The sequence below is a fragment of the Nicotiana tabacum genome, chromosome 23, assembly GCF_000715075.1.
Source record: "Nicotiana tabacum cultivar K326 chromosome 23, ASM71507v2, whole genome shotgun sequence".
NCBI classification, from domain to species: domain Eukaryota; kingdom Viridiplantae; phylum Streptophyta; class Magnoliopsida; order Solanales; family Solanaceae; genus Nicotiana; species Nicotiana tabacum.
In genome coordinates this window covers 11,636,298-11,697,245 of record NC_134102.1, presented here as the reverse complement: position 1 = coordinate 11,697,245, position 60,948 = coordinate 11,636,298, and the positions used below count along the sequence as shown (strand labels likewise).

General features: G+C 36.7%; 2 protein-coding genes, 1 long non-coding RNA gene and 2 other non-coding genes across 5 annotated transcripts; 3 read left to right on the top strand and 2 right to left on the bottom strand.

Annotated features, from left to right (window-relative positions):
- Nucleotides 1-9,311: 9,311 nt before the first annotated feature.
- On the top strand, nucleotides 9,312-9,383 carry TRNAH-GUG (transfer RNA histidin (anticodon GUG)). Its single transcript has one exon. It is a non-coding gene; the product is annotated as a tRNA-His (tRNA).
- Nucleotides 9,384-9,800: 417 nt separating this feature from the next.
- On the top strand, nucleotides 9,801-13,571 carry LOC107767932 (uncharacterized). Its single transcript, XR_001644037.2, has 2 exons — nucleotides 9,801-10,180; nucleotides 13,135-13,571. It is a non-coding gene; the product is annotated as an uncharacterized LOC107767932 (long non-coding RNA).
- Nucleotides 10,510-10,582, top strand: TRNAR-CCG (transfer RNA arginine (anticodon CCG)). Its single transcript has one exon. It is a non-coding gene; the product is annotated as a tRNA-Arg (tRNA).
- A 580-nt stretch (nucleotides 13,572-14,151) lies between the features above and the next one.
- Nucleotides 14,152-16,127, bottom strand: LOC107767931 (CASP-like protein 4C2). Its single transcript, XM_016587041.2, has 3 exons — nucleotides 15,694-16,127; nucleotides 14,831-14,966; nucleotides 14,152-14,472 (listed from the first exon to the last, which is right to left on the bottom strand). The coding sequence occupies exons 1-3, from the start codon at nucleotides 15,915-15,917 to the stop codon at nucleotides 14,251-14,253; spliced, it is 582 nt and encodes a 193-aa protein (XP_016442527.1). The 5' UTR covers nucleotides 15,918-16,127; the 3' UTR covers nucleotides 14,152-14,250.
- A 6,501-nt stretch (nucleotides 16,128-22,628) lies between these two features.
- Nucleotides 22,629-27,186, bottom strand: LOC107767930 (ubiquitin-conjugating enzyme E2 7-like). Its single transcript, XM_016587040.2, has 6 exons — nucleotides 26,962-27,186; nucleotides 26,752-26,854; nucleotides 25,775-25,872; nucleotides 25,566-25,666; nucleotides 23,480-23,557; nucleotides 22,629-22,942 (listed from the first exon to the last, which is right to left on the bottom strand). The coding sequence occupies exons 1-6, from the start codon at nucleotides 27,014-27,016 to the stop codon at nucleotides 22,868-22,870; spliced, it is 510 nt and encodes a 169-aa protein (XP_016442526.2). The 5' UTR covers nucleotides 27,017-27,186; the 3' UTR covers nucleotides 22,629-22,867.
- Nucleotides 27,187-60,948: the final 33,762 nt, after the last annotated feature.

The window sequence follows — 60,948 nt, the reverse complement described above, 5'->3', positions numbered from 1 at the left end:
CTCTCACCTTACTTCTTCTAGCGACTAAGTGCCTTAGGAGGTGAAGGTTCAACAATCTCACATTAAGAACAAAGTAGGAGTACGACTTGTAATGTGGGTGCCAAGGAAACGGTCTATAGGCTCAAAGGGGATAGCAATGGGAAAATTCTATTTGTCAGTGACAAACACCTTTATGGTCAATCAAGAAACGCCTACGTCATCTCCTATACTAGCACAACTTAATGATTTCACGTTGATTAACACACAGAGCAAGTTCTAGACTACACAAGATAGCACAGAATATCAACAATCCTTACACACACATGGCACTTGACTCACTCAAGACGGTTCTGTGTGACTCTCAAGTCAAGCAAGCATATCAAGTTGAGAATTTTTTAAGGAACACTGCACTAGATGGCATACAAGTCAATCAAATGAGAAAAAGGCGTCAAAGAGTAGGCTACTTAATCTACTTGAGCATTACAATTCAAATCCTATACGCAGGAAGACAGAGCGCATGCTCTAACTTAACTTGCCAACACCAAACATATCAAAAGGTATCTCCGAGCACCTCAGTTTTCTCCCTTATCCTACTAAAAAAAAAAAAAAACACCCGATTCGAGCTACACCCTTGGAAAAGAACCAGCGTCCAAAGAAAAACCAAGGGATATTACCTAACTATCAAAAATAAAATAAAAAAAAATCTTTTTGGTATTTTTAATCGGACTTTAATCCCTCAAGAAAATTATCCAACAGATCCATCGTCGGAAAAAGTCCAAAAATAAAATTTCAATTTTTTCTCAATTTTTTTCTGTTTTTTTTTTTAAATCTTTTTTTAATTACTACTACTACTACTACTACTACTACTACTACTACTACTATACTACACCATTAATTCTACTAACTATGCTATTAAAAATAAAAAGCTAGCTAATAATAAAAAGATAAGAAACTAACAATATACTAATCTAATACTATAGAAAGAATAGAGAATCTTCCACCCCACACTTAAAAGAGTTCAGTGTCCTCAATGCACAAATAAAGTAAAAATAACAAGGGTGGACAAGAAACTCCCTGAAAGACCAAAGGCCGAAGCAATAGCAGCTCACGAGATACTCAGACTTCTCCCATGGATGGTCCTTTGTGCGGGTACCTCACACTAGTTCCAACCATCTGGCTCGCTTTTGCACGCTTCCAGTGACTTTTATTCCTATGCTCATAATCCTACAAAACAAAACAACACTACAAAAATAATAAAATAAACAAAAATAAATAAAGCAGTAAAGCTGGATTGCCTCCCAACAAGTGCCTAATTTAATATAGCAGCACGATGTGAACCGCTTTTTGCCCCCACCTCGAACTTATGAATTGAGCCCCTAACATGGCATCCAGTCTGCGGCTATGCTCAAATGGTGGGCTACAAATATAACCAGGCCAAGTAATAAATTTTTCACTCTACACTTCTCGGCCTTTAGATGAGGAATGTAATTTTTGCTTTTTGGCACAACAAATTCAAGAATATAGGCACTCTCATCCTCACCCTTTGACCCCCTCATTGTCTCAGATGGCTCGATTACTATCTTACTATCTAAACACAATGTGGAAAAATGATTGGAATGAGGTCTAATGCACCCGAACTCATGAATTGTACTACTATTTATATCCCCATATATACACACACTCAAGTCTCCCAAAGTAATGTTATCTATTCCCTCATATGACTCTAGAGCATTCTTCTCAACATTGGCATCCTCAAGAAAAACATGGTCTAATGATTGGTATTCTCGTTTTAGCTCCTCAATTTGGTCTAGAAGATTTTTTTCAGCTTCACACAACTCATCATTAAATTGTTGGCCATTACACGCATCAACCTTTTCATTCAAATTTGCATCCAAGTTATGCACAACCAAGCCAAAATTATCAATTTTATATGCAAGATCATCTCTCTCCTTAGACCAATCATTCACCAACGTTGTCAGAAGACAACGTCATTCCGCATATTCCCTTAATCGAGAATATTCGTCCCAATACCAACCCTTACTCCCATATTCAAATTCAGATTTCCAAGAGTTCAGGTCATGACAAGCCCAAAATGACGGGCCATATAAGTTTTCCGTCAACCAAGAGTCTTCATCAATAACCTTACCTCCATATATTTCATCCCCAGATGTCATGGTGAAAGAACTAGAAACACACTAAGAGAAAAATCAAATAGTTATAAAAATAAAATATTTACAAAAAGAGAAGGAAAAAAAACTTGTAAAGATAAAAGTACAAGCCTAATGTAGAAAAATAGTTAATTTCTAAGTCCCCGTTAACGGTGCCAAAAACTTATTGCGGCCAAACGCACACGCAAGTATACGCGGTCGTCAAGTAATAAAGTGACTAAAAGTCGGATGTCGAACCCACGAGGACTTGTGTTAACTAAATTAGACTATCCTAATTATCTAAATAAGAATTAAACCTAAAAATATTTTATTCTAAACTAATTAAATAAAAAAATATAAATAATGAACTTTGAACAGAGAAAGAGCAGATTTTTTATGATATCAATGTAATAAAAATGATCTAGGGTTATGGGCTATCTAACAATCCTATTGTATTCTTAAATTGAATTGACCGACTAATTTATCTGGCTTATTGGTTGACAGGGTTAATATTGCTCATAAGAATCTGTCGAGTTCTTACTCGCCTATTCAAGCTAGCCTAACGCCTATATGTCTATGGAGTTAGAATCAACAAGAACGCATTTATAATTCCTGTAAATCAACCAAGCAAGGCAATTAGGCATATGTCTATCCTAACCACGAATCTGTTCCCCGATGCCCGAGTTCAAGAACTTGCTCTACTCAATCCTATATGCAATATAGAATTTCCACTTTCGAGTTCAATTCTAGATTCGTAGATAATATTCAATTGGTGATCAAGCAATTAAATAATTAAGCGCAAGATTGAATAAATAAACTAATATGATAAATCAAGAAGGCAAAATCAATATCCGAATAACAATAGTCATGAAAGAACCACAACCCTAGAACGTGAAGTTTAGCTCCACATAGACATGGTATCCAAACAACAAATCATACAAAGAAACATAAAAATTACTAAGTTTGGTGAGAGAAAGATGAAACTTGATGAATTCCAGCCTCCACGGCGGCTCTGTGCTTGTGTTTTTTCTCTCAAAACATCCTCTCCTTCAAAAATAGGTTTAGGTTGGCTTTTATATTAGTTGGAGGCGTCTAGGGGTCGAAATAACCGAGTCCTAGTCGAAAAAGGACACTTTCCCGTCTTGAGCGTCCAGGGCAGCGTGGGGCGCTGGCCCTGGCACTCAAATATTTTGGCTGCTGTAAATTGCGCCACAGCCAGCGCCCCATGCTGTCTGTGGCCCTCAAATTTCTCTTTTTGTCTTTTTGTCCCGATTTTGCTCCAATTCGCGCCATTTCGTCCCAAATTGCATCCGAATGATCCCTACACATAGAAATACCAAAATTTAGCACAAATAATCATATTAAACATCTCAAATCGTCGAGACATGAGCAAAATGTGAGGTGGTATATATCAAAATATGCATACATTAAGCCGATTATTAGTATTACAAAGAATATTTCTGGACATAAATGCATTGTAGAAAAGTTACCAACTTTATCTTGTGGCTTATACTATTCAAAGATTAGTACAGTTGAACCACACTCTATCCTAAACCGGAAGTTTACTGATTTAAATACTTTTGTGCTTTGGCATGGCCGTTTGGGCCATCCTGGATCAATAATGATGAGACGAATTACTGAAAATTCGAGTGGGCATCCATTAAAGAACCTGAAGATTCTTACAAATGATGAATTTTCTTGTGATGCTTGTTATCAAGGCAAAATGATCACTAGACCATCACCAATGAAGGTTGGCATTGAGTCCCCTGCCTTTTTAGAACGTATACATGGGGATATATGTGGACCTATTCACCCACCAAGTGGGCTGTTTAGATATTTTATGGTCCTAATAGATGCATCTTCAAGATGGTCTCATGTGTGCCTACTATCATCTCGCAACCTGGCATTTGCAAAGTTATTAGCCCAAATAATTCGATTAAGCGCACAATTCCCAGATTATCCTATAAAGGCTATTCGCCTTGATAATGCTGGAGAATTCTCATCTCAAGCTTTTGATAATTACTGTCTATCAGTTGGGATGAAAGTTGAATATCATGTAGCTTATGTTCATACTCAAAATGGCCTTGCAGAGTCATTTATTAAACGACTTTAATTGATAGCAAGACCACTACTTATGAAAATAAAATTGCCCATTACTGTTTGGGGCCATGCTATCTTGCACGCAACATCACTTATCCGTCTCAGACCGACACATTATAATAAATATTCTCCATCATAATTCGTTTTTGGTCATGAACTAAATATTGCCCATCTACGAATTTTTGGATGTGATGTATATGTGCCAGTAGCACTACCACAACGCAATAAGATGGGTCCCCAAAGAAGGTTAGGAATATATATTGGGTTTGAATCATCTTCTATTATTCGCTATCTTGAACCATTGACGAGAGATTTATTTACTGCTCGATTTGCAGATTGTCAATTTGATGAAATAAATTTTCCACAATTAGGGGGAGAGAAAAAGAAAATCAAAAGAGAAATTGTGTGAAAAGTTTCATCATTATCTCACTTTGATCCACGTACCCCTATAGGCTATATGTAATCAAGAAGTCCAGAAGATCATCCATTTATAAAATATAGCAAATCAAATGCCAGACGTATTTACTAATTTGAAAAGGATAACTAAGTCACATATCTCTGCAGAGAATGTTTCTATCCGAATTGATGTCCCAGTAGGACCACCTACTAGCATGAGAGCTAGTGAACCTAAAGCATGCCCGAAGCGTGGTAGGCCTTTGGGTTCTAAGGATCGAAATCCTAGAAAAATAAAATCGACAAATGATCAAAATGATATTATGAAGGGGTCTCCTACAGAGACCCAAGATTTGATTAGTTCTGAGATTCATGAAGAAATCAATGAACCCGAGACTCAAGTGAGCGAGGAACTTTTAATAAGTTCTACTGGTGATGGGATTAATTTAAATCGATCTGAAATAGTGGTGGATAATATTTTTGATTATAATGTTGCACTTAACATTATGCAAGATAGTGAGGATTTTGAACCCCGATCTGTCGAAGAATGTCGACAAAGATCTGATTGGCCAAAATGGCAAGAATTAATTCAATTGGAATTGAAGTCACTTGCTAAAAGAGAGGTCTTTGGACCAGTAGTCCAAACACCTGTTGGTATAAAGCCAGTTGGTCATAAATGGGTTTTTGTGCGAAAAAGGAATGATAAAAATGAATTTGAAAGATACAAGGCTCGCCTTGTTGCACAAGGATTCTCACAACGACCTAGAGTCGATTATGAAGAAACATATTCACCCGTTATGGATGCCATAATATTTCGATATCTCATCAGTTTAGCCTTACGTGAAAGGCTTGAAATACATCTAATGGATGTGGTTACATCTTATCTGTACGGGTCAATTGATAATGAGATTTACATGAAAAATCCTGAAGGATTTAAAATGCCTGAAGCATATTCAAAAACTCGAAAAATATACTCAATCAGATTACAAAAATCTTTGTACGGTTTAAAACAATCTGGGCGCATGTGGTATAATCGCCTCAGTGAATATTTACTGAAAGAGGGTTACATAAATGATGTTATTTGTCCATGTATTTTATAAAGAAAATGGCTTCAAAATTTATTATACTTGTTGTTTATGTTGATGACATAAATCTTGTTGTAACTCTAGAAGAGCTCCAAAAGGTAATTGAATATTTTAAGAAAGAATTTGAGATGAAAAATCTTGGAAAGACAAAACTTTGTCTTGGTCTGCAAATTGAACATTTAGCAGACGAGATCTTTATCCATCAATCTGCCTATACAGAAAGGGTATTAAAACGCTTTTACATGGACAAAGCGCACCCATTGAGTACACCAATGGTTGTTCAATCACTTGAAGTGAATAAAGATTTGTTCCGACCTCCAGAAGAGGATGAGGAACTCCTTGGTCCCGAAGTACCCTATCTCAGTGCAATTGGTGCACTAATGTATCTTGCTAATGCTACAAGGCCCGACATAACATTTTCTGTTAATTTACTTGCAAGATATAATTCTTCTCCTACACGGAGACATTGGAACGAGATTAAACATATATTGCGATATTTAAAGGGAACTCTTGATATGAGTTTGTTTTATGCTAACAAAGATAGTGCATATCTTGTTGGTTATGCAGATACAAGTTATTTATCTGATCCTCATAAAGCTAGATCTCAAACTGGGTATGTATTTACATGTGGAGGTACTATCATATGATGGATCTCCACAAAGCAATCTATTGTTGCTACTTCTTCAAATCATGCTGAAATAATAGTTATTCATGAAGCAAGTAGGGAATGCGTATGGTTGAGATCAATAATTCATTTTATTCGAGAAAAATGTGGTTTGGAATGTGAGAAAAGACCCACAATTTTATACGAAGACAATGTTGCATGCATAGCCCAAATGAAGGGAGGATTTATAAAATGAGATAGAACGAAGCACATTTCACCAAAATTATTTTACACACACGATCTTCAGAAAAATGGTGACATTGATTTGCAACAAATCCGTTCAAGTGACAATCCGGCAAATTTATTCACCAAATCTTTACCAACTTCAACTTTTGAGAAGATGATATACAAGATTGGAATGCAGACACTTAAATATTTGAAACAAAGTTTTCATCAGGGGGAGTAAAATATGCGATGTACTCTTTTTTCCTTATTAAGATTTTTTCCAACAGGATTTTCCTTATAAGGTTTTTAATGAGGCAGCTAGCAATGCGTATTACTAAATATGTGTACTCTTTTTCCTTCACTAGGATTTTTTCCCATGGGGTTTTTCCTAGTAAGGTTTTAACGAGGCACATTATCTTTTAATGAACATACCAGGGGGAGTGTTATGAATATATTATATTAGTTCATTTAGTATTCCGTTGTAAATAAGCTTCCTGAAGAAGTTTATTCATATAAGACTCCGCCGTAAATATGTTTATCTATTTAGTACTCTATTGGAAATAAGCCTCCTGAAGAAGCTTATCCTTTCGGTACTCTGTTATGGATAAATATTACCCATGATAAAAAATTATCTATATCTGGCACAACAGTTTAGAGCAGCAACTTACAAGCAGCTTACACAGCAGCTTACAAGCAACTTACACAGCAGCTTGCAGCAACAACTTACAAGCAGCTTGCAGTAGCAGCTTACACAACAACTTCCTTTCTTTTATAAATAGAGGGGAATTTAGTTCATTATGTACATAAGTTTGATGTTTGAATAATATATTAGTTTCTCTCTATACTTGTCTTTACTTTATTGTCTTTATTTTATAACATTTCAGAAATTTTAAAAAATCTTATCAATTTTTTGCAAAACTAAATTTCGATTACTTTTAAAACTGAGCTATTTTTGAACGACCAGTTATAAATCTGGCTATTTTTTAATTTCTCCCTTCCTAACCTAAAGGACCAGACCGTTATCCTTACAAATGGTTGACTGGTTGGGCCGATGCTAATATATGGGCTCTGCTTCAACCACAGACAAAAATTTGAGAAAAGTATAATTTTTCGTCGGTCCCAGAAATAATAATCGACAAAATATATACAAAAAATATATAATATTTTTATATATTTTTCAGCTAATGAATAGTAGTAATTTCACCTGACGGACCAATTTTGTATTTTGGCCAAGAAATTTTTCTGGAGCTCAACATGCTTGCTTTTTTTGGCAACCATTCTTGTTAAAAGTGTTGGTTATGATGCTTTTCAAAAGGAGCACATCAAGAGTCAAGACTGCTTTGGGACCAAATTCCATATGATTTTAGGAGGAGTGAAATTAAGGATCCGTTTGGCCATAGATTTTGTCAAAATAAATTTGGGTTTTATTTGACAAACACATATTTGACTATAGATTTTGCCAATATTTTGGCCAAATCCCAAATTCCAAAACCAGCTCAATCCAAAATATCATTATTATATTTTTTTAAAATTGCTCAAAACTTTGTATTTTATAAAAGAGCCCACAATTTATTATTTTGTAACGATATTGCTTCGTCTTCTCGGTTATCTGATAGTGTATCATGTAGTTCATTATAAGAATGATAATTTTGTATCAAATTTATTTATGTTCACGACTATGGTTTGCAATAATATAATGAATGTTATTGATAATGGTACTGTTGGGTATTTGTGATAGTTTTTAGAACTTGTGGGTATAAGTCATGTTTCATGTTTTTCCAAACTAAACTTCACCCAAAACAGATGTCCAAACACATTTTCATTTTCAAACCAAACTTCACCCAAATCCGATTTTTCAGAATAAATTTGGGAATCTATGGCCAAACGCTAGCTAAATTGCCAATGCTTCGCTACACACCTATGTTTTTAATCGTATTTCATCTTTATTTTGAAGGATTTTTTGATAATTATTTGCACGTAATTATTGTTTAAATCACATTAAATAATTAATATTTTATTTAGCCATGGGCTGAGTTGAGATGTTTAGTTGATGGTTGAGGACGACTTAAAGGGAACACTTATATTTTTTGCCTTTATTTTAATATGCATTTATTTATTTATTTTATATAAGCAAAATATTTATCTTGTACTCACTGTCCCCGTTTGAATTTGCTCGCAAATAATGTCCTTATTATTAGTGGACGGAATAAAATTTACCCATCAAAACTAACAGATAGTTTCACCGATAATCTTAATCCTAAATATTTCTTGTAAAAAGTTATAACCAAAAAAATTACACAGATCCAAAATGATTAAAAAGCCAAATTACATCTAACTGCTTATCATATTCCTGTCTTTTCTTTAACAGCAATAAAACAATGCACAAGTTCTAGAAAATAAATATTTCTTAAATCAAAGAAATATAATTGAAGAAATTGTAGGGAGTTATTATGAACACTTAACAAGTAAGTTTAATCTTGCCGAACCGATTGTTGTCATGCCAAAAAGAAAAAAAATCAACACAATATCAATTTTATTTTTGTTAAGCTAAATTTATTTAGATAATCGCAACTAGGTAGACAAGAAGTATTGTCTTCACAAAAATAAAAACTAAAAAATAGAAAACTTATTAGTCATCTATTGAACAAAAAAGAATATGTTGAAAAATATTTCTATGCTTTTTAAGTGTATTTTTGGAGAATTTGTTTTCTACATCTTTGTCAAAATCTATTTTGTTTGCACAAAATAATTGATTATTTGTTTATCATGTTGCATAAAGTGGCTGTAGTTTAGTGGTGAGAATTCCACGTTGTGGCCGTGGAGACCTGGGCTCGAATCCCAGCAGCCACATTTATGTATGTTTTTCCTAGGGGTATTCAAAACCGAAGCTTAATGGCTTATTGGTATCGGGGAACGGATTGAAATTTTTTTATTAACGACTTATCGGTTTGGGAGCGGATTATTCAATTTTCTTAACGGATAATTGTTAAACCCGTATATATATATATATATATATATATATATATTAAATAATCAAAAACCATTCTTCCACTTCCAGTACTCTATCTCTATTCTCTATTACTAATTTACTATTAGACATTTAGTTATAATTTACTATTCCATTTAGTTACTATTAGATAATTTTGATTATCATGTATTATACCCAGTGTTCTCTTCTATTTCTTATGATAGTTATAAGTTGTTAATAGGCTCATCCCCAGAGATGATTCTACTGGGAAATACGTTGGAATACACATCTCTCTATTTCTTCTATTTAGCTCTCTTCTTAGGAATTTTATTTTGAGTCATAGCGGTCAACAAACAATTCGATAAACCGCCCGATAAGAGCTAAACCGATACCAATCCGCCCGATATCTTATCGGGTGGCTAGCGGATTAATATATTTAAAAGCCGATAACCGATAAGCTAAACCGTTAAGAGTATATAACCGCCCAATCCGCCCGATAAGCAGCCCTAGTTTTTCCCAAACTTAAAACGTAATGAGATCTGATTTGATTCTGTTTACCTCTTCTTTAACCTAAGTAAATCACATTACTGTCCTCAACCCCCCAAAACGTACTTTTACTCCTTTTTTCTCTCTGTCCGAACAGAAGGTTGATCTCATTCGACGTCGTATCCAAACAAAGGTACAGATCTCCATCTGATCAATTTTTACACACACACACACACACAGTTGTTTGATGTTTACACTTCTATGACTGTGTATTCATGTGAATATATACTTCTATGACTGTGTATTCATGTGAATATATACAGATCTGAATTTTGTTGTCTGTTATTTCTGGAGTCGTTTTTCCATTCATTTTGATTTTGTTTGTTTCTTCAGAAAATGGGGTTTTGAATTTCGATCGGTGAAAGTGGTACCCATTTCTGATCTTCCTTTGTCGCTTTCGATGATAGTAGAAATGTCGAACATAAATAAATGAAGGAAAATTGGAGAAGTTGGTAACAATGTGATCACATAGCGGAGTGGATATCGCGTTAGACTCCGAATCTAAAGGTCGTGGGTTCGAATCCCACTGTGATCACTGCCTTTGTTTTTGCACCTTTGTTTTGTTGGTTTCATATTTTGTGTTTGGATTTGGTAATTGCTTAATCAAATGGATTTTCTTGATAGAATTAATCCAATGGAAGTTTTATTTGTTTCTACTGGGATATAAGCCTGAGGTGACCAGGGTGCAACCTGAAGACCATGATTTAAATCCGAGCAGAAACGAAATATACTAGTCGATTCTTCACATATGTTACCCAATATCTGCTGGTGGGAGGTAACACGTATCGGTGGAATAGTCGAGAGGCGCACAAGCTTGTTCGGTCTAAGGGGTTGTCCCCCCTCCCCCCCCCCCCCCAAAAAAAAAAGGTTGAGGTGATCGGTTTGGGAGGCATTAATATCTGCCTCTTCTGCATATGCTCAATAGTTATGAACTTGGTGCAACTGCTAAGTAATGTTTTTTCGGCAAAGGGTCAAATATATCCTTCTACTATCAAAAATTATTTATTTATACCCTCCGTTTCACAATCTGGCTAATTGAGACCCTACCGTTATAATATCGATCAATTTTACCCCTATTTTAGACAGAATGCCACGTGGAAACCCCTATTTGATTGGGCATTTTACTGGATTATGGGCAAATTATGCCACCAAAGATATTTCTATTGTAAATGCAGGCTGGTTTTCACTTGATTGATAGTTTTACAACAACAACAACATAGCCAATATAATCCCATAAGTGGCGTATGGGGAAGGTAGTGTGTACGAAGACCTTACCCCTACCCTGTGGAGGTAGAGAGGCTGTTTCCGAAGACGATTGATGGTTTTATTCCTATAAACTTTTGCCTCCGCACAAGAGATGTTTGTGGAGTTAATATGAGTTTAATTTTTCCTTTTTTTTTCTTCCATTGCATTGGTTTTGGGAGTTTGTTTAGCAAAAGTCTCCCTTTACCAATCTAGGGGAAGTACTTGAAAATCTGATGTTAGGTTTGATTAAGCATTCTTTATAGAAATGTTAGGTTGTAACAGTTGGATTGATGGCTAACTGTGGTAGATGCATTAGCTATTAGGTACATTGAGACACAAAATTTTAAGGTATTGAAGTGGTTTTTGATTGTCAGCAAGCGTAAGGAGCGCTTGTAAAACTTTAGCTTTTTGAGCTAAACAAGTTAATGCTGTATTCGTGATAGGTACCTAACTTGGCTAACGGAGCTTTGCTCTAGTGGTAAAAAGAAAGACCGCTACCAGGATGTTGTGGTTCTTAATTATTGAAAAAAGAGGTAGTTCATAACTCTTTTGTGGAATTGGCAACAACAACAACAACAAACTCAATGTAATCCCACACGTGGGGGTCTGGAGAGAGTAGTGTATAAGCAGACCTTACCCCTACCTTCAAAAAGGCCGAGAGGCTATTTCCGGTAGACCTTTTGCGGAAATGGATAACTCTAAATTGTGATTGATCATTGGTGTGTAAAGTGTAACTAAAGGAATAGGAAGAACTTCACCTTAATATTTTAAGGAAGTACATATTTCGGTGGGTGTTCACCGTGATGTTATGTTTCCGAATTTAATTTAAGCATTCTCTAGAGAAGTGTTAGGTTGTGGCAGTAGGATTGATGCCTGACTGTAGTAGATGCATTAGGTATGTCGAGACACAGACTTTTAAGGTATCATAGTGGTTTTAGATTGTCAACACGTGTAAAGGAACGCTGTGCATATAGGTATCTAACTTGGCCAGTGAGGCTTTGCTCTAGTGCTAAGGAGGAGGACCAATACCTTGTTCAAAAAAAAAAAAAAGGAGGACCAATACCCTGGGGTTGTGTTTCTTAATTCTTTTCAAAAAGGAAAGGTAGTATCATAAGTTCATAACTCATGCCAGAAATCGGATAATTCTAAAATTGTCATTGATCAGTGAGGAGTAAAATAATTTGGCTTGTTAATCCTCTGTGATAGTCAGTAACTTGTGCTCTCATCAGTGCATTGGATGTACATAGTGAGAGCAATGAGATCACTGCCCGAGTCAGGGTTAAGTTTAAAAGAGAATATGCACAAAAGCGAGATGTCTCCCCAAAACAATGAAAGTAGGGAAGTAGGGTGTAAAAACAAATCAAGTGAACTCATTTTTGAACAAATAAGATAAAATAACTATGTTGCATAGGAGTAAGAAAGGTATCTTTGCTTGTTCAAATCCATTTTGCACTAAATAATAAGAAAGATGTTATTTCCCTAAGTGCTTGTCCTCAAAAGAGAAATAAAAAGATATAGTCCAGTTTGCACAGACATAGGTTGAAGTTCTTATAGTTTTGTGCTATACCAATACTCTGGATCCAAAAAGAATTGAATGTCGATTTTTTCATGATAATATTTTAGTCACTTTACATGGTTACCATGAAAAGATGCAGAGACCGATGAAAAGTAAAAGGTTATTGCTGGAAATAAACTATTTTCTTTAGCACACTTGCTTTCTTGTGGTTTTGGAGGGAATTATGTCCCTTGGCATTGCAAAGCTGTTGTAGATCTAACTTGTGTAACTGAATGTAATAGTTTTCATTTTGTCCTAACTGTTGGCGCTTCAATTTGCTCTTGCAGATAATGGATGATCAAGATTTGGGATTCTTTGCCAACTTCATTGGCATCTTAATTTTCGTCTTTGTTATTGCTTATCATTATGTAGCGGCTGATCCTAAGTACTCAAGCAACTAACTGATGCCAAGCATACAGTTTTTTCCTGGTCTCGTCGAGTCGAGCTTTTACTTGCCTCTCCCAATTTGTGAATCTCACAGCACTTAGTCTAATGAAAATATGAAGAAATTGTGGTGATAGTTGAGTCTGTACCTAGAGTGTTAAAACTTGAAGATGCAAAATTATGTTTAGCAGTAAGTTTTTACTTTGGTCCCCTGAGATCTAGAGGAAATGTGTTTAAACAGTTGAAGGGCTAAAGAAAAAGAGCAAGATTAACTTTGTTAAGGAACAGCTCTTCAATCCGAATAGCAATATTTCTAGTAATTGTTTTGTTTGATTGCCTACATTTTTTGTTTTGTATTGTTTAGGTCTTAAAAGAAGGGATACTCGTTAGAGAACAGCTTTTCTTCTTTAAACAATTACTGGATTGTAATTAGAGTTTGGTTCTCCTACATAGCAAAGCCTTTCCCTACCTAACAACTAGGGGTGGCAAACTGGTGGATCGTGTCGTATATGAGCGTGTCGAAAATGAGTAGTGCAAAAAAATAAATTATCCGATCCGACCCATATTTAATATAGGACCAGACCATTCGAATTTTCTCTTTTATTTACTCATCTTTTGTAATTACCAACACTATACGTACATCTTTTGTAAGAGTAGTGTCAGGGTTAGTTTGAGTATATTCCATTGTATTTTTAATCAACTAAGATTTAGATAGGTAAGATGAAATCGTGGAGATTTTTTATTTTTTGTTTTTGGTATTTAAACCAACGTTATGGGTCATTAGGCCACATCCTTAGAAGCCAACACTATTAACATAATTGTCTCCTATTACCATTACAAAAACGATACTCCTATAATAGTTTTCTTGATAAGGAGAAAAGAATAAGTTTACATTTTACTCAAAGATTAACAAGCAAATATATCAATGTAAAGGGGGGAAATTAATTTAAAAAAAATGAATTTATTTTACATTTTTCTTTAATTTTCTCCACCACCCCAACCTTGTAACCCCCTCTATCTTACACATGAAATCGAGAGCCATTGATAATAAAACTTACAACCCGGAAACCCGACAAGAGAGAAGAAAAACCCAAGAACATAAACCCGGCGAATCCAAAGGCTATTGAGATATCAGATTGCACGCAGAATGCATTGTTGACCTTACACGTGTCCATATCCCTCAACGTCCGAGCCAACGATGTTCCGGCCGAATCCGCCGATAGTAATAGGTACGCAAAAACCTAGGCAAAAAATGATTGAAGACAACATTAGAGGTGTCAAATGTGCGAATTGAGTCGACTTCAATCGGGTCAAAATGACCGAGTTAATCGCCCAAAAATTATTCGGATTGAAATAGGCTGAACCAGATGAGCTAAAATGAGTTTTTCGAAAAATTCCAGAAAAACCCGTTCACAAAATTGCTAATATTTTTTTCAAATAAAGTGCTTGTCCAAATATAATTTTAAATTACAAATACTAATTTTTAACTTAACTCCAAATACGAACTCTTTTTTCTTCAAAAATTCTACTTAGTTCAAAGCAGTCCAACTTTTAAATAAAGTGAATTTGAACGGATTAAAATGAAGTGACTTTACGAACCTGGTCGTGGCCGAAATCGAACCAAACTTGGAGCGCTTCAGGGAACACAGTGACGCCTCTTGAAATCTCCCAAACGGATGCTCCTACTTCGAACAGTGAATATAATGCAACAATTCCACCGGCAACAGCCACAAACCTTTACATAAAATAAAAGCTTTTACTAAAAGTTTTTTTAAAAAAAATATCCCAGCAAATTTGAATTCCAGAGTACTAAAAACGGAAACGACGCCATTTAATCAGTATTTCAAAATTTTCAGCAAAAATTCCGTCAATTTTCAGCTCCAGAGTACTAAAATCGTCGCGCTTTATCAGTTTGTTTATAAGATATATTATGATTTCAATTTGCCGTTCAATGGAGTGAAAAGAGTTTACTAAAAACAAAACTGAAATAAAAAGTTAAAAAATCAGCAAATTTGAGCTCCGGAGTAATAAAATGACGCCATTTTATCAGTATTTCAAAATTTTCAGCTAAAATCCCATCAATTTTCAGCTTCAGACTTCAGAGTGCTAAGATCGCCGCGTTTTATCAGTTTTCTTTTTAAAATCTATAATAATTTCAACAAGCCGTTCAACCGATTGAAAAGAGTTTATTAAAAGCAAAAATAAAATAATAATATAAACTATAAAAATACCAGCAAATTTGAACAACGAAATACTGAAACGACGTCATTTTATCAGCATTTCAAAATTTTCAGCAAACAATCCATCAAATTCCTACTCTGGAGTGTTAAAAAATCGTCGCGTTTTAATATTTTGCTTTTCTGTCCGATTTCAATTTCCCGTTTAATCGAACGAAAAATGCATCGATTTTCAACTCCGGCGATCAAAAACGACGTCGTATTATCAAAAGGCTTTGTAGTTACCTGAAGGCGTCGAAGTGGTGCCACTGAGGAAAATCGGAGCCGCCGCGGCGAGAATTCGTAAACATGAAGATAGCGGAGGCAAGCGAGAAGCAGAAGGAAGCAAATCGGAAGACGATAATCAAAATGTTAAAACGCCGGAGCTTGTGTACGGACACGGTGGAGTGAAAGTGTGACGGCGACGGCGTATCAACGACGCCGTTTCGTACCTGAGGTGACCTCATCATCTTTTTTCTTTTCTCTCTAGCCAGAGACAGCGAAATAACGGTGCATTGATAAATAACAGGAAGAAATGGGAAAGTTAGAAGCTTTAAATGTTGTGTTTCAATGGAGGAGTAGGGTTACGAGTTGGGAGTTTGTAGTCACGGGAAATGAGATGATTCCCACGAAAGGATAGAAAGACAGAGAAAAAGAGAGGAATATGTCTGTAAAAAGATAGAAAGGAAATTGTAAGGAAGGTGACAAAAGGGATAACAGAACAAGAGGAATATTGCCTGTAAAAATTTCACTTTAATTTTGAACTATGAGTGCTGGTTTGGTAATAGGGATATAAGAAAATTAATTTTGTAATTGAATTTCAGATGAGCCTATGTTTGGTTTGAGATAAAATAGTGGTATAACTGATCCCGAATTAGTTATATTGGGATTATAGTATTTTTTTTTCCTATGGGAGGGTGGTATAACTAATTCCAGAATTACTAATCCCGGGATAACTTAATTCCCAACTAAACGGCCCCTTAGGTGTCGTTTGTTTGGTTTAGTTCTGTGATGCACAAGGTAAAATCTCAAATTTTATACTAGCATAACTTCCCTAATCGTTGTAACCAAACGACCCCTTAATATTTAATTACATAATTCGGTGTAAAACTTAGATGCATTATTCGTTACCTTTTACTAATTCGGTAACATGGGTTAACTAATTTTGTCTTTAGGCAAGAGTCTCGTTTTAAATGAGATGAGTTTTTGTCTTATACTAGTATGTCTTCGCGTGTTGGGAGAGATGTCGTTGGAGTTTCATTCCCTCACTTAATTGTTAGCTAGTTTTTTTTTTTGTTGCTTTGACTCTTTTTCAAAAAAAGAAAAAAACTTGCGGAATATTACCATTAATACTGGGGTTGTTTGTTTTTTCAATAGCATATATTAGATTATAATGTAGGGATTGTAATACGAAATTAAATCATAACAAAATTACTAAGTAGATATATTTTGTCAGTAGATATATTTAGTAGGAAAAAAGAGATATGTTCTATCAGCAAATGTTTGATTTATTGGACTAAAAATAAAATATATGAGATATAAAAAGATATTACATATTTAGTTTAGTACTTATATATGAGTTTATATTCTATTGAGCGACTATAACTTTTTTAATTATGCATTACTAAGCCAAGTTGAACTATTACAATAGGTGAATCTCCATACGGCAACTTGAACGATTAGTATACTTATAACATGACAAAGTGTGCAAAAATATAAAAGTTCTTTGAATTGTCGGTACTCAGTATGTATAAAACTTAAAGTCTTTATATATATCTATATTGACTTCGTATTTAGTATTTACACTTATGATTTACCCGTATTAATATAGGGACTTTTTTTTATATATATACAAGATTTTAAACTTATTTACCCGATTTTGTCTAAGTTTTTATATTTACATAAAGTAACAAAAGTTTTTTATAAAATATATATAAATTCGGTCAAAATCTATAATTTATCTACAATATAAATACACATTTTTTGTACATAATCCGGTCAAAAACTACAATTACATACAATTTATATACAATTATATATACAATTATGTAAGTTGTAGATATTTTATATACCGTTTCTACATTCGACATACAAAATATATACAATTTGTTCATGTCTTCTTTTTCAAGTTTCAATTTAAAATTTTAACCAAAATCACCTCGAATCTTCACCAAATTATTTCAAATTTGAGATATAAACTCCAACGGATATTCCCAATCATTTGCAACAACACCCAATCCAAACAAAAAATAATTTCATGAAATTTCATTTTTGTATTCAAAGTTTTGAAGCATTTTAATGGCAGTCTGTCACGACCCAAAATCCACGTGACCGGCACCCGGCACACTACCCGATCCGAGCGAACCAAACCATGTGATGCACCCAAATCATATGCATGAAAACCTAATATAACTACGGAAGCTCCTTGAAAATCATATACATTTTCAAGTTAAATGATAAAATATTTTCCAATTCAAAATCACACATGATGACTTTCATGATAATAACAATGAGACTAAGTAAAATAAATATACTTTCATGTATATCGTGTACAACCCCGTTACTACAACCTTTCACAACTATCTATGGAGCCTCTATACCAAAGAATAGAACTAACGGTTGGAGTAATTCCAACAAAATAAAATAAGGAAGAACATGATAGCTACCACGAAATAAAAGTGGTGCTTCATAATACCTCGGAAAGAGAGTCATCCTAGCCTGACCGCATGCCACGTATCATACATCATCCTGAAACATATAAAGTAAGCAGGGCCCTGGAGGGGAGGGGGAGGGGGAGGGGGAGGGGGCTAAGGGCTGAGTACACCACAACGGTACTCAATAAGTGTCATAGGCTCTCTCTACTTAAGTTATTGGGACAAATTTTATAAACACAATGCACCATTATTTGATATAAAACGATAAAAAAATTTATCAATTCACGACCATTGTTATTTTAAATAACAACCAAGTGAGATATAACCCACAATATAAACTTTTAAAATATTTACATCAATCCAAGATTTTGGATAAAATCGTACAAAATCATTCCATTTGCTTTAAGTCATCGAAATCACTTTCGGCTCCTTAGGCCTAAACATAAGAAAATCATCCTTACCTTTCACTGGGAGTACTATACCATCACCGACACAAGAAGGTCAACTAGGTTATGTACCTAGCGGCAAGTATCATATACCCTACTTGCTCAGGTCGTCTCATCGTAGTGCCGTACGAATCGACTCAGCCACGTTAATAATAGCACAAAATAGTACTTTCTCGAGGGAGAGCACTCTACCATTGTCTATACCACAAAGTGGCCATCTACGCGTACACCGACACGTGTAATTTTATGACAACGAACACGATATATCCGAAGTCAATTTCGGTGAACACAAGTAACTCCCAAAATATTTGATACTTCAAAATAGATCCATAGCATAGTAGCCTCAAATGATTTATTTTTATCAAATCATAGCATTTATAGAAAATCTAAATCCTTTGAACAAAATTTAAATAAATAAGCTTTTACATGCTAAAGCCTTTAGAAATTCAACATCAATCTTTAAAAGATACCACAAGTGCTATTCTGTTCGTCAATTTTCAAAAGAATACTTTCCATGAAAACTTAACTTTAGCATTCAAATATGTATACTCTTGTCAATACGTAAGTTTTGATAAAAAACTCATAACATTTACCTTAAGTGTCACTTTGCCAACAAGATTTAAAATAAAAGTTATAAAATGGCATGACACTATATATGCAACATAATATTCTAGTACATGGAGACATCCGTACTTGTTTGTCCCCACAAGCACGAAAGCACATTTGCAAATAACTTAAGTATTAACTCGAAATATGCTTTTAGAGAAAATCCTTCAGGAAGAGTAAGTTTTAATCATATTACCTCGCTTTCGCTTTATTAACATTCACAAGATTTCAATCCTCCTCCATCATTCCAATGTTGATTAAAATGCTCAACATCACCAACAAGTCGATATCTACAATTAGATATCCTAATTACATCAGAATATGACCTAAGATGTTGATCAACATCCATATATTGCTCACAAGTTGGCTACAAGCCTCCAACAACTCAAATCACCAAATAGTTTTATATGCTAGACCATTTAACTTCATTCTTATGTTTTAATACCCATTCAGAGTCATTAATGATACTACATCAATTGTCCATTGCCACCAAGTTACTATTTATCGTCTTCCATAATCAACACTTATAAAATATACAATTCGGGTGATTACTTAGTTGATCACTTCCATCTTTTGCTAACAAATAATTCCATAGGTTCATTGTATACGTAAATTTCATCGTCAAGATTACCATTCATCTTCTCCCTTATTTTCTCAAAAGTACTATTCATGCCATGAACTAGAGTTTTATAATCCAATCTTTCAATCATTAAAACTTGTAACAAATGCTTCAAATATTTCTATCTACTCATAATAAACGAGTTTGAAGCATTAGAATTACTTCTAGTAGATCAATCTTGAAAAATTACAACTGTGGTGATTTTTGTGTTCTTGAGGATTTGATGAAGAAATCTAGTATTTGGATGTAAGAATGATGTTAGAACTCATGTATATTGAGTAATAATCAATCCAAAATATCATTAACAACCTACCTTGGTTTATTGGACTTGATTTGAGCTCAAAATCTCCTCTCCACTTCAAGAACTCTAACCCCCAAATACACAAAATACTCCACTTCCCCGACCTTGTATTTATAGGCCCAAATTTCTGGGTTTCGGATGCGGACCTGGATGCTTTGCATCCCCACTTCACTCCTCTTTGAAGCTCGGATGCGGACCTGGACGCTATGGCAGCACTTCATTGCCAGTCTCTCTTTCGGACGCGGCCTCGGATGCTTCGCATCCGCAGGTTCCTCCTCCAGCCATTGGTAATTTGGTCATAACTGTAGGAATGTCCAAATGACAAACGGTTTGAAGAGTTAGAAACTAGACTTGAAGATCTTTCATTTGATAGGTTTTACATCACATAACCATTTATATATATGTAGATATACTCGTCCAGAGTTTGATCTTGTGCGTACTCATTTGGAACTTTAGTCTATCATGTAATTTCCAACTTGACTTAGACTTAGGGCTCTCCTTAGACCCCACATCACTTATAATATACGTCGTACAATTATTATCATATCCAATTGATATCCATCATATTAATAGTCCTCGTCTGCACACAAAATAATATAATTAGCGCACATCAACTTTCTTAATAGCGCTTAAGTGCTTCGAAATTTTTCGGGGTGCTACACTGTAAATGGAGTTTTCAATGGATTAACGTAGTTTCCAATTCAATCTACTCGCTTCGAATTAGTACTATTTTGTTTATTGATTCCAAAAAGTTAAAAGAATGATAACTAAAATGATTCTGTTCATCAGAGCTAATTTCTTTCTTATTTACTTCCTCGTTTTCATAGGATCTGAAGCAAGAACTTTGCTAGGTACTAATCTTCTCTCTTTTTTTTTTCCACTTAACATTAGTGTCATTTCTTTAGTTAATCCACATGAAGATATTAATATAAGAATACTGATAGAGAAAGAGAAAGAGAGAGAGAGATGGGGAGAGAGAGAGAGAGGGGGGGATCAGAGAGAGCAAAGAAGGAATTCCCTATTCAATTCCTAATAAAATTGGATACTCATTAATACTAATTTGTATATAACTGGTAAATTATATATCAACTTATAAGTAAGTTAAAATCTAAACAGTGAGGGTAAATAAGTTTCTAACGTAGTACATATAGGTAAAAATCCCATTAAAATATATACATACACATAGCCAAATTTTATGAAATATAAGTAGAATCAGTGAAGGGCGGCTTGGTTTGCTTTGCAGTATGTGGTGTTTTCTTTCTTTCTTGTTTCTTCGTTTTTACGTACACTTTTGTTTGAACATTCCAGGTTCAAACTTCAAATGCTATTTTTTCTACACGTACTATAAAGGTCATTTTAGTAAATTTGTTTATTTTTAATGGGGTTTGTACATACTGAAGTAACTTTTTATTTTTGTTTTCGTTCGCGATTCGGTATTTATATTGATACCTGATTAAATTTGAATTCGTGTCGAAATGTTCAATATTTTTGAGTAGAACTTTCCAACAAAGATGATTTCATACCCGCCCTCGAATATGAGAACCTGAGTAATAATGACGGAATATTTACCATTTCACTATAGTCTCTGTTTGTTCATAGTGAATTAGTTGCAAGCTCCTTTCCTGATGTTTAGGAATTTATATCCGAGGTCAGAGGCGGAACTACGATATAAGTTGATGGGTCATCGACACCCAGAAACTTAGACAAAAACTTTATATATACTTACAAATATTTTCAAATAATAGTCAAATATTAACATATGCCCCGCATCAATATTTATGAAGAGTGATAAATTTATATTGAATGTCATAGTACCTCAGCGACCGTCGAGGGTCCGTCTTTGTCTGAGGTTGACTTTTGTTTTGTCCTTTTTATCACTTCGCTGCAGCTGCTTGACTCGTTTGCTCTTTGTGGAACATTCGTCGACTTCGATTGACTTTTGAAAAAACTTTAACATAATGTCTTATACGCACATGTTCATCACCGTTATTAAAATGTTTATTTTCATCTTAAGTTATTCTTAATCACGATACATCAAGAAAACTTTTTTGTCTCTTTGATTGTCCTAACCAATGAAGGTATGATATGCGTTACATTTTTCTTTTATGAATATTACAAAGTGTTTAAACTTTAAACCCAAAGTATTTTAAGCTTTTGGTACAATATTTACTTGTTTAATTATTTTAATATTTGCTTTTATTGTCACTTACATACTCCTTACATTAGTCAACATAATATTTTAAGCAAGGGCAGAACTAGAAAGTCATACTTGGATTCTCCACATGCTCTATGAAAAAAGGCAACGTACTAAGCTCTGTTCTAGGCAGGGTCCGGAAAAAAAAAGACCGATCTATTGTACACAACCTTACTGTTTTCACAGCTCCCTACATGCTCTACTACCACATTAGAACGAATCATTACAAGACATCCATCCCGTTGCATTCATTACCCTTAACTTGGTATTTTTTTGGTATTATTTTTCTGGGTTTCAGTTGGCACACATTTAGAACGTTGCATAGTAAAATTTTATATGGCAGAGGCCAGAGATCACAACGTTCAGCAACTAAGTTCTTTTATAAATAAATCTAACTTAATGGCAATTAACCTTCATCAAAGTAAAGATAATAAAAATGTAAAAATGACCAAACCCCCAGACCAGAACCAGAAGGCACAACACAGAATCTGCAACGGTGAACAAATTCTACATTTGTAACTATAAATAAACAGTCAGGCAAAAGATCGACGTCAATTCCTTTAGCCTAATCGCAGAAATGTAGGTTGACATGCATGTTTACTACATTTCTTGTGACCGTCTTACACAACGACTGACCCTTTTCTTGAATTCATCTCTTTTTTCCCTCCATTCCTTCTGCAAAACACCATACACGAGACGTCAGAGATATTAGAAGGCACAACAAATGAAACGGATACCAGTGTCAAAGAAACGAGGAGAGGGGCAACAAAGGGAAAGTTTAAAAGTGCAAGAGAAACATTCAGACAAGTGTGTATTCACCCTTACTGTTACAAAACAATGGTCTTAAACAATAAAGAAAAAATTACAAAATGTTTCGTGGATTTTTATTTATCAGCTCCTTTCATCCTGCAAACATGTGTTAAATCTAAATAATTGTAGGTTCGTACGTGAAAACAAAAATATCATTCATCGGCTAATTGATATTTATCATTACACAGACCTTAACTTCAGTTAAGGTTCGACAGCCACAAGTTGAGAAGTCTACCACATTTCAATTAAAGAGAGTTGCAGGATATTGCTAAGCAAAAAGGTAAAAAATCCCAAATGAATATGTGATATAATGTGAATTAGCCAAGGTGCATATCGCCACATTAAGTGGGTCCCGCTTTATGGGAGACCAACGATAAGAAATTCATAAATCAGATTACTTACAGCAGCTTCAACGTTAGCAGGAGACTCATCGTTAGGGCTCGAAAGCATGGATATGATGCTTAAAACTATACTCTCCACCTGCAGAAAACTCTCCAAGTCAATTTTGATTATATAAAAGTTACACTGCTGAAGTAAAAAAAACAGCATACACAAGATGCTGTCCCCCAAACCTATGTCGCTCAGACTCTCCAAAAATATTGCCATGCCCATGTCGGATCCTCCATAAATGCATTATTTTTGGAGGATCTGACAGGCACCCAACGGAATTTTGAGGAGTCCGAGCAACATAGCCCCAAACAATCAAGAGCAACAACAACAACGACAAATCACATTATATATGAATCACATTGTATATTGTATACTTTAAAGTGTTTGAATAGTCAGGTCCAGTAAAACCTGCTAAAAACTCTCTTTCTCTCCAACTCCGGCGGGACACTTATGCTCCCCCACTAAGCATAAAAGTTATTTCAGTCAGAAGGAGACAAAAGACTAGAGCACTACATTTGTCCACTTACACTAAAAGGGTATAAATCAAATATCATTTTTTCTTTTTCTTTTTTGCATTATAGAATTGCTTTTGGAAATGCTAGTATATAAATACCTATAGTGTTGTAAACCCTCTTCATTTCGATTAGATGAGTTAAACTCATTAGTTTACTGAAGCTCAAGAACCTACTTAAACAAGTCATGTGTCAATATAAGCGATGATCAGCCAATAAGCAAGAGTTATATCATATTATACAAGAACTCTCATGCAATTTCTAGACCAAACTTAATTCCTCACTCATATGTTGTTCACTACGTCATTGTGGTTGTTGTTTCGGGGGGGGGGGGGGGAGTAAACATGTATGTTCACTGCTTCATCAGATTTTATCAAAGAAATCTGGAACATTCTTTTCATGTGTGCATTTGGGAATGAAGACATTAAACATGTTGATGCATTTGACAAAGGGATGAAGGACTTAAAAGACGAGTCCATTCTGAAATTCCACGACCTACTCAATTGCAAAGTACCAGGATATTTCAAGAGAGTTGAGCATTAAAAAGAAGTATGATAAAACGAAGGCCAACAATCACAAGATACTACAACATGAATCCCAGATCCCAGGTTCTTGGGGTGATCTTGCTCTTACATTGCCGTTTACAAAGAAAAGAGTAGTGCAATGAATCAAAAGTCGCTAAAAGAATTTCAGCAGCAGTTAAGACTACGTCCAACATATAAGACCGGCAATGTTACATGGTAGTGACGGTTGGGCAGCTAAAGTCCAACATATCCATAAGATAAGTGTTGTAGAGATGCAGATGCTAAGATGGATGTGCGGCCATACAAAATTTGATAAGATAAAAATGACCGTGTTCCACAGAAGGTGCAAGTAGCACGTATTGAGGATAAAATGAAAAAAGGTCGATTGAGATGGTTTAGCCATGTCTTGCGACCTTCTCTCGTTTTATCCTCAATGCATGCTACTTGCGTCGCCCTACATATGCACCGGTCCGTAGGTGTGGAACTATGGTGAGTGAAGGTGTGTTAAAAAGGATGATGTAGACCTAAAATCACATGGATGGAAGTCGACTCGAAAGACCTACAAATCCTTGTAATCAATATAGACTTCGCCAAAGATAGGGCACAATGGAAGAAAAAGATCCATATAGGTGAAACTGTAGTTAGGAGTAGGCTTTAATTAGAGAACTTTTTTGACAAGGTATTGTATTATTATTATTATTACTATATATATATTGACTATTACTCCTATTTTATTTAGGCATGATGATGATATAAATTGAGCTTAAAGAAAGAAGTGAGGATTCCAACATGTTTGAGACTGAGGCATATTAGTTATTATTCTTTAAGATTAGTACCACGGGAGATCGTAGGAGTTTTTTGGTTTTTCTTATTATTCGTCAGGAAGCAAATTGAAACAGTAGCAAATCCTTGACAGACATTAACCCCCTTAAGTACACTATAAGTACGTTTTTTTGCAGTATACAAATTGAAATGGTAAGGGAACAAATTTTCCTGCATGCAGTCAGAGTGAGATTAGGAAACATAGGAGGAAAGACTGCATGCATATTTCCGTAGCCATACCGTGTGGACAGGAGACCAACGTTCACTGGCAAGCTCATAGCCATTTGGATCATCACCGGGCGGGTGAAGAATTGAGATGCAAACCTTTCCGTCGGAGTAAACTGTATGTAACACCGGAATACCAATCAAAAACTAAAATCGGTAATGATGATGGTAACGAAGATCAACCAGCTTAATTAAGCCTATAATATAGATATGTCGCTACAAACCATTAGGATGCCAGATATCTGTGGTAAATCTCACAGTTGGAGGACTGTTGGGATAATTTTGAGGAAAACTCATGATAGCATTAAAGAAACCCCCTTCACTGCAATTATAACAATTATGCAACGTTAGGAATTCCTCACAAAACTTATTTGTATACATTAACATTGCACAATGTCAAATCAATACTCTTAACTAAACCACATGTGAAATCGTTCAGAAAGCATATCTAATGTCATAGGACCATCAAACAGAGGAAAATTTATAAAACGGGAATGCAGACATTAGAAAAAGAGTTCAAGTAATAATTTTTCGTCTCATTCTTCTTTCAAATAAGTATGCAGGAAAAGAAAATGCAATTGATAGAGCGAAGCGATCATCCTCGGAAAAATGATGGATGCAAGATCCAACTTTTCGACCAATCAATCTAGTCTGCTATATCCTTCCATTCCAATACAAAGTGCAAAATCGACTGATAAGAGGTTCTTATTTAAAGTTTAAATAACTTTCCGCCCCAACTCTTATTTCAGACAATTATCCTGTAAAAGAAAATGCATTCTATAGCTTGTTGATCACCGGGAAAAAGGTGGACCCAAGATTCAATTTTTCAACCAATCAATCAATATTTTCCAACCAACCAATCAAATCAGCTACACATTCTGCCATATTTCATTCAGTTCCAATATAAAGCTACTATCTTTACCAGATAAAATTAATGTATTCTAGTTCATAGCTTCTCCAAGAAATTAGAAAACCCGATAAATGCACACACATAATTACAAACTTTTCCAGTAGACTTGAACAGTTCAGAACCCAATTAACTTTAACCATGAAATCTCAATAGAATTACACTCATCAATCATGAAATCTCATTAGATTAAATTGTCCTAAATTTACACCAAAAATAACAAATTCAAGAGATAAAAAGAGAACTGTAAGCCCAAATTCAAAATCCTTTTTTTATTTTATAGAGAGGACTCACTATAGAGTATCTTGGGGGCCAATAATTGTAACACTCCATTCAAATAAGTTACTTTCATCAACTAAACCTGCTGAAAATCCATCAACTGGGTTTCTATTGAGATCTGCAAGGAAAAAGCACGGATCTTTGAATTAAAAAACCAAATAAAACAATTAAAAACACCTCAATTAATTAAGAGAACCCAAAAAATGGGTATATAGAGAATTGTACCTTTGAGTTGTTTCTGAAGGAGAAGACTGGCTTGTGAAGGAGAACCTGAAGCCATATGACTTCAGAGAGAGATATAGAGAGAGAAAACGAGAGATTCTAGAGAGAGAGTGAGGAATTTAAAGGGGTCTCAAGAAGGTTCTAGGGTAGCGAAAGAGATGAAAGGGGAAGGGCTACAGAAATTTATAGAGATGTTATTATTATGGAATTTATATACAAAGCGGTGCAGTGAATTGTATATAGTCTTTTTTGTGTGTGTATAAATTTTTTCGGGGGTGGGGGGAGGAAGGGGGGGGGGGGGGTCAAAAAGTCTCTTTGAGTTTAAACTTTAAAACTGACTGATAAAAAATGGAGTATTGAAAGTGGCGGTAAAAAAAAAATAAAAAATTACAGATCCTGTGGTGTAGATACGGCTGCCTAAGGGGAGGATTCTCGATCAAGGCTGAGACGAAGTTGGGATTTCAAGCATATGAGTTCAGAATTTTAAGAATTTTAAGTTAATGGGTTCATAAATTAGTAAGTTATAAATAATCAATGATTTGTTCAAGACAAATACTGAGATTGAACCAAAACTACTGAGTTCGCCGAATCCGTCGCCAGAACACTGGCTCCACCCCTAACATAAGGGACGAGGTAAGGAGACGGTATCGGTAAGGTGAGGGTTCCTTAAGGGGACTGGAGCTAAGAGTAATTAAGGGTACGGGGTAAGGAAGTTTTGGGGGTATCGTACCAGTATCACTATCGATCCTCGGAAGATACTTAAGGGTGCCGGTAAGCATACTTAAGGTTATGTTTAGATTAAAATTTAAAAAAAAATGAATTGTAGGTAGTTTTCTTGTGTATAAATTTGGGGGTAAGTCTGTTTGAGTTTAACACTGACTGATAAGTAATATTTGAAGGTGGCAGTAAAAAAAATTACAGTCAGAGGATAATTTATCTAATTACTAGTTTATTTAAAAAAAATTATTGTTATAATGTACCGGTCGTTTTGACTTTTAGAACCTCGTTCCCCTAAATAAAACTCCTTAAATGTTCTTATAATAAATTATGACTTGCGAGGATGGTTGGTTCGGGATTTGGAAGTGTTTGGGTTGAAATCGGAACACTTGGTTCCTTAAGTTGGCTTTAAAATGTCAAGTTTGACTTCGGTCAATATTTTGAGAAAACGACCTCGAAATAGAATTCTAACGATTCCAACAGCTCTGTATGGTGATTTTGGATTTAGGAGCGTGTTCGAAATTTTATTTGGAAGTCCGTAGTTAAATTAGGCTTGAAATGGCTAAAATAGGAATTTAAGTTTGCAAGTTTGACCGGAGAGTTGACTTTTTGATATCTGAGTCGGAATCCAATTCTGAAAATTTTCATAGCTCCGTTATGTCATTTATGACTTGTGTGCAAAATTTGAGATCAATCGGAGTTGATTTGATAGGTTTCAACATCGAAGGTAGAAGTTGAAAATTCTAAGTTTCATTAAGCTTGAATTGGAGCATAATTCGTGGTTTTAGCATCGTTTTAGGTGATTTGAGGTTTCAAATAAATTCGTATGATGTTTTAGAACTTGTTGGCATATTTGGTTGAGGTCCCGAGTGCCTCGGGTGAGTTTCAGATAGTTAACGAATTAAAAGTTGGACTTAAAAAGCTGCTGCAATTTTTCTTCTGTTGTATATTCTGGGCTGTGATTGAGACCAAGATCGAGCCCAGATATCGAGCCCAGGGTCGACGGCCTGAGTCGAAGCCAGGGACGAAGCTCAGTATCGAAGCCACGATCGAAGGTCTAGCTCGAGGGCCATGATCGAAGGCAAGGCTTGAGGGCCAGGATCAAGACCCAAGATCGAGGGTCACGATCGAAGTCCCAGGCTCGATGCCATCATCGAGGCCATGACCGAGTCCCAAGCTCGAGGCCTTGATCGAGTACCAAGCTCGAGGGCCACGATCGAGGCCCAATTCCGAAGGCTGCATGGGCAGTTTATAAAAGAGGACATTCGTCCTATTTGTCATTTTTGACGAACTTGAACTTGAGTAGAGGCGACTTTTGACAGATTTTCAAGGGAAAAGCATTGGGGTAAGTGATTCTAACTCGAATTTGCTCTACATATATAAGTATATCATTGTTTTCACCATAAACTAGTGTTTTGAGATTTAAATTTGGGAAAATTTTAGAAACCTCATATAAACGAATTTTTGAGATTCCAGCATCGATTCGGAGTCGGATTTGAGTGAAACTAGTATGGTTGGACTCGTAATTGAATGGGTTATCGGATTTTATAACTTTTGCTGGATTCCGAGAAGTGGGCCCTACTAACGAATTTTTAATTAATTTGGGGATTTTTATTGAAAATGTAGTATTTCCTTATAGAATTGATTCCTATAAATTTAGTGATTGTATCGAATTATTTTGGTTAGATTCGAGCCAATTGAAGTTGGATAATCGAGAAAAAGGCCTACTAATGGATTAAATTGGAGCAAGACGAGGTAAGTCTCTTGTCTAATTTTATGAGGGGAAAATTACCGCATAAATGATTAAATTAAATATTTATTGCTAATTATGGGGGCTACGTACGCACGAGGTGACGAGAGTCCGTGCGTAGCTACTATTAATGCTAAAGTCCGGGTAGTTTAGGACTCAAAAGCATGAATTACTTGTGTAAATGGTAGTCTTTACTTAATTAAATTATTTGATATATTTATATATATGTTGTGAATTGTTTGATAAAAATATTAAAGGATGAAAATCTCATATGCTTGAATTTCTGTTTAAATTAATTAATTGTTAAGAGAAATTGTTCTTCCTCCTGAATTTATCTTATAATAAATAGACTCTCATTCCGGAGGTACATAAGAAAATGTCCTCCTTTCTTATGGAGTGGGCCGAATGCCTCGACAGGATAGATGCATCTATGGATCGTACCGCACGTCCCTCGGCAGTGTACACAACACTCTGGATCGGGCCGAACGACCTCGGCAGAAATCGTGCTTAATAATAATAATTACACGATACTTTGATAATTTATTTCAGCTTGTGAAGCTAATTGAAAATTGGAAATTATTGGAATTTAAAGAATTTATTTATCTATATTTGTTAAGGAAATTATTGTTATTTCTGTTGAGGCTAATTGATAAATTGGAAATTTATTGGAATTGAAGGAATTTAATTATTTCTGCTGGTTAAAGAAAATCATTGTAAATTCTATAAATTATGTTGATCTAGATATTGCTATTTTTATTTTATTTATTATTATTAACTCTTAGTGAGTGTCAGAGTCGGCCATCTCGTCTCTACCTCTTCGAGATTAGGCTTGATACTTACTGGGTACACGTTATTTTTCGTACTCATGCTGCACATTTTATTGTGCAGGTACATATATGTCTAGCGACCTTATGGGCGCAGAGGTGTGGTTACAAATGTGGGGACTTAGGTGAGCTGCATTCTATATTACAATCCGCAGCCAACAAAGTCTCCTTCAGAGATATTATAGTTTCCTGTCTAATTTATATTCTGGACAGATGTTATATTTTAAATTTAAATTTCCTAGTAAATGCTCATGCATTTGTGACACCGGTGTGATGACCCAAAATGTCATCTTTAAATTTAATAATTAATTATGTGTTTTAAGACCTCGAAAAGTACTATTTATTATTTCTCGACTTGCGTGCACAATCCGTAAAATTTTATGGAAAGTTTGTATGTGAAAAATGGATTAAAATGTGGATTAGAGATTTAAAACTCAATTGTGTTAACTTTGATCAATATTTTAAGTAAACGGACTCGGATCAGTGCTTTAACAGTTCCAATAGGTCCATATCGTGATTTGAGACTTGGGCGTATGCCCGGAATCAAATTCCGAAGTCCCTAACCCGAGATATGGAATTTTGAAGAAAAATTAAAATGTTTAAGTTCGAATAGTGACCGGATGTCTAATTATGTGAAAAATGACCCCGGAATAGAATTTTGATGATTCCAACAGCTCCGTATGGTGATTTTGGACTTAGGAGCGTGTTTGGAATTTGATTTGGAAGTCCGTAGTTAAATTAGGCTTGAAATGGCTAAAAACAAGAATTTAAGTTTGGAAGTTTGACCGAGGAGTTGACTTTTTGATACCAGAGTCGGAATCCAGTTCCGAAAATTTTCTTAGCTCCGTTATGTCATTTATGACTTGTGTGTAAAATTTGAGGTCAATCGGAGTTGATTTGATAGGTTTCGACATCGAATATAGGAGTTGGAAATTCTAAGTTTCATTGAGCTTGAATGGGAGCATAATTCGTGCTTTTAGCGTCGTTTTATGTGATTTGAGGTTTCAAATAAGTTCGTATGATGTTTTAGAACTTGGTATATTTGGTTGAGATTCCGAGGGCCTCGGGTGAGTTTCGGATGGTTAACGGATCAAAAAATTGGACTTAAAAGTTGCTGCAGTGTTTCCTCTTCTGTTGGATATTCTGAGTTGTGATCGAGCCCAGATTACGAGCCCAGGGTTGACGAGGCTCAGACTCGAGCTTGAGATCGAAGCCACGATCGAAGGTCCAGCTCGAGGACATGATCGAAGGTAAGGCTCGAGGGCTAGGATCGAGACCCATGCTCGATGCCCTGATCGAAGGCACATGCTCGATGCCCTGATCGAAGGCCCAGCCTCGATGTCCTGATCGAAGGCCCAACCTCGATGCCCTGATCGAGGCCATGAGCGAGGTTCTGGCTCGAGCTTGTGATCGAAGCCATGATCGAGGCCCAGTTCGAGGACCAGTTCCGAAGACTGCTGGGTAGTTTTATAAAAAGAGGACATTCGTCCCATTTGCCATTTTGACGAACTTGAGCTTGAACAGAGGCGACTTTTGATAGATTTTCAAGGGAAAATATTGGGGTAAGTGATTCTAACTCGGATTTGGTCTACATATACAAGTATATCATTGTTTTCACCATAAATTAGTGTTTTGAGATTTAAATTCGGGAAATTTTTAGAAATCTCATAGAAACGAATTTTTGAGATTTCGGTATCGATTCAGAGTCGGATTTGAGTGAAACTGGTATGGTTGGACTCATAATTGAATGTGTTATCGGATTTCATAACTTTTGCCGAATTTCGAGGCGTGGGCCCCACAGACAAAATTTTAATTAATTTCGGGATTTTTATTAAAAATGTAGTATTTTCTTATAGAATTGATTCCTATAATTTTTAGTGATTGTATCGAATTATTTTTGCTAGATTCGAGCCAGATAGAGTTGGATAATCGTGAAAAAGATCTTATAGTGGATTGAATTGGAGCAAGACGAGGTAAGTCTCTTGTCTAATCTTGTGACGGAAAAATTACCTCATAGGTGATTAAAATTAAATAATTGTTGCTAATTGTGGGGGCTACGTACACACGGGATGACGAGAATCTGTGTGTAGCTACTATTAATGCTAAAGTCCGGGTAGTTTAAAACTCAAAGCATGCATTACTTGTGTAAATTATATTCTTTGATTAATTAATATTAATTGATATATATAAATATATTGTGAATTATTAGATAAAGATATTAAAAGATGGAAATCTCATAGGCTTGATTTTCTGTTTAAATCAATTAATTGTTAAAAGAAATTGTTCTCCTCCTGAATTTATCTTATAATAACTATACTCTCCTTGCAGAGGCACATAAGAAAATGTCCTCCTTTCTTGTGGAGCGGGCCGAATGCCTCGGCAGGATAGATGCATCTATGGATCGCGCCGCACGTCCCTCGGCAGTGTACACGACACTTTGGATCGGGTCGTACGTCCTCAGCAGAAATCGTGCTTAATAATAATAATTACACAATACTTTAATAATTTATTTCAGCTTGTGAAGTAAATTAATAAATTAAAAAATCCTTGGAATTTAATAAATTATTATTCTTGCTTGTTAATGAATTATTATTCTTGCTTGTTAAGGAATTAATTGTTACTCATGTAAATGAGATTTAATTGATAAATTAAAAATTATTTGAATTGAAGTAATTTAATTAATATATTGAGAATTGTTACATTTGAAGGAATTTGATTATTTTCGCTGATTAAATAAATTATTGTAAATTCTGTAAATCATGCTGATTTAAAAATCCTAGTTTATTTCAGTTATTATTATTGACCCATAGTGAGTATCAAAGTCGGCCATCTCGTCTCTACCACTTTGAGATTAGGCTTGATACTTACTAGGTACACGTTGTTTACGTACTCATACTACACTTGCTGCACTTTTTGTGCAGGATATGAGACAGGTACTAGTGGAGGACCTATCATCACATACCCACGTCATCCCGAGGCATAGTGGTGAGCTGCCTTTCTGAGCCGTTCTGCAGCTACCAGTGTCTCTTCTTATATTTACATTCTGTCTATTTCATTTCAGACAGTATTTGGAGCTTTGTATAATCTACTAGATGCTCATTCACTTGTGACACCAGGTCTTGGCACACGCATTGGTAGAGTTTGGGTTTATATTTTTTTGGTTTTAAATTTTATCAATGTATGCTTAATTTATTAGTTGGCTTGCCTAGTTGTAGTGTTGGGCGCCATCACGACCTACAGGTGAAATCGGGTCGTGACAACCGGGTTTTGGGAATGGTTGTGAGTTGTTTAGAAATTTAGTTGCTAAAAATATTTATCATTTACTCTATGAGTTTTATTTTTATTATTTCATTGAAGAAATTTTAATTTTAAATCCATTAAAATGGGTAATTAAGCTAAGTATGTATTGTTGGCTTGCCTGACAGCGGTGTCCGGCGCCATCACGACCTTTAATGAATTTTGGGTCGTGACAGTACCAAGCACTATAGGTTGGCTTCAAATACTGTGGCTATAAAAGACAAGTTTTGGTTCAATTTATGTTTACGTACCCTTATATAGTCTTAGATTAGATACAAGTAATGTGTTAAAAAAATTAGAACATAATTAATATGGGAAAAGTCTACTCCTTGTAAATATGGAGAAGGAAATCCTTATCCTTAGCATGGTAGAAGTAAGAGTTAATTTCTTGTAAATAAGAGATTTTTTTTTTTTGAATCCTTGTAATTGTATAATTAGGATTATGGATTACAACTTTTTTTCTTTTTAGATTACTTGTAAACACTACTTATATCTTAACATACTGTAGGGATAATCAACCAATTCATTCTCAAAACTTCTCTATTTATTTGTAACTAGTCTTAGGGTACACGCTTTGCGCGTATTTCCTATATCAATAAATATACCGTCTTAAAGAATTAAAATAAGTAGCATTAAATAAAGTATTTGAGATACAAAAAAAGCGAGTTTCTAAACTTGATAGAATGTTAATTTCACTTTAGCTAGTTCAATAAAAGAAGAAATTATGCATCATAGAAGTCCTTAGAATTATGTGGAATATCTTGTAAAAATTAATATTATTTTATATCTAATATCAAAAACAAAAAAGTAACACAAACTTACTTACAACAATCGATCAAAGATTTGTCAAATAGCACAAATTTAAAAATATTATCTCTTGGTCTTCTTGAGATTCAGGAATGAAAGATTTTCCCTATAGCTCTAAGAAAAAAGGTACATGTGAATAGAGTCTAAGAATGATTAATATTTTACAACAAACAACTAAATATATTAAAAAGATATAGGGAGTTCAATTTGTAAGAATATTTACAAAAAAATACTAATAATAATTAATGAAAAATTATATAGAATATAATTTTTCTTTTATTGTTTCATCTTTATTGTTTCAAGTTTGCATTTTTATCGATTTGACACTTAATATTTCACAATAACCGATCTTACTCTATTTTTTATTCTTTCACCGTTAATGCATGTCACGACCCGAAATTTCCACCTTCGGACCGTGATGGCGCCTAACATTTCACTTGCTAGGCAAGCTAACGTTAGAATAATATTATCTATTTTAAAATAATTTTTAAATTTATTAATAACAAAGAAATAAATGCGAAAGTAAAGTCTGAAATGTAGTGAATAATTCATAAAAATAACAACGATGTCTAAATACCATCCTAGAATTGGTATCACAAGTGCACGAGCTTCTAGAATAATACAAATAAAGGTCTGAATAAAATAAAACTGTCTGAAAACAAACACACAGCTAAAGTAAAGTAGATAGGGACTTTAGAACTGCGAACGCCGTGCAGTTATACCTCAAGTCTCCTCTGAGTAGCTGAAATCCGAGCAAGTCTATGGTACGCCGCTGAGACCAACTCCGAAATCTGCACAAGAAGTGCAGAGTGTAGTATCAGTACAACCGACCCCATGTACTGGTAAGTGCTGAGCCTATCCTCGACGAAGTAGTAACGAGGCTAAGACGGTTCACTTACATTAACATGTACGCAATATTAGTAACAACAACAAATAATAGAAATAAATCAGGTAACTCATTTATAATAATTGAAGCCAACTCAGCAGTCATAATCCATTATTATTTCAACCAATTTCCGTTATAGCGTGCAAACCGCTTCCACAATATATTCATTTTCAAACCTCTCATATAATTATTTTTAATCAAGTATATATTTACTTTTAAATAAGTCTATTGCGGCGTGCAATCCGATCCCCCGAATATTGACTTTTAATAAGTTTGTTGCGGCGTGCAACCCGATCCTCCAATATGGACTTTTTAATAAGTCTGTTGCAATCCTCCAATATGGACTTTTTAATAAGTCTGTTGCGGCGTGAAACCCGATCCCCCAATATATTTATTTTGATCAATTCTGTTGCGGCGTGCAACCCGCTCCTCCAATATATACATTTACCAATTCAATGCTGTTGCGGCGTGCAACCAGCTCCTCCAATATATTCATTTACCAATTCTTATAGAAGAAATTTCCCCAATATATGCAACAATTAATATAAAATTATAAGACAACAAGCATACAATAATTATGATTTAATTATGAAACAAACAATGACAAATAACAAGTTATTATGGAAATCAGGGAGAAAATAGGCAGTTTAATATTTAATATGCTAAATGTCAAATAACAATTAAGACACATAATTCAAATAGAATGTAACAATTAATGCAGGAATTCAAGAATTAATATTTGACAAAGAATATGAGAGAAATAATTATTATAACAATTAATTCATGATTTAAAACAATCTATGATTTTTCAAGGAAGTAGGCAAACAATTAATTTGACGACATATAGACACTCGTCACCTCGCCTATACGTCGCTCACATGCATTTCACATACCAAATAATTTAAGGTTCTATTCCCTCAAGTCAAGGTTAACCACGACACTTACCTCGCTTTGCAAATTCTAATCAATTACTCGACCACAACTTTTTCTTTTAAATTTGTATCCAAAAGTTTCAAATCTATTCACAAATAATTCGATATACTTAATACGAATCATAGGAGTTAATTCCATATGAATTTACTAATTTTCCCGAAAAAATCCAAAATTTATTTAAATATTCGACAGTAGGACCCACGTCTCAAATCCCGGAAAAACTCACAAAATTCGAACATACGTTTCGCGACGAGTTGAACCATACAAAAATTATCCAATTCCGATATCAAATGGACATTCAAATATTAAATTTTCGTTTTTGGAAGATTTTATAAAATCTGATTTTTCTTCCCTAAATTCACGGATTCATGATGTAAATGAGTATGGAATCATGAAATATACTCAATATAGGATAAGGAACACTTACCCCAAGAATCATACTCTTAATCACCCATCATTACCCAAACTCGAAATTGAAGATTAGGGTTAGAACCTTACCTCTTTGATGAAGAACTTGAGGGATTTCTTGTTGGATTTCAAAGCTTGAACAAAAATTTTGATGAACAAAGCACTTGAGCTTCTTCCTCTCTCTAAAGCACTCACACTTCTCTCTAAAATCATCAGGTAATTGCCCAAAAATAAGTCCCAAAGCATATTTATCAAAATGGGGTCGAGTTATGAAAATAGGTAAATGGACCCTCCGAACTCAGGTATGCGGTCGCACAATGGACCGCACAATGGGTATGTGGGTCGCACAATGGACCGCAAAATCGATGCCGAAAACTGAGCTGTGCTGGACAGGTCTGCGACCCATTTTGCGGTCGTACAATATATTTTGCGATCGCATAATCATTATGCGATCGCACAATTTGCCGCATAATCGCATTTGTCCAGCTTTTGGTAATTTGGTCATAACTTCTTGTAGGAATGTCCAAATGATGAACGGTTTGAAGCGTTAGAAACTAAACTCAAATATATTTCATTTGATAGGTAATACACCATATAAAACTTCGTATCATGAGAGTTATGCTCATTTGAAATTAGGTATTATGCGAACTCACTTGAAATTTTAGTCTTATGAAATTTCTAACTTCTACATTCGATGCCGAAACCTATTGAATCAAGTCCGATTGACCTCAAATTTTGCACACAAGTCATAAATAATATAACAGAGCTATAAAAAATTTTGGAACTGGATTCCGATTCTGATATCAAAAAGTCAACCCCATGGTCAAACTTGGAAGTCTTTAGCCTTTAAATTACTAGTTTCCGTTAAATGGTCATAACTTGAGCTAGGGACCTCCAAATTAAATTGCGGGCAAACTTTCAGGTCCCAAATCATGATACGGACCTACCGTAACTGTCAAAATACTGATCCGGGTCCGGTTTCTCAAAATGTTGACCAAAGTCAACTCAGTTGAGTTTTAAGGCTCTAATTCACATTTTAATCTATTTTTCACATTAAAACTTTTTAAAAAATTTTACGAACTGCGTACGCAAGTCGAGGAGTGACAAATAGTACTTTTTGAGGTCTTAGAACATATAATTAATTATTAGATTTAAAGATGACATTTTGGGTCATCACAATGCACTTCTTATGGAACAAATATATGAATGCTAGGATTTTTTTTCATTTGAAAAATACTTTTACTTATATGATAATTTTGGGGACAAAAAATTGAATCGCATTCTTTTGCAACTTTAATTATTTATTTTACATATTAAAGAAAATAGTTTTTTCATTAATTTAAAACTTAATATTAACTCATCCCAAGTTTTAATATTTAGCTATAATTATAACTTGGGATAAATTCGAAAAATTTCCTTCGACATTCTCTTTATAACATAAACTTCTATTGCGGTTTGAGAATTACACTCACATCTCTTATTTTATTTTTTATAGCAAAATAAATTTCACATGATAAAATCTAATAACATCTATGTAATATTCCAAATTGTCCTTCAATGGCATTAGATATTAAACACTAAATTTAGTAATACAAAATTCTTTAAATTAGTACAAAATAAAAGTATTTGCACTTCCAAAATGATAAAGCTGGGATTAGAAATTTTTTATCTCAAGCTCGAATTTAACCTATTCCATGTTTCATGTTGCATATTTATTTAGCTGAACTGAATATTGATATTTAGAAATGAGATAAGTTAATCTTCTTTCTATTCAATTATATCTTTCAATTTATTTATTAATATTATAAAATTGTGAATGTATGATGAAAATATAAACCCCTGATTTTACTGTGCTAATGTATATTAAGAATCTAAATCACTGAAATATGTCATATTATAAAATACATTAGAAGGAAAATAGCCCCCCAAATATTGTAAGACACTAAATTAAACATTTCAAACTCAATTTTAAATTGAGTCCTACGTTTTACGTACAACATGTAAAAAGAAATACTTAGACAAACTTGTCAAAAAATAAATTGGCTAATATCATTTAAAATTTCATGAGAAAATTCAATTGATGAACAAAAAAAATTACAATTATTGTTCTTTAATTTTTATTAATAATTCGATATTTCTTTAATTTTTTCAAATACAATGAATATTCTACTTTTGTTTTATATATAACTTATGTTTACCTATTTTTAGTAGTTTTAAAGTAGTGCTAATCTACGGAAAAAAAGGTAGTACAAGTATGAGTACTTAATTTCTAAGTTTTGAATGATAAAAAAATATTATAGTTTACAACAACTTTAATATTAATGGACTTGAAATAAGGAAAATTATATAAAATAAAATTTAATTGCTTTTGGAATCCTAAATATAAGATTCTCTACATAATTCAGTTATGGAAATTTAATAATCAGAATTATAGTTGATTTCAATGTCCCACATATTAGAAAAGTAATTAAATGACCATTACTACATATTAGAAAAATATTTAAATTACTATTTTATCCAGTGTGAACTCTATTTTTAAAGGGTAAAAAAGGCGAATGACATTTTGCTAACGGTTTTCGTGCTTTTAATATAGTATAGATATAAATATTTCCTCTTCTTCTCTTTTTTTTTTTTTTTTTTTTTTTTTGTGGAAATCATATTCTTGTAAGTACTTCATCAATTTTTTTGAGTTACAGCCCACTACCAACAATCAAAGAAATACATAAACTTCTTCAATATAAACCAAGAAGATGGCCAAGTCTAAAATATATATTCTGTCTTTTCTCCTTTCATTCATTGCACTAATGACACAATTTGTAGAAGTTGTTACTGAGGGAGAGAAAATTAGTTATGATGCTATGAGAAGTAACCAAATCCCATGCAATAGTAAGATCGGAAACAAGTCCAATTGTCGTCCAACACAACCAGCCAATCCCTATAACCGTGGTTGTAGTCCACTCACTCGTTGCCGAAGCAGCAAGCAGGGCAGTCCGATGCACACAGTGAAAAGAGATGATTTAGACAATCTACCCTAATGTAATTATTAGTGGTTATTTTCATGACTCGAACCCGTGACCAATAGGTCACATGGAGACAACTTTACTATTGTTCCAAGGTAGGCTCCCCTTAATTAAATCGTTGCCATAGAAAATTTAAAATTTTAACTTGATGGGTTGGACTTTAATAGTTTGTTTAGATAGTTGTTGTCCATTGTTTCATAATGCATGTACTATATTGTATTATGTTATACTTGTATACGGGTAAAACCGTAGGTAAGAAGCGCTCCGACATCTCGGTGGGGCGAGCGAAGAGAGGACATAATTGCGCGTAGTCAAGACCAAAGTCGGGAGCCGCCCGTATCAAAACTCGAGCAAAAAACCTGCCCCCGGAGCCATCGAGGTCATGCCCCAGGAGCCACCAAGGTCATGCCTTCGGAGCCATCGAGATCATGCCCCCGGACCTGATTTGAATAACGTGACCTCGGAAAGCATTGCCAAATAACCGCACATGATCAACAAAGGACTGTGATATCCATGCACAACCGATATCACGGCGTGAATCTCGGCTCGTATCAATGGTAAATCAGTGATTAGTGAGAAGAAAGTTTTTTTTAACCTTTTTTAAAATTGTACTTAGGGTAAAATTCCCCTACTATATAAAGGGAAAGCTGACTATTCATTAGGGCATTGTAACACGCAACGAAGGCAATATACATATATTTTTTCTTTGGTTATTATAAGTTCCTATTATTGTTCATAGTTACTCATAGATATTTGGCTCCAAACCGAGGGCAGAATAATCACTTGGCTCATATTCGAGTTCGGACTTAACATTACAACTGGTTTGATTATTTTTTTTACCTTTAATTCGTTTATCTAACGTTATTGATTATTTGTGTTGGATTAATCCACATATCCTTAAAACCACGTATAAATTCAATTGTTATCCATTTTTAAATGTAAACAGTTTGGCGCCCACCGTAGTGCTAAGGATAATAGTGGTAGTTTGATACAAATTTCTATAACACACTATATTTTACACTTGTTCTTTAAGATTTTAATTGCAGATCTACCTAAGGATGTCGAACTCTCAGTCTTCTCACTTCAACGTTGATATTGAGTCTGGCTATCATGGTGAAAACAACAATCTGGCACATAGCAACGAGGTGCCTCTTGCTGTTCCCAACAGAGCCCCAGTCGCAAACCTAATCGATGCCAACTCGCATGTGGCCATCGACGCCAACCCGCCGACTGACCTTGAGAGCAACGCTCCCCGACCAATGACTAGGGCTACGCCCGAAGGTAAAGGTGACAAAATTAACTTACGGGTGATATTCAAATTGTTACAAGCTCAACAGACGGCGATAGCTCAGCTACAGAACCAAAGTTGTGCCCCTAACAGAGTTGAGCCCGAACAATCCCGGGAAAACACCCGAAGGAACCAGCAAGTCACGGAGAGACCGGGTGAAGCTGGGCCCGGAACCAACCCCGAAATCATTAAGATGCTTAAGGAACTGACAAAGCGGGTGGAATCGGGGGAAAAGAAAATTGAGGCCAATGACAAAAAGGTGGAGACCTATAACTCCACAGTTGATCAAATCCCAGGAGCGCCCCCGATATTGAAAGGCCTGGACTACAAGAAATTTGTCCAAAAGCCTTTCCCCCCGCAACACCAAAGCCGATCCCGAAGAAGTTTTGTATGCCCGAAAGTCCAAAATATAATGGAACCACGGATCCAAACGAACACATCACCTCCTACACATGAGCCATCAAAGGGAACGACTTAGAAGATGACAAAATCGAGTCAGTTTTGTTGAAAAACTTCGGAGAAACCCAGTCAAAAGGAGCAATGATATGGTATCACAACTTACCCCTTAATTCTCTTGATTCGTTTGCTATGCTTGCAGATATCTTCGTGAAGGCACACGCCGGGGCCATCAAGGTCAAGACCAGGAAATCAAATATTTTCAAGGTGAAAAAAAGAGATAACGAGATGCTCAGGGAATTTGTGTCGAGGTTTCAAATGGAATGAATGGATCTGCCTCTGGTCACAGACGATTGGGCCATTGAGGTGCTCACCCAAGTGCTCAACCCTCGAATCTCCTTAGCTTCACAGTAATTGAAACAAAATTTGATAGAATACCTGGCGGTAACTTGGGTCGATGTCCATAATAGGTACCAATCAAAAATCAAGGTTGAAGACGATCAACTCGGGGCCCCCTCCGGGTCCGTTTATCCCGTCAGAACTAACGATAGGTCCAAAAGAGTCGTTGATCATGAGCCAAGACCGAACAGGGACCAGTATCAACCATACAACGGGGACCGAAGGGGTAACAAATCTGAGCGTAAACCTGGAAGAAACGAGAAAAGGGACGATCGAAGCCATAGTAGTCAAGGACTCATAAGAAAAAACGGTTTCGACAGGCCACTCGGGGCCAGGGAGGCACCGAGGTTATCAGAATACTATATCAGTGTCGATGCTGCAAGCATCGTGTCTGCCATCGAGCACATCAAAAATACCAAATGGCCTCAACCATTGCAGTCTGACCCTACTCAGAGAGACCCTAACTTAATGTGTAAGTACCACGACACTCACGTACATAGAACCGAGGACTGTCGACAGTTGAGAGAAGAAGTGGCCATGTTATTCAATAACAGAAATAACTTCAGGAATAGGGACTCCAACAAACAGACCGAACAAGAGGAATCTCAACCCGTCATCAACATGATCATTAGTGGAGTCGACGTCCCCCAGGGACCAATGTTAAAGCGCACCAGGGCCTCCATCACAAGGGAAAAGTGAACCCGAGATTATATACCGGAGGGGACCATTTCATTCAACGACGAGGATGCCGAAGGAATCGTGCAACCATATAACGACACACTGGTAATATATGTATTTGTAAATAAATCTTGATTTAAACGTTTGTTGATTGATCCAGGTAGCTCGGCCAATATTATCAAATCGAGGGTCGTGGAGCAGTGGGGTCTACAAGACCAAATAGTGCCCGTAGTTCGGGTTTTGAACGGATTCAACATAGCATGCGAAACTACTAAATGGAAGATAACCCTACATGTGAACACCGCAGGGACCATTCAGGGGATATAAGATATAATGCCCTATTCAGAAGGCCATGAATTCACAGCTTGAGGGCGGTGCCCCCGACACTACACCAGGCGCTGAAGTTACCCACACCGGGAGGGACCAAAACGGTTTACAAAGAGCAGCCAGCCGAAAAAGAAATGTTCGCGGATGATGAGGTTATCCCGATGTCTGCACTCTTGGCGTCAAAAAACACGGAGCGGGTTAGGAAAGAAGTAACTAAATAGCAATCACCGATGCCAACCCTGACCGAACCGGAGAAGCAAGAAGCAGTCGAGGACGATGACTACGGGATCCCTTGGTCGTTCATCGCTCCTGATGATTCTGATGCCATAAAATCAATGGTCGAGGAATTGGAGCAAGTCATATTGATCAGACACCTGCCCGATCGAAAGGTATACCTGGGCACGGGGTTAATTTCCGAGCTAAGGAAATAAATCATTGAATTTCTTATAGATAACACAGATTGTTTCACTTGGTCCCGTCTTGAAATGACAGGAATCCCGCCAGAAATTACCACTTATAGGCTGAGCTTGGATCCAGAGTTCCATCCGGTTAAATAGAAGAGGAGGCCTCAGTTCGAAGTCAAGCATGCGTTCATCAAAGACAAGGTATCCAAATTCCTTAAAATATGTTTCATTCGGGAAGTTAAGTACCCAGATTGGTTAACTAACATAGTGGCAATATCTATGAAGGGGAATAAGTTAAGAATGTGGGTATATTACAAAGACTTGAACATGGCGTGCCCCCAGGACTCTTTTCCTTTGCCTAACATTGATCACATAATTGATGCGACGGCCGGTCACGAGATACTCAGTTTTCTGGATGCCTACTCCGGGTACAACCAAATCTGGATGGACCCCGGTGATCAAGAAAAAACTTACTTTATCTCTAAATTCGGCACCTATTGTTATAACGTAATGCCGTTTGGACTAAAAAATGCCGGTGCCACATATCAACACTTAGTAAACCAGATGTTCGGAGAATAAATAGGAAAATCAATGGAGGTTTATATTGACGACATGCTAGTCACATCCCTGTGAGCTGAGGACCATTTGAAACATTTGCAGGAAACCTTCGACATATTGAGAAGATACAATATGAAGCTCAACCCGGAAAAAATGTGTGTTTGGGGTCGGATCTGGAAAGTTCTTAGGGTTTATGGTATCCAACACGGGGATTGAATTAATCCCGAAAATATCAAAGCCATAGAAGATATCACCGTGATGGATATTGTTAAGGCCGTACAGAGGCTAACCGAGCGTATAGCTGCACTAGGCCAGTTCATATCGGGGTCCTCAGACAAAAGCCATCGATTCTTCTCACTGTTGAAAAAGAAGAACAACTTCTTTTGGACCCTGGAGTGCCAGCAAGCCTTGGGAGAACTCAAACGGTACCTTTCGAATCCACCCCTACTCCATACTCCAAAGGTGGATAAACAACTATACCTTTATTTAGCGGTGTTCGAAGTGGCGGTGAGTGGAGTCCTAGTCTGGGAAGAGGAAGTTACGCAATTTTTCTGTTTATTATGTTAGTAGTACTCAAGGCGAGGCCGAAACAAGGTATCCTCACTTAGAAAAAATTGGCGCTCGCTTTGCTAAGCGCCTCCAGAAAGTTGAAACCATACTTTCAATGCCACCCTATATGTGTCATAACCTCTTACCCGCTAAGGAACATTATGTACAAACCCAAGCTCTCGGGTCGGTTGGCCAAATGTACTGTCAAAATTAGTGGGTACGATATCGAATATCGACCCCGAACCGCCATCAAATTGCAAATTTTGGCAACTTCGTGGCCGACTTCACGCCGACCTAAGTGCCCGAAGTCGAAAAGGAATTGTTGTTGACCTCGGGGACTTCCTCGGGAACGTAAAGGGGTCTGGACTTGGCATCGTGTTGAAGCCGCCTACGGGAAATATAATCAGGCAGTCTATTCGAACTGTAAAATTGACTAACAACGAGACCAAATATGAGGCCGTGATTGCAGGTCTCGAATTGGACAAAGGTCTTGGGGCTGGGGGTGACCGAAGCTAAATGAGATTCCCTCCTTGTGGTAAGCCAAGTCAATGGAACTTTCGAAGTAAAAGAGGAACAAATATGAAGGTATTTAGACAAATTGCAGGTGGCACCAAATCAATTCAAGTAATGGACCATTCAACATGTACCTCAAGATCAAAATAGCAAGGCTGATGCTCTAGCCAACTTGGGGTCATCGGTTTATGACGACGACTTCAACTCAGGAACGTTCGTGCAACTCATGAAGTCGGTAGTGGAAGAAGGTCACGCCGAAATAAATTCATTAAGTTTAACTTGGGATTGGAGAAACAAGCACATAGACTACTTGAAGATTAGGAAGTTACCCTCAGACCTAACGAATCCAGAGCTCTACGCACGAATGCGTCCAGGTTCAGCCTGTCCAAAGGTACTTTATATAGAAGAACACTTGACGGCCCACTCGCCGTATGCTTGGGGCTGGGAGATACTGAATACATCTTGAGAGAAGTTCACGAGGGCACCTGCGGAAACCATTCAGGGGTAGAATATTTAGTTCAGAAGATAATCAGCGCAGGCTACTACTGGATCGATATGGAGAAGGATGCAAAAGACTTCGTATGAAGATGTGATGGTTGTCAGAGACACGCACCGATGATCCATCAACCCAGGGAGTTACTGTACTCGGTATTATACCCATGACCGTACATCTAGTGGGGAATGGACATCGTCGGACACCTGCCATGGGCACCTGGTAAGGCTCAATTCATATTCTTTATGACTGACTATTTTTCTAAATGGGTCAAAGCTCAAGCGTTCGAGAAAGTCCGAGAAAAATAAGTCATTGATTTTATTTGGGATCACATAATATTCCGGTTCGGGATACCGACCAAGATCGTATGTGATAACGGAAAGCAGTTCATCGGCATCAAGGTAAGGAAGTTTTTCGAAAACCATATGATCAAAAAGATTCTATCCACCCCCTATCACCTAGCGGGAATGGACAAGCAGAATCTACAAACAAGACCATACTCGAAAATTTAAAGAAAAGGCTGACCGATTCCAAAGGAAAGTGGAAGGTAATTCTGCCCGAAGTCTTGTGGGATTGTCGTACAACTTCGAAATTCAGCACCGGATCCACCCCGTTTTCATTGGTCCACGGTGCCAAAGCATTAATACCGGTCGAAGTGGGGGAGCCAAGCCTCAGGTTCCGATATGCGACTAAATAATCTAACGGTAAGGCCATGAGTACGAGCCTAGAACTATTGGATGAAAGGCGAGAGGATGCCCTAGTCAGGTTGGCCTCCTAGAAGCAGCGGATAGAAAGATATTACAACCGAAGAGCCAACCTTTGACACTTCAAAATTAGGGATTTGAGGCTAAGGAAAGTTACGTTGCATACCCCGAACCTGAACGAGGGATAACTGGGGCCGAATTGGGAAGGACTGTATCGAGTCATCGAAATTACCGGCAAGGGCTCGTATAAGCTCGAAGCAAGAAACGGTGCACAACTACCAAACAACTGGAACGTGACTCACTTAAAACAATACTATTTCTAAGGAACATTTTCAACTACCCTTTTTACAATATTATGAATCAAACTAACCCTTGCAGGCAATAGCCAAGGAAAAGTATGACTATTAGGTCTGAAAGCACGCGTTGCACTCTTTTTCCCTTTAACCAGTTTTGTCCCAAATGGGTTTTCCAACAAAGTTTTTAACAAGACAACAATGGATCGTGCTAACTTATATCTGAAGACCGATTTTAAATCGGAGTCAATGGTCGAATTAACAGTATTCGAGCCCTCTCGAATATCGCCCTCGAATACTGGGGGCCATCACCATCGGGTTGGACTTCTTAGCAAGGAAAGAAGGGAATTTTGTACTTGAACAGCTTAGGCCTGGTGGTTAGGATTTATTATAAGGGACAAACGGTCAAATGAATTGTGCCCGCATAGGCCACCATAGCTATAATATAAGCTTTTACTCTCTTTCGATCATGTAATTTACACACAGAAATGAAAGAAAGTTTCTACCTTGCTATTACATATTTTTGCCTTTTAAAGCATCGAGCCTAAGGGCCATCCTTTATTCGGGGGGTATCGAGCCCAAGGGCTACCCCTGCCCAAGCATAAGGGCTACCCCTATTCGGGGACTATCGAGCCCAAAGTCTATCCCCGCTCGGGGACTGTCATCCAAGATAAGTTCGGGCACCTCGGGCTATCAAATCCCGAAGGCACAAAACCTATTAGGTAGTGCCTAAACCCAAAAGGCTTCAACCATGGTAAAAAAATGGCTTGGAGATGTCCGAAGCCCGTAATCAAAACATAAGGCCTTCAATAAAAATTCAAAACCTGCCAAAAAGGTTACCTCGACAAAAGCATCGTCCAAGAATAATTAAGCATTCTCAAAAACCTTTGGTCGCTTCGAGTTGTCAAAGCTTCGAGTAAATAAAAAATTGCATCGAAGTCGGGCTCTGTTTGGACCCCCGAAAAATAAACGACTTATTACTACATTAGATTCTTTGCTAAGGCATTAAAAATATTTGCAAAAATAGAAACTGTGAAAAGATTCTAAAACAGTTAAAATTGCCAATAGGGGAAAATTTTATATATTCCGGAATATATTTACATAGGCCCAACGACAACGACCTCAAAATGAAGAAAAGATATGTACACAAAAACTAAAAAATCCTGAGGCATTCACGCATGATCTTCACCGGATCCCGATTCGTCAGCGGAACCATCGGGGCCTTCGGATTCTTCGAAGCCCTCATAGCCCTCTTCGCCTTCGGGTTCGGATAATTTCTTGGCCTCAACCTCAAGTCTTTTACATATCACTTTTCTGGGGTAGCTTCTTGATCTCAAGCTCGAGCTGGTTGACCTTGAACCGGTACCGAAAGAAGCTCTCACGATGAAGTACTATGGCCTGCAAAAAAGGTGAAAGACGTGAGAAACACCAAAACCTAAGTAAAGTTCAAAGGAACGTAGTGATGCCTTACCCGATTCAACGCTTGTTGTGCCTCATTGAAAAGGCATAGTACGTTCACCTCATTCATTTTTGTCTGGTCCTCTTCGGTCACCAGGCATCAGAGGTAGCTAGCTACTCTCACGGGAGCAAAAAGAACTCCAACATCTTCCGCGACGGTAAGAATTATCGATCTCTTATGACCGAGATTCGCACTCAGGACGGGGAATTGATTGATCAAATTCGGGCTCGAACTCGGCCGGCCAACTTCCGAAGATAGATCCTTCCTCGGAACTTCCAGGTCGCCTAGCTTAGAAAAATCCTCCAAAACGAACGAGTCCATGCCATTAAAAAAGGAACGAATGGGATCGTCCGCGCCATGAACCCCTTTATTGGACCTCTCTTTCCCTGATCGGGCCTCCTAGATCATGGACTCAGTATAGGAGGGAGACCCTGAGATCTCTATTATACCAGGCACTTCCTTCGAAATGGAGCCAGCATCCCGAGGGGTCTCATCCCCCGTCTCCATATCGATCTCCCGAGTCTGAGGGAGATCGGCCTCCAGCATCTCCTCCTCGGCTACCGCCTGCTCCCCGGGAGGGGTCGACCCATGGGCCACTGATGGTAGACTATAATCCCGTATTTTAGTCGTTTATTACACTCTAATTCACTGTACTTTACTTGTGTTGAGCTTTAATTGGTAGTGTTTTTATACTTATTGTGTGTTTTATGCCTTGTATGACTGATTCTGAGTTATGTAGATATTGTGAAGCTAATTCTAGCTATTTGGAGCTTTGAAGTCTGAGTAAAAGCCCAGGTAATTAAGTCGGGATCACGTTCGGGGGTCGAAAACCAAGTGTGGATGTCAAAAATTTGAAAAACTCATTTCTAACCACAATTTGCACTACCGCCCCGCGGCATGCCCCGCGGGGTGCTAGTGCAAAAAGTGGCTAGAAATCATATTTTCACATGTTCTAGAATTTCCTTCATGTACGCCGCATGGGGCGGCGCGGTAGCCCAAAAATGTTAGAGTGACTTCCCAATTCCCCTAAAAAAGTGTAGTTTCGTCCGGGGTTTGTTTTGGGGGCGGCTTAAATACACCAAAACACCATTTTAGATGGACTTTTGACATACCTTAGACCTTAGGGAATCTAAGGAGAAGGGGGAGAAGCAAGAGCACAAGGATTTCATCCTTCCTTCCTCATTCAAGATCCGGGTTTGGATTGTATTTATGTTTTCCTATACTTTTTATTTCATTTATGTAGAACTTCTCCATGTCTATGGAGTACATCCTTTTGGGTTTTGAAGGATTTTGTGTATTGATGGTTGTTTATGGATTATAACTCTATTTTCATGTATTTGAATCGTTTTGGAAGATTTAATTGTTGCATCTATGTTCACTTGTTCTTATAATCGAGAGAGGCATAACTTGTGATATATTTGCACTATATTGTTGGCTGAGTTCCTAGATTATTCTAAATAATCGAAAGAGGCTAGTTGAATCCTTGATTAAACCTAGTTACTAGGATAATCGAAAGAGGTTCTCCTAAAGACCAATCCATTATGAATTCTTGTATATCTTCACCGAGCTTAAATTGATTCATATTGTGAGGTTAAAACTTAATCGATAAAGGGGTTTCTACTAAATAATTGTACTGATAATTAAACGAATTCGAGAGACTCACTTGAACATTAGAAGTGAATTATCTAGAGTTAGATCCCGAACAATTATCTTGCACATATTCTATCAACCCATATTTTCTCCCATTGATAACTTCCTTGCTTACCTTTGTTGATTTTGTCATTGATAAATAGCTGTAGATTTTATATTATTAATTATATAAATCCCTATTGTTGATCCTCCTGGATAGCAATCTAGCTCCAAACTATGAGAATACTGTTTAAATCCAATCCCCGTGGACACGATATCATACTATACTATATTTGACTAGAGAGTACAAATTAAGTGTGTATTTTGCGCTCGTCAAATTTTGGCGTCGTTGCCGGGGATTAAAAATCAATAGTGTTTGAAATAGTTTGTATTGCTAATTCAGGGATTAGCTTCTAATTTTTTCTTTTATTTTTAATTTTGTTTGGTGAACTTCTCTTCAAGATTTCTTTTGTTGAAGAAATATTGAAGAGCATATTATTGATATTGAACTCTAAAAGATGTGAAGATGGAGTACAACCAACCTGAGAAAACGGTCGAAGAGTTAGCAGCTGAATATTATCAGCGGTGTGCTATGTGTTTTAAATGCGGTGAAAATCATCTATGGGTTGATTGTCAAGCAGGTAGGTATTCTTCCTATGGTTCATCTTTTGAACACTCTCACTTTGTCTCTAATTCGTACAGGTATGAGGATTCATATGGGCATAATTCTGACTCTGGTTAGGATGAATACCCTTATTATGACTGGAATGCAAGCGAAGTGAGACAACCACCTCAAGCGGAGAATGTTAGTTTAGAAGAGCTTATGTATAAGTTCATTAATAAGGTGGAAGAGAGATTTACATACGATGATGAAGCCACTAACAACCTAACAATTCAAGTGAATCAACTAATAAGTACACTTATAGAAAGGTCATTGCATTGTGATAGTGAATATATGGAGGATTCCATGTGAGAATGAGCTTACCTGAGATGATGAACATCTACAAAGAGAATTTTCCACTCTGCAAGAGGACTCTTTTTCAACTGAGATGATTGAAGATGAGGATTTGGTTGATTGTGCATCAATAAAAGAAGAGTTCAAATCCCCATCCACCTATCCACGTTTAAATTTTTTAGTAAAAAGGAATGAGGAACAAATGGTCTTGGACATACCAGAGGAATACTCACATGACCTTTCTTCTCTATTTTCTTATTCTAACCTTGATCATGTGGATTTTATTTTTGGGGATTTATAGGAATATGCAGGGATTGATCTTGTGAATGAATGCAGAAACAAATTGAAGATAATCCTACAAGAACAATTCACCGCTCAAAATGAGGCCAAGAAAGAAAGAAAAGAGCGGGTCTTACAAATATCCTTAAAGGACTTTGGCCTGATAAGCTCCATAAAGAATCCCGAGGAGCGAAAATGAAAAATGAATTCAAAATTAGAGATGGAGTTCACAAGTTCTCGGAAACGGAAAAAGTCTAGGGGAGTTTTCTTTACCTCTTATTTTTTATTTATGTGTCATGGGGACATGCCACAATTTAAAGTGTGGGGGTGGGGGATGCAAATAACTATTTGTTTTCGTTTCTTGTGTGTGTTTTTGTTTCTTTTGATTAAAAATTTTAAAGTCGAAGAAAACAAAATTATTTTCTTTAGGTAGTATAATAATTCCCCCTTGGTTCTTCTTTGTGCCGCAGTTCTTTTCTAAGGGTTTTGTTTGAACCGGGTGTAGGTAGTTTTTTTTTAGGAGTAAGAGATCTTGTGCTGTGATTTTAAATGAAAGCAATATCTCTTGACTGTATTATGCCTTGAGAATAGTAAGTGCTTTAGTTGTGGCGCTTAGGCTCAGTTTTTGACTCTTGTATAAGTACCTTAAATTGTATGATCTTAACTTTGCTTAACTGCTTTGACTAGAGTGTCTCGATGAGTCCGATCTTGAGTGAGTTATGTGCCATGTGTGTGTGAGATTTTGTGTATTCTGTGCATTGCATTTGATGTCTAGAACTTGCCCCGTGTGTTTGCAAAGCAAAATAGTAGTCTTATTCAGTCTTGAAAGTGATATAGGCATTTCTTTGTTGAGCCAGTTATATGTTGTACCCACCTAATTGTTATGTATCTTAGTTAACCCCTTTGAACCTGTAATCTTGTTTCTTTGGCAACCATATTACAAGCCTTACCCATTTTACCTCTCGCGAGCACTTGAAATTGTTATGAACTTTGTAAAAGTTAAAGTGTAGGGTGTTGGTTGGCTTTTGAGTGAAACTAATGAAATAAGGAGAAAGGTGCACTGTTTTGAAAAAAATAAAAATAAATAAGATCCACGCGAATTGAAAAAAATATAGTTGCATTATTGTGCAAATATTCATTGATAGTGGTAACTTTTGATGTATGTATGCTTAAAGAAGTGGAGAGTTGACAAAAGTGTGGGATTTTGAATGGTCTATTGTATGTATTAAAGTGCTTAGGGAGGTGTAGTCAATATATCCAAATGTATCCTACCCGTCCCGCAACCTACATTACAACCAAATAAAGTCCTACTTCACCTTTGGCTGAATGAGCTCAATTTGTAGAGTAATACATTACGGGTAAGCTTATGGTACGTCTTTTGTAGCACATGAGTATTACTTCTGAGAGTGAGTGAATTCTTTCTATCTTGAGTTCCTAATTGTTCTTAAACCTTATTATTTTTGGAACTACTCTTTATTGTTGTGTGAGGTCACTTGATTCATGAAGGAAAGGTAATGTCGTTGACCTCTATGTTAGAGTAAGTGAGCGGGTTGTGAAAAATGCGTGGTGCTTTTGAGTCAAATCTTGAGGCGAGGATGTTATGGTATTGTGCTTAATCTGTTTCGATTATTCTTGGTGTGATGAGTTAGTAGAGTTGCTTAAAAAGGTCGTGTCTATGTGAAGTAGAGTTTAATTGCTCGAGGACGAGCAATGATTTAAGTGCAGGGTGTTGATGGTACAATATAATCCCGTGTTTTAGTTGCTTATTACACTCTAATTCACTGTACTTTACTTGTGTTGAGCTTTAATTGGTAGTATTTTTGGGGGCGGCTTAAATACATCAAAACACCATTTTAGATGGACTTTTGACATACCTTAGACCTTAGGGAGGTTAAGGAGAAAGGGGAGAAGCAAGAGCACAAGGATTTCATCCTTCCTTCCTCACTCAAGATCCGGGTTTGGATTGTATTTATGTTTTCCTATACTTTTATTTTAACTGTGAAGAACTTCTCCATGTCTCTGCAGTAGATCCTTTTGGATTTTGATGGATTTGGTGTATTGATGGTTGTTTGTGTATTATAACTCTATTTTTATGTATTTGAATCGTTTTGGAAGATTTAATTATCGCATCTATGTTAAATTGTTCTTGTAATCGAGAGAGGCATAACTTGTGATATATTTGCACTATATTGTTGGTTGAGTTCATAGATTTTTTTAAGTAATCGAAAGAGGTTATTATAGATCAGTTCACTTTTTGCATCTATGTTCATAGATCTCTATTATACCGGGCATTTCCTTCGGAGCGGATCCGGCGTCCCGGGGGGTCTCAGCCTCCATCTCCCCACCGATCTCCCGATTCTGAGGGAGATCGGCCTCCAGCATCTCCCCCTCAGCTACCGCTTGCTCCCCGGGAGGGGTCGACCCGTGGGCTATAAAAATATCTTCTTCGGACTCATCCCTGAGCTGAATAAGCGAATTCGAGTTCGGTGCTCGGGAACCAGAGCTCTTATTTGGCTTACGAGCTAATTTCTTCTTTGGCTTCACTGCGGAGCTCGGGGAGCCCGAAGCCTTCCTCTTCATTTTCTTCTTTTCCCCTGCTGCATCCCCAAGATGTCCCGAAACGGAGGAATTAATAGATAAGGACACGTACTCGGCCCCTTCTAAGGGCCTAAGTTCAGTGGTCTTAGGCAAACTTGCAATAACAAAAGGGAAGAGGATTTAGTGTAATAAAAGGTGGAAACGCGGTATCGGCTATTCAGAATGAGGCCTCACCATGAGAATGGGTCTCCCATTGGCCCTTCGAGAGTCCACTCCATGCGCGCTCGAAATACGACATCTGAGTAAAGATGCGCTTGATCCATTCCTTTAGCCGGGGAACCACATTCAGAACCCGGGCAACACCTGCACATCCACAAACATGAATGAGAAGATACAAATTGAAGAGAAAGAATTTTGACGTTAAAAGAGAGATTGTACTTACGAGATGCATTCCACTTCTCAAGGAATGGCATATATTCGGGGGGATCAAATCCTTGGTTCTCACTCAAATGAAGCGTCCCTACTAGCCCCGGTCTCGGTCTATGTCTATACTCAAAAAGGAGGCCTTGCTGGCCCGACGAGCAAGCTTGATCAGTTCTTCTCGGAATATTCGGGGACTATATAATCCTTGCAGGTGGTCGATCGTGAACCGATGAGACTCGATCTTGTTCAGTAAGTAGCGAATGAGGATCACGATCCTCCATAGCGATGGATGGATTTGCCCAAGACACACCTCGTAACTCTTGCAAAAGTCCAGAATGGTCGGGTCCACCGGGACTAATGTGAAAGGGGTAAGTATAAACACTTAAGTACCCCTCCACATGAGTAGTAACGGCGTCCTCGGGCCCAGGGAATACTACGTACTTGCCCTCCTAGTTGCAGTCCTTTCGAACTATGGGAAGAACGTCTTCAGTGACAGAGCAAATGGACCTTGACACCCCTTCACCCTGGTCCTGCTTGCGTGAGGGTTTCTCAACCTTAAAGTCATTTGCAGTTGAGTATCCCCCGAGAATAAACATTTTCATGGGAGGCTCGAGGGCTAGTTCGTTGGCAGTAACCTTGGGAGAAATCATTGTGAGGGCAACTAATTCGGGAGCAACAAGGTTGGTACCGACGACCGGTTGAAAAGATAAAGCTACAACTTGTTGAGGAACAAATTTAGATGTTTTAGCCATTGTTATTTGAAGAGGTTTGAGAACTCGAGAGAAGATTTTGAAAGATAAAGAGTTGGGTATAATGATTTGAAGAAAATCTAGGTAAAAACCTAGAAATTGCTATGAAATCTTGAAAAAATAAGGGAGAAGAGGTGAAAGTTGAAGAAGGCCGGTGATGGCTTGAGAAATCGAGGACAGAAGATTAGCGAAAAGTAAAAAAAAAACAAGGGGTGAAATCTTATATAGAAAAAAGTTCGCAACACTTTGCATTCTGAGGTAACCAACCAATGGTTAACACGTGCTCGAAGTCAGAATGACACGACTGACGGGACATTTCGGCTTCTTAGTCACAATCGGGGAACATCTGTCGTTTCTCATCATCTCGGCAAACCCACACTCTAAGAAATGATGGGACTATTAATATACAGGTAAAACCGGAGGTAAGAAGCACCCCGACTTCCCAGTGGGGCAAACGAAGAGAAGACATAACTGCGCGTAGTCAAGACCAAAGCTAGGAGCTGCCAGTATCAAAGCTCGAGCAAAACACCTGCTCCCTGAGCCATCGAGGTCATGGCCCCGGAGCCACCAAGGTCATGCCTTCGGAGCCATCGAGATCATGCCCCCGGACCTGATTTGAAATAACGTGACCTCGGAAAGCATTGACAAATGATCGCACACGATCAACAAAGGACCGTGATATCTGGGAAAAAGCCTCACGCTCGTATCAACTGTAAATTAGTGATTAGCAAGAAGAAAGGTTTTTACCTTTTTTAAAATTGTACTTACTGTAAAATTCTCCTACTATATAAAGGGGAAGTTGACTATTCATTAAGGCATTGTAACACGCATACGAAGGCAATATACATCTATTTTTTCCCTGGTTGTTAAAAGTTCTTATTCTTGTGTTTATCCTCAAAATCGGATAACAATTGAATTTATACGTGATTTTAAGGATACATGATCTAATTTGATACAAAATGATAAATTATATTGAAATTGAAATAAGCATTGGGAAAGTAAATGCAAACCACACAAGTTGAATAGTCTTAGCGTTGAAAAATTAGCCACCCTTGAGCCAAAAGAGTTTTTATCGATATCAGAATGGAATGACAAGAGAATAATAAGAACTAAAAATAATAATATATTGCTTTTGGGATGCGTGTTACAATGTGCTTTACAAGTAATCAGACTCCATTTATATAGTAAGGGAGTCATATTTTAGGTACAATTCCATAAAAGGTAAAAATCTCCTAGTTTGTTGATTTGTTAATTCCCTATCGATACGTGCCGAGATTCCCGCCGTGATATCTGACCGATTACGGACATTTTGGCCTTTCGTTATTTCGGTCTTCTGTTGGTTAAACTGACAATATTTTCTCGAGCTTACTCAGGGTCATAGTCGATTCCGGGATCATGGACTCAATATTCTCGAGGACAGACATTCTGACCTCATGTTCTGGTTCGATAAAACTCGGGGTCGATCTTCAATCCCTCGTGTTTCGAGTCTGATCTGTCATGTAGTAATCGAGCTCAATTTTGACCGTATACAGATAATCCCCTCATTTTTCGGAGAGTAAGTGACGAGAAACGATATGAGCTTCCGATTCTCACCTCGATACTCCATGTTAGAAACGACAAAATGAACGAAATGTCTCATCAATCACGTCTTAATGGCATTAAATGCTCGTCAGTTGCTGGTCGGCCACTCCTGGCTTTGAACCATCGTTTGGAAATTATAAATACCTCCTTCGTCATTCATTCAAACTTTACATCCAAACCTTCTCTACTATTGTTCCTTAGATATCTCTACATTTTCTAGCACTTGCATCCTGATTTCTTGAGATCATTATAAGAACTTTTGCTTGTCTTCACTTCGAACCGTCAAGTGTACCCCTTTAACTTCCTATTTTTCATATTTTTACCCTCCATTTAAAAGAAAATGGAGAAGACTTCAAAAATAGTTCCCCAAAAAGAAACTACTTCCACATTACGGCCGACCGGCGAGGAATCAGCGGCTGAACCTCCTCTTAGCATGTTTATTCCTGGCGGGTGCTAGGTGACCGCAGATTTTAAGGTTGATAAACTAATGTTTGGCATATTTCAATATGTGTTGATGTTACTTTACCCATATTTTAACCGCTTTTTGATGCTATTTGATCTTTAAAATGCCCAATATGGTTTAATTATTGGTTTTATGACTAATTGAGTTGTGTGTGGTGAATTAGGGTGTTTGGAGTGCAAAAATATGAAGAAAAGGTGCTCTAGCTAGAGGAAGAGAGATTGGATGCGTCGCATCCAATCTAGAAAAAGATCAGTTCGCGCACCCTTAGCAGTGAAGTCAGCCCATAGCATCCGCCATAGCATCCGCACCTGGGCAAAGCTGAGATGGAGGAACTAGGGGTGGATGCGACGCATCCACCCTCGCATGCAAAGCTGAGAAATAGAGGACAAGGTGGATGCGTCGCATCCACCTTCGCAGGCAAAATTGAAATGGAGGATGAGGTGGATGCGTCGCATCCACCTTAGCATCAATCCCTGAAGCCGATTTGGACTAGGAATAGGAGAGCTTTGGCCCACGACTTTTGTACGCAATATATAAGCTAAAAACGCCTCTTTTAGGTTATCTAACATATTGGGAAGAGGAAAAAAAGCCACAAAGCTGTGGAGGCCGGAATTCATCAAGTTCCATCTTTCTCCCACCAAACTTAGTAATTTTTATGTTTCTTTGTATGATTTGTTGTTTGGCTACCATGTCTATATGGAGCTAAACTTCACGTTCTAGGGTTGTGGTTCTTTCATGACTATTGTTATTCGGATATTGATTTTGACTTCTTGATTTATCATATTAGTTTATTTATTCAATCTTGCGCTTATTTATTTGATTGCTTGATCACCAATTGAATATGATCTACGAATCTAGAATTGAACTCGAAAGTGAGAATTCTAGATTGCATATAGGATTGAGTAGAGCAAGTTCTTGAACTCGGGCATCGGGGAACGGATTCGTGGTTAGGATAGACATATACCTAATTGCCTTGCTTGGTTGATTTACAGGAATTATAAATGCGTTCTTGTTGATTCTAACTCCATAGACATATAGGCGTTAGGTTAGCTTGAATAGGCGAGTAAGAACTCGACAGATTCTTATGAGCAATATTAACCCTGTCAACCAATAAGCTAGATAAATTAGTCGGTCAATTCAATTGAAGAATACAATAGGATTGTTAGATAGCCCATAACCCTAGAACGTTTTCATTACATTGATATCATAAAAATCTGCTCTTTCTTTGTTCAAAGTTCATTATTTATATTTTTTATTTAATTAGTTTAGAATAAAATATTTTTAGGTTTAATTCTTGTTTAGATAATTAGGATAGTCTAATTTAGTTAATAGTTAATCATAAGTCCTCGTGGGTTCGACATCCGACTTTTAGTCACTTTATTACTTGACGACCGCGTATACTTGCGTGAGTGTGTTTGGTCGCAACAAGTTTTTGGCGCCATTGCCGGGGACTTAGAAATTTGCTATTTTTCTAGATTAGACATTTTTTTTATCTATTCATATTTTTTTTTTATTATTTTATTTTAGTTAGTATTTTTTATTTATTTTAGCATGGCATCTTGGAATAAAAATTGTTCGAATGATGATTATTCTTATTTTGATGATCCTTGTCCATATTGTGGAGGACCCCACTGGTGGAAAAATTGTCATAATGTTCCCAGGAGCGAGTTGTGCGCACAATCTCAATCCTTTGAGTGGAATATTTGTAATATGTGTGGTGGTCAAGATGGCCATTGGGATGGTTGTCCTAATTTTGTTCATCCTTCTCTGAGCCCTTATTATGATCTTTCTAATGATGTTTCTGAGTTTGATAGGGGCAATGAAGTGCAGGATATGGAGCCTGATGCATATATTAGGGATATTCTGAGGCAAGTAGCAGAGCAACAGGATGAACTCAAAAAAGATATGAAAAGAATGAGGGCAGCAATCACAAGAATGAAGGCCAATATGGAAGAATTGAATGAAGAGAGCGAGTACCAGCAAGAGAAAATTTTTGAAAAAGAGGAGATTTTGAGCTAAACTTGGCTGGCAGAACAGGCTGAAAAGTTAGAAATATATGAAGCTCAACATGAGGAACTTACTGATGGGATGAGACACTTTATAGAGGGAAGATCTAAACTGGGACAAGGGATCTATAAATTTGTCACTACTATTCACGACTTGCAAGATAAATTAAATGCAAAGGTTGTTGCGTCTATCGCCCAACAAAATAGTAATGAGTTGTCAGAAGATGAAAAGAAGCTTATACGCCAAATTGAGGAGCTAAAAGTGGAGAGCCAATCATTCGAGCATATTTCTGTTGATGATGCCCATGTTGATAAAAGTACACTAGAGCCATGCGAGGTAGCAGATAATGTTATATTTGAAGACTCTAATGTGTGCACATATGAGGATATAAATAGTAATACAATTCTAAAGTTGGGGCGTGTTGGTCCTCATTCTAAACATTTTTCGACATTGTATTTGGATGATGACATGGAAATCGAGTCATCTAAGCCTTTGGAGGAGTCAATGGAAGAGGAACATGATGCCTATATTTTTGAATTTGTCATGCCAAAAAGCAAAAAATACATTCCTCATCTAAAGGCCGATAAGTGTAGAGTGAAAAATTTATTACTTGGCCTGATTATCTTTGTAGCCCCACCACTGGAGCATAGCCGCAAACTGGATGCCATGTTAGGGGCTCAATTCATAAGTTCGAGGTGGAGGCAAAAAGTGATTCACGTCGTGCCGCTACGTTAAATCAGGCGCTTGTTGGGAGGCAACCCAGCGTTACTGCTTTCTTTTATTTTTGTTTATTTTTTATTTTATTTTATTTTTATTATTTTGTAGTATTTATTTTTGTTTTGTAGGATTATGAGCATAGGAAGCAAAGCCATTAGAAGAGTGCAAAAGCGAGCTAGATGGTGAGGACTAAGTGTGGGGTGCCCACACAAAGGACGATGCCTGGGGAAGTCTGAGTACCTCGTGAGCCGCTATTGCTTCAGCCTTTGGCCTACCAGGGAGTCTCGTTTACCCTCTTATTATTTATAATGTGCATTGAGGACATTGCAAAATTTTAAGTGTGGGGTGAGGAGATCGTTTGGATGAGTTTCTGTGCTATTTTAGCTTAGTTGTAGTACTCATTCTTAAGTGTAGTAGCTTTTGTGGAAAAAAAAAAAAAAAAAAAAAAAAAAAATTAAAAAAGAAATTAAAAAAAAAAAACGAAAAAGTAGAAAAATTGGACTTTTCCCGACGATTGATCTCCTAGACAGTTTTCTTGAGGGATTAAAGTCTAAACAAAAATCCAAAAATATGTCTTTTAGCTTTCCTTAGGTAGTAATAATCCCCTGTGGTTTTTCTTTGTGCCTCGGTTCTTTTCCATGGGATGTAGTTTGAACCGGGTAGTTTTTTTCTTTCCGAGTAGATTAGGAATTTAGGGAATAAAAGGAGCAAGAATGATGAACCTAGGCGCCCTTGACTTGTTTGATAGTAACATATTTATACTTTCGCATGTGTAGTATCTTCTGTATGATTTGAATTTATTGATGATGCCTTGTTAAATTGGATAGCATGTTTTGTGGCGCCTATGTCTCGTTTACATGACTTATGTTCACCTTGTGTTTAATACTTAATATCTCGTGGCTCCGTGAATACTTGCATTGCTTGAGAGTCGGAATGTGATCGTCCTTAGTGAGTCATGTGCCATGTGTGGTAAGGTTTTTTGTGTTGTCCATGTATTGTACTTGTGTCTAGAACTTGCCCGGTATGTGAGTTGAAGCGAAATTTTAGGTGATGCTCGGTTTGAAAAATGATTTTAGGATTTCTTTGATCTTTTTGAGCTTATTGCTTATCACAAATAAAATCTATCCCTAGTTAACCCTTTTGAGCCTGTAGACCTTTTATTTGGTACCCACATTACAAGCCTATACCCTTTTTATTCTTAATTGACATTGTTTTGATCCTTTTACCTCTTAAAGCACTTTAATTGTTAGATGAGCGCTAAAAGAAGTAAGAAGGGACTAAGTGTGGGGTGACTTTTGAGTGGAACCAATGAAAGAAAGAAGGGTGCACTTATTTTGTAAAATAATACACCACTAGCGGAAATTAAAAGAAAAAAAAAGAAGAGAAAAATCTGGAAAAAAAGAAAGAAAAATATAGATGAATAAATTGTTGTCTTGTTCTTGCTAGTGGGTATGAATTAAAGTAGTGCTTAAAGAAAGAGGAAATAGTGTTGGGGTGATATTATTTGTGAAATTGAAGTGGTGTTGAAGAATTTGCGCTTAAGTTATTTGATGATGTGTTAAAGTGCTTAGGAGGTTGAGTCACTATTCCTAAAATATATCCTACCTTTCCCTTAGCCCACATTACAACCATGAAAAAGTCCTAATTGATTTTAGATCGAGCGAGCTTACATTAGTAGAGATTTACATTAAGGGCAAGCATATGGTACCAATTGCATGCATGTGACTTCTCTGTGAGAGTGAGCGATTTTCTTTGATATATGTGAGTCATTAAAATATTTGATCATGAGATTCGAATGTGTGGATTGAACTCGCTCTCTTGTTCTTGTTGTGAGGGCACATGGTTTCACGAGGGATAGGTAACGTTATTAGACTTCTCTATGATGTTGGGTGTTCAAGCCATGAGTGCATAGTGACATTGAGTCGGTTTTTGAGGTTAGGATTGTT

Excerpts from the sequence above, each read along its gene's own strand:
- LOC107767931 (XM_016587041.2), bottom strand. The coding sequence starts at position 15,917 with ATGATGAGGTCACCTCAGGTACGAAACGGCGTCGTTGATACGCCGTCG. Across the intron at positions 14,967-15,693 it reads CACCACTTCGACGCCTTCAG|GTTTGTGGCTGTTGCCGGTG; the intron begins GTAACTACAAAG and ends TTTTATGTAAAG. Across the intron at positions 14,473-14,830 it reads TCGATTTCGGCCACGACCAG|GTTTTTGCGTACCTATTACT; the intron begins GTTCGTAAAGTC and ends TTTTTTGCCTAG.
- LOC107767930 (XM_016587040.2), bottom strand. The coding sequence starts at position 27,016 with ATGGCTTCAGGTTCTCCTTCACAAGCCAGTCTTCTCCTTCAGAAACAA. Across the intron at positions 25,873-26,751 it reads GGCCCCCAAGATACTCTATA|TGAAGGGGGTTTCTTTAATG; the intron begins GTGAGTCCTCTC and ends TTATAATTGCAG. Across the intron at positions 23,558-25,565 it reads GTTGGTCTCCTGTCCACACG|GTGGAGAGTATAGTTTTAAG; the intron begins GTATGGCTACGG and ends AGTTTTCTGCAG.